General features: G+C 39.9%; 1 long non-coding RNA gene across 1 annotated transcript; it reads right to left on the bottom strand.

Moving 5' to 3' along the window:
• Positions 1-11,958: 11,958 nt before the first annotated feature.
• LOC140694858 (uncharacterized) lies at positions 11,959-48,859 on the bottom strand. Its single transcript, XR_012070502.1, has 5 exons — positions 48,716-48,859; positions 46,062-46,176; positions 41,032-41,116; positions 12,232-12,406; positions 11,959-12,055 (listed from the first exon to the last, which is right to left on the bottom strand). It is a non-coding gene; the product is annotated as an uncharacterized lncRNA (long non-coding RNA).
• Positions 48,860-54,871: the final 6,012 nt, after the last annotated feature.

Raw genomic sequence — 54,871 nt, forward strand, 5'->3', positions numbered from 1 at the left:
TCTGATAAATGACTTAAAAAGAGAAAAAAATGATAATTGAATGAACAGTAGAATGCACCATCCTCTTCAGTTGGCAGACTCAAATTTGGGGGACTTGAACATTTTTTCTCCAAAATAAATTTAGTATCTGAATGCAAATTTAGTTAATAATCCTGAATGGATTTAAGAAAAAATTCTGAAAGGTGATCCTAAATTTCTTCCAGAAATATACACAAATATACAAATAAAATAATGAGGAGGGATGTTTGAATTTGTAATATTAGGGACATTCTGGAAAAGGATAAAATAGGACCAACTGTAGGAGATATTAATCTATGGTCATGGAAACAGTATAGAAATAGTGCACTGAGAGAATGAATGAAATAGAACACATTTCAAGAATAGACGTGGATATTTAAGAGATTTTAGAAATATTATAAAACTGACACTTAAAATCAGTGGATTCAGGTACTGGTGTAATTAGCTAAATCATTAGAAGGCCTGGTACACTGTCCTCAATTTTGACATTAAAATAAATTCCAGAAAATTTTTAATTAAAAATAAAACACTAGAAATAACCCAACATGATTTAATCTGTTCAGATATTCAAGCGAGAAGAACTTTCTAAAAAGCTTTTGGAACAAAGACCAACAAGAGCAAAGGCCTAGCAACTCAGCAAGGCCAGAAACGCCCCCTGTAAAACAAAGCTGACCCTCTCCCAACCCTCTCTCACGGACCTGTATTGCTCTCTGATACTTTCTATACTTTCTTCTTCCCTTTAAAGTCCAGTTTCTTGGAGAAGTGCCTTCGCTGATGACTCCTCCAGGGCTCAGAGCCCTGCATCCCCCACAGCCCCACCACGGCACTGATACAGGAGTTGCACTGCCGGTGGCTGCGTGTTTCAAACCAGTGGGCATTCTCAGCTCCTGTTTATTTGATTACCAGGTAGCTTTTGCCGTGGACAAATATTTTCCTTTCAGTGGAACATTTTCCCCCCTTAATTTTTGTTTTACTTAAATAAATTTTAAAAGCCCAGGCAGAAAATTGTGTGTGCACATATGCACACACACAGATACACACAGATCTGTTTTTTAAAGGCTACATTAGTGTAGTCCAACTCCGCCTTTTCCTCAGTTTAGACAATTAAAGGTGGGCTTTAGCCCTTGCTTTTATGCCCCACACACCCCCCCTTTCTCACTTCGCTCCCTTTAGTCAGTGTTCAAATTCCTCTTAAGCCAGGTTACAGCCTTCTCTGTGTTGCCTCAAATCGTTTTCTCTCAACTGCACTGCTATTCTTCTTTCTCTTGGTGGACCTCTCTTCTCCCATTTGCCATGTACATGGCCCTTTTCCCCAGGGCCTCGTCTTCAGTCCTCCACCTGGCAGGACTGAATCGCCCCCACGGCCTCACCCACAGCTCCTCTGAGCTCCTGACTGGTGAATCCAGCTTAACAACGGACATCACTCCTTATATGTCCCATAGACACTTCACACTCAAAATGACACACACAGAACCATCTCCTCGAAACCAGCTCCTCTCCTTACACTCCCCTTGCAGATCTGCTCTCCGGATGGGTCACTGGAAAGTCACCTCAGCAGCTCTGCGGCCCGCCACCCCGGCCCTCCAATCCCCACTGCAGCAGTCACCACTTCTGCCGCCCATGTCTCTCTCTTTCTGCCCACGGCCTCTCAGCAGGCGTGTGCCATTTGTTGTCTGGGTTACCTGCGTTGGTCCCCGAAATATCCTTTCCCCCCAAAATATGGGCCTCTCCCCCTAAAATAGTATCTTCCATTCTGCTGCCAGAATAACCAGATATTCTGCAACATAAACATTATGCAATTCTCTTACTTACAAATAATCCAATATATCCCTGCTTCCTTAAGGATACATTGAAGTCTAAGCACACAAGGCCCATCGTGACAGAGGCCTTGTGCACCTGACATTCCCACCTATGGATCCTTTGTTCTAGCCCTACTTGTTGTTCTTCAGTCTGGCCAAGCCGCTTCATGCTGTGTACACATATATGTCTCCACCTCTCTGCATGAAGTGTCCACTCCCTCTACCACAAAATAGAGAGCTAACGTCCTTTCACCTTTCAAGATTCAGTTCAAATATTTCCAGCTCTAGGAAGTCCAATTTGTGTTCACCTGCTTAGCAATCCATCAACTACTCGCCATGCCTCGCCTAGCCTGGGGAATGCAGACACCAAGTCTTACCTGTTTTGGTCTCCCCAGCAGTTGATACAGTGTTTGGCATAGCAGTGCTCAATGCTTGTTGGTTGGATAAATGAATGAATCAGTAAAGAGATGAGAGGTCTACAATCCCCCCCAGTTACTCAGCTGCCATTTTGGGAAGTTCATTCTGCGGAGTTAAGGAAATGTGAGTGCAGGTGGTGGGCAGACAGAACAGTGGTGAGGGCGTGGGGGAGACAGGCCTGGTCCTGGAGAGCGCAGGATAGGCGTGGGTGGGAGAGCACTGGAGAGAGAGGGAATGGAGGGGGCGGGTGCAAGGAGATGTTGAAGAACAACTGATATTAAATGCAGTAAATTAAATGGAGAACATAATATATGAAGGGGAAATCAAGTTAACAAAGCAAGGGTGGAAAAGGCAGTACCAGAGATGAAGAGCTCTCACTTCATCCCTCACAGCATTTCACTTATGGCACCTGCCCTCTGTGAAGGCAGTGTCAAATTCTTGAGAGACTGGTGTTTGTGCTGTGGGTGCTCTAAGTACAAAACGGTATCTTATGGCTTCCAGATTTTAAGACTGATAGATAATTTCTCTTATGTCCCATGTCTGAGTTCTCAGGCAGCAGGATCATTCGCTGGTGGGGGGAGAGATATTGTGGTTAACAACTCAGGGTTACTCTAATAATCTCAAAGGACAGTGGGGAATTCATGAAAACAAATAAAAGAGAAATTTCACTCAGAAAAAACCATATGTCATATAGAACTTTGTGGGGGCATTGGGGGCAATGTTACCGCCACCTCATCTAACAGTTTTATTTGAGTGTGTTGAAACTCCAAGCTCAAGTCACTTAAACAAGTAGGAGAACCAGGGTCCAGGCTGTGGTGCTCCAGACATGGACGGGAAGATGAAAAGCCTGACTACTGCCTCCGACAGGATCAGTCCAGTCGGGGAGTACAATGGACATGGACACGATCACACACCATCAAGACAAGAATCAAGTGCAATTCATGCCTAGACAGGAGAGCAGATAATCTCTAAATAGTGGAGGGGTCCCTGCCAAGGCTTGGCAAGTGTCCTTCCAGGCAGAAAAGCAGAGAAATATAATTCAGGCGAAGGAGACTAAGGTTGGTGGCTGGGTGCAAGGCCTAACGAAGCACAGATGGAGGGCTCCAGGGTCATCTGTCAGTAGCTGTTCCCCTTCAGCAGCTAAGAGGCATAACTAAAAAGGCAGGTGGGGTGTCATTAATGATCATGGGGAAAACTGGGAGGAGGAAATTGAGGTCAGGAGATCACCACCAAAGGCAATTTATTTTAGAGGAACAAAAATAATTCAAAAAGCACTTGGAAATTCTATCTCCCATGAATGAAAAGAACACAAAATAAGTTTCACTCCAGCGTTGAATACAGAATAACAGACTGCCTACTCTCAGAAATGGATTGAATTTTCTAATTCATCAGGGATTATTTAGATAATAGGAAAACGAATAAATCTGAACAATCTCTCTAGAATAGCTGTTACTCCATCCTGTTATGTAGGGTAGAGTTAGGCTGAATTATTTAATTGATATTTTAATGAGACTATAAATTTCTAAAAGCCTTATCAATTTCTCCCAAAAGCGTACAACTTTTCCTTTCATGACATTTATTTGACTTAATTAGAATAACTTTTTTCCAAGGCTTTTTTTGTGTGTGTTAAAATACCTAATGATATGCTGCCCCCAGAATGTTGTTGTTATTATTAATACTGATAATAGCCCCAATAAGACATATTTACAATTATGACTCATTTTGGAATAACAGGTCATTGGTTTAAAGTCCTTTTGAAAATAAGAAGAATAAACGAACATAATTACTACACCAGGGACAGCAGCTGCACCCTTAATGGAACCTGGTCACTAAACACAACAAAAGCAAAGATGAAACTCAAATCAGACACCAGGCCACAAAGCATAGCTGACTGAAGATGCCACAAGATGACCTTTCATTCACTGAGGGAACCAGATGCATTTCTATGTATAATGTATATTGTTAAAAGCAATTATTTTATATATAGAATGTAATTTAGGAAAAAGAAAACTCCATCTGTAGACTTATAAACAGGAAGCACAAAGGGGTGCCTTTGCCAACAAGAACCTGCATGCATAAATGCAAAGCCTACTGACAAAAATCCTTTCCTGTCTCCTAAGCTTAAAAAAAACTACTTCAAGGCAGTGGTGAGCTGAAAGGGCTCAGATACAAAACGTGCACATCATCAGCCTTCTAGTAGATAAAAGTGCGCCATGCATAATAGAAAAGATAACGTTTCCTATGGAAATCTATTTTGAGATTCAACAATTTAAAGGCAACTGAGAGCTCAAAACCAAGTTCAACCAAAGAGGAACAGAGCCCAAGCAAATGTACAGAAATGGACAAAGTCATTGGAGAAGGAGGGGATCTGTGTTCTACCGATACTCCAGATCAGCAAATTCATCCTGAATTCAAGCCAGTGATGTGACATGATGTCACTCAAGGAATCAGGCAGAAACCATCAGCCAGAAGAAATAGGAACAATATCAAAGGCAGGTGTGAGATGTGGAAGGGGTGACCCTGTGAACCTTGCTGCAATGAGGCAGGATGTGCTTGCGGGCTTTCTGCACAGGCTGGCTGGCTCACATGACTCTATTTAGAAGGATATCAGCCAACAGCTGTGCCACACGGGCTACAGCCTGAGCTGAGTCACATCTAGTAACGGTTCTGAGTTCATCCTTAGACGACATGACCAGAAGGATCTGAGAATCAATGGAGGAGACGTATCTGAATGAGTATTCCATTTCATTCCTTGGCAGTAAATCTTCAGCTTTGTGCAACATAAATATTGACAAAGATACACACAGGCACCCTATTTGAAAGCCTGACTGCATAATTGCATCTAATCGAGAAAAGCGGGCTCCGTTTCAGTATGCTAGGACATTGTTTGGCTCGGTAACCAATGCTTCTGAGACCCAAAGCATACTCTAGTATAACCGACAGCACAGAAATCTCCACTGATGACTTACTCATTTCAGGGTATTCATAAAATAACCCCAGTTTGCCCATGGGATACAGATGGTTTTCCCGTTCCCATCATGGGTTGGTCTGTTCTGCTCCCAAAACTGTGGCATCATTAGATTCATGATCCAGCTGTCAAACAGATCAAATTATAAGGCAGGATATTATCAGACCAAGGTCATAAAGGTATTACTGATATCTCAAGCTGAACACATCATCTTCCCAAGAATTTAATTTCTTGTTTTCAGGATAAATTTCTTTTTATTGCTGCCTCCCTACCCTCAAATATTGTGAAAACTAGTCCTGACTACGTGCCTTGGGTTTACCAAAATTGTAACGACTACTACTACTTTATCTCCTACCTCCTTTTCAGGTGTTCATTTTAGCTTTTAGAAGATGCCTTCCCTCATTTGTCTTTTTTACCCCCACTTCTCTCCTATTATCCACCATGGCCTTTCCAGTCTGAAAGTCGTCAGAGAAAATAAGTAAAAGAAAGAAATACAGGTTCTGTGAGCTGGTGATAAGTGCTGTGGAGGAAAATAAAGGAGAGCGAAGAATGTGTGCTAGGGAGGAGTGGGGATGGGGCAGTGACCTTTGAATAAGGCAAAGACTGAAGCAAAGGGGTGGGCAGAGGAGGGGCAGAGGAAACAGTGATCACAGGCCTGGAGGTCCCTCACGCTGGACAGACAGCATGGAGACTGGTGTGGGCCACAGTGAATAGGAAATAAGTGGTGGTTTTGGGGGTGGAGCCTTAGAGGCTGCCGTGAGGATGTGGGCATTTTTCCCTTTGAAGGAATTGCGGAGCCATGGAGGGTCACCGAGCAAAAATGTGATACTCTAATGTTGGATAGAACAGGTCCAAGACCCTAATACAAGCTGAACAAATCAAGGGACAAAGAAGTGACATGCCACCTCAAATTCAGTGCAGAGCTTGAAAGAAACACAGCCTCGACTCCCAGCCCAATGCTCTGTCCCCTTCTGGATGCTGTCCCACAGAGCTGTCTCTAAAGTTATGTTTTTTCCTCACTCAGAGGCTTGTGGGCCAACTGAATGCTTCCCCCTTTTCAAATGGCAATTTATCCTGAAAGGAAATCAGAGTTGGCAGTGAAACAAGGCATGGACCTGTAGCCTACAGAGCTGTTGTCCCTGAAAGCAACAGCTGGCGCGTGGTTTACTCGTGGAGTTCAGCAGAAGAGACAGAGCAACAACAGACAACTTAGCATCTGGCTGAGTTTCGGCTGACTGCACTGCACGTTTGGATGTATTTCAAATTTGGACAGTGAGGCGGCTTCACACGAAAGGCAGGTGTATACATCATACATGCCCACACGTCTGTATGCATACACACGTAGACACACACAGAGCATATGATGTGACTTGTAAAGAGCTGCCTCTGCTTGGTTTCCCACGGCCTCTAATTTCAGCATTAACCTTTCACTGGCCATGCTCCCAGGTTTGCTACGAGATTTCTTTGCAATGGAACATGCCCTTCGCTTCACAAACGTTCCCCAATTCTTTCAATGACATTAGGGGAAGAGCAGGGAGCCCTGGGAAATGCTGGGGATATGGACTCGAGATACCCCTGAATCTGAATCCACACTTCATGGCTTATTTGTTATTTAACTTTATTTACATTCAAAATGCAATTGTTGCAGATCTCAGAAGATGATTTACACTCACTGCTATGGCAGAATGTTGCGGTTAGTAGACTCACCACAGGATCCTCTTATTCAACACGTTCTTCCAATATTTCAGATATTACTGTATCACAAATGCCCATTTCTATATTTTGATATCTGCTTTTCAGTATAATTATCTTTCTTCTTTATTCTCTATATATTATGATTTTAGAACATTTTTCTGAGAAGTGTTCCACAGGCACTTTACATATGATACTTGGATAAAGAGATCCTGGAGATCAAAACCACATTTAAATCCTTAGATAAACTCAGCTGTGTCATATACATGGCTAGGTTTAGTCTGCTTACTTTGTTACTTTGTATAGTAATTTTTGTTTCAAAGAACAAGATCCTTCTGTATAGCACAGGGAACTACACTCAATAACTTTTAATAGCCTTTAGTGGAAAAGTATATGACAAGGAATATATATATATATATGAGCCACTATGCTGTACACCAAGAATTAACACAATATTGTAAACCAACTATACTTTCAACAAAAAAAGTTGAAATAAAATTGAGAGATGAAACTTCCACTGCCCAGACTGCTGTCACGATGAAACGATTCAAAGCAGGCCAGGTATTAGCAACCCCCCTGACACAGCAAAACCCCATGTGGGATCTTCCTTTTGAGCAGCACTGGCTATCCGGCTGTGGCCACCTGTAAATAGGGTTGAAGTCACTTAGACCCTTGGCTTGGGATCACCGTGGCCACAGGGGTGGGGGTCACTGCAGCACCTACGAGAATGACGGGGCCAGCCTCCTGCTGAAGCCGCTCCCCAGGCCACAGCCCGGAGCGCTGCAGGCAGGTCTGAGGTCCGGCCGGGGGCACGCAGCTCCACAGCCACTCGGAGCCCTGCGGTGCGGGTGGCGCTGGGACTACGCTCGTCCATCACCCTCCCTGGCACCCAGACTCGGGATTCTCCTGGGGGAATTTTTCTCTGCCTCATACTTCCTGTCTCAGCATTTGTGGAATCCGGTCCATGCCACAGGGAAGCAGGGCTTTTACCCTCCGGGACCCAAATCCATCACTGTATGGATCCAGGGTGAAACTTCCATGTTAAATCACCTGGCGCTCCCTTCTTGTGCTGAAATGCCCTCCCCTGTCGATGGCATTAGGTCGTATTAGAAGTCCCGACTTGCTTGTCCTTAGCTAAGACTCTGAGCCTCTTGCTCAGTCTTCCTGAGTGGAACCACTCATCTGTGGCAGAAAAGCTTGGGCTGTCGTCCAACCATCATTGTCCTCGGTCTTTTGGGTTTTCTGTTGGGTTATGGTTCTCGTGCAGGGATATCAATTTGCACATGAGAAGCAACTGTAGACATTTTAGAAAATACAGACACTGGATCCTCCCCCCTCTTCAGCCAAGGCTGGAAGCTTTCTCCCTCTAGCAGGGGTTACACAATCATTTGCTTGGGAATTGACCACACATATTGGCATAATCATAGTAAATTGCCCTTTACTCTGTGCTTGCCACGTGGCATTTTCTACTTCATGTTGTCTTTGTACCTTCATTATCACATTTAATCCCTGCATTATTGATTATCACCATTTCTGTTGAGGACACTCCTACTTGCTAATCTTGAATACAAGTATCTTTGATTCTCTTAATCTATTTCATTCCTGAGTTTCCTGTTCCTGAATTTAAAGAGTGAATTATGGACACATGTAAATAAGATTCTCTTATTATATGTATCTGACTCATCCTCTAACCAAATCATATCTGGAGAAGAGAGATTTTCTCTTTTAAACATTTGTTTTTCTTATTATATAGTAGTGCATACACATAGTGGAAAATGTAGAAAACATATAAAGTAAGAAAATTACAGCCATACATTATCTAAACACCAAAGGACAATGCTATGTCATTTGGGGCATTTAACTATTTTTCTTAATATTTTATCATAAAATTTCCCTAGGAAAGTTGCTTAACCCTGGAATTGTACTAGCCTTTTGTCCAGTACAGAATAACATTCCCAGAAATGACCCCAACATCAAAATAGTATGTGAGGCTGGGAAGGCCACAGGGCACTCAGCTTATTCTCTGAGTCCTACAAAGAATGCTGTTAATTCACTGATTTTACACATTCGATGCCTGTGAGTCACTCACTCACTCAGCTGGCTCGGACTGAGACCTACTTTATACCAGTGCCAATCCAAGTGCTGGGGAGACCCCAGAGGGAGCCTGGATCACGGCATCACTTTCCTTCATTTGCTCCCAGAATCCTACTCAAGAACCCCACATGGGATTGGGAGGGTGGAGGCAGGTGAGATATGGTGAAATTCATTTCATTATGTTCCTTTAGACATATTCAAATAGCATGAAAATAGTAGCTAATTTTGATAAGTTTTCTTTTCCCTTCCTATGTATTTTTGAGAATGGGTATAGTTTTGGTGCAGCAAGAGTAATTGATAGATCTTTGGTATGGTAGGATTTTATATGAAAAATTAAGAAGGAAACTGCACTTATACAAAGAGAAGAGGCAGTGAGGAAAAAACAAGCCACCCTTGAACTTGGCTACAATTCAGAATTCCTGGTTTTCAAAAAAGGGAAACAAAATTCAAAATAAATTCCCTAAATATTTTAGCCCATAGTAGAAATACATGGAGGCAAAGTTCAGCTCACTGGAACCTAGAACAATGTGCTTATTTAAGCGAAGGTATAAACAGACCACAGATACTATAATGCATCCTTTACTTTAAACTAGTTCATGTGAGCAAGTTTCATTTCACATGAATTGCTCAGTACCAGTTTAGGAAATATATCCTCCTTGATTGGTAAAAATAGCTCACAGATAACCAGATTCAACAAAATTTATTGTTAAATAATTTACTTATTTCCTTCAGGAAATGCTTTTGAGTAATCTGAGTTAAGTATTTCCTCTATCTGCTGTATTTCTTTTCACAGAGAAAAGTAGTTTTATTTGCACATGACCTACTTTTACTTCTCTGGAAATATCTGACTGTGAGCTCAGGGTACGGATTGTCTACTGCACAGTAGGGAAAAAGAAGATTCATTTCACAGCGAAGATCAGAATCTTTTTTTGAGGGGCGTGGTGAGCTGGGGGACAAGGGAAATGCCTTTGTTTCGAGACAGACCCCAGTAATCCATACTGAAGCTGAAAGATGAAGCCATTATGAAGAAATGTGGAAGGACACACTGACACGCAAAGGTGTTCACTCTGCAAAAACAGAAAGAAAGAAAGAAAGAAAGAAAAAATAATTTAACTGCCCTATAAAGAGAATGGACAGAAACTTGGTAATAAGCTAGAGAGAAGGAAGGTTAGTGAAGGGAGGAGAAACAATGAAAGGGAACTTGGATGCGGTGGGCAGAAGAGCAGGTTTCTGGAGCCTACAATGAAGGATGATAAGAAAAAATAAAGTTTAAAAAAGTTACAAAGTTTAAAATAGTTTAAAAATTAAAAAGCAAAGTTAAAAAAATAAATATTTTTATAGTGGCATGGAAGATTTTAAAATGATGGAGGTTTTTTATTTCAAAATTCAAGTTGTTTGAATTTCTCCCCCATTCTCCAAACAACAGTAAGACCTGCTTGTGTAAGTGGTTTTGGGGGACACCACAGAGAGGGGCGAGCTCTGCAGTTAGGTTGGCCAGGAGCAGAATGCTGGTGTGGAAGGCAAGACAGAAGAGAGTTCAACAGTTTCATGAAAACAGAAACTCAAAGCCAGAAATTATCTTAAAATGGTTAGTGTGGTAGGCAGAAAAATGTTCCCCCCCAATATGTCTATGTCCTTATCCCCAGAACATAGGAAGAGGTCAGATTCCCTGGCAAAGGGGGCCTATGGTTGCAGATGTGGTTAAGGTTGCTAACCAGTCGACTCTAAGAGAGACCAGCTGGATTATAGATTTGGGCCCAGTGTAATCACCAGGGTCGTTAAAGGAGGAAGAAAGAGGCAGAAGAGGGGAGAGAGGAGAGGAGATCTGACCACAGGTTCAGAGTCAGAGGCACACAACCATGCTGACCTTGAGAATGAGAAAAGAGGTCACAGGCCAAGAGACGCAGGTGGTCTCTGGAATCCAGAAAAGTCAGATACAGGTTCCCCTGAGGCCTTCAGAAAGAGCCGTGCCAACACTTTGACTTCAGCAGGCTTCTGCATTCAAGAAAACTACAAGTTTAAATTTGCGTTGTTTAGTAGAGACTTTTTCTTTTCTCTTCCTACTACCATGACGTTTGGGGATACTTGTTACAACAGCAACAGAAAGTGAATAGAGTAAGCTCCTTGAAATGTTCAGAAATTGCAGATAACACTGGACTGTCCACTTTGATGTGGGATTGGGCTTATGTGAAAATCAAAAGGACAGTGTGACCTTTGCTAACCTCTGCTTTTCTCATTTTAGGAAGAGAACAGTAAGTCAAAACCTCTGTTGTTATTATTTTAGACAAGTGTCTCTTAAAACTTTATGTAACCCTGTGCCTTAGGACCCTAAGAGAGTCTCTTCTTAGAAGAACATGGATTCAGAGAGATAGTGTCTTACATCTGAGTCCCACAGTGGTCTCTTATTGGCAATGAGAGCTTGGGCATATCAGTTACCCTCTTTAAGCCACAGGATCTTCATTTGCAAAAGGAAGATAAGAATAAGGATTGTTTGGGTGATTAACTTGTACACACACACACACACACACACACACACACACACACACACACATACATATATGTACAACATTTAATACAGTGACTAGCACATACTAGGCACTCAACAAATTCCTGTTATGGATTTTTAAATGCATATATAAAAGGAGGAGAAATTTGCAGGAAATTGTGGGAAAACTAAGTTCATGGCCCCAAAAAGGGCCATCTCTCAATGGGCTCTGATCAGTCAGTCCCCAGTGGTGGGCTAATAAGCAGAGACTATAGCACTTGGGGATTTATGTTAAACATAAAAAGGAAGGTATTTAAACATAATTATTAAACATCAGGTACGTTTATACTTTTGGCTGGATCATCTTATCTGGAGAGATTTAATAAGCAGAGAGTCTCCACTGTTCTAGAGATGGGCATGCAGGAAAATGATGTGGGTGGGTGGGCCATTCTCACCCACCCAAGATCACATGACTGAGTACTCACGGAATTAACACCTCTTGTATGTTATTACAGATGGGCTGTCCTCCCATGATTATTGTCAGCTGTGTCATCAGTTCAAGGAGACATCACATGGGTCACACTGGAATATTAGAAAGAAAATCTCATTTAAATTTTAGATAGCTCTAACATGAAATAAAGTCATTATTTTATGCCTAAAAAAATCTAAGGAGCAGAGAGTAAAGACACTCTTCATTGGGCAACTAAGAGAAAACCTGAAACAGGTTAGATTGTCAGAACACATAGCTGTATTCACACCTCTTCATTTCTGTATTTTTACAGCCAATACACCAGATCTCATGGATAAGTCACAAATCTGCCCTTAAAGAATGTGATGTAGAAACACGTGGAGTAGTAGTTGACAAAATGGAACAAGAACACCTTCATGGCTGGGTTGTTCTCATAGTCAGTCTGGTCCTTGGGAGCTCTGCAGCTAGAATAAAGAAAAGGTAAGTCTGTAAAACTGTGAACGGCTTTGAGACCCTAATCAAAGCCACGGACACATGAGTTAACACATTTAATATGTGTGTGTGTGTGTATATATATATATATACATATATACACACATACACACACACAATTCACACTGTTTTCATACCAGCTGTTTTGAATTTCTTAACATATCCACTATGTTAATTCCAACTGTACACACTGTTGTAAGAGTTTCTCCCACTAAGAAAGTGATATCCCACAAGGCAAAAAAAAAAAAAAAAGTCACCTGTTCCTTAAAATTTATAAGCACAACAGTATCCAATGGGCAAGAACTGTCCTCTGTTAGGTGTAATTTGAAAGAAAGCTACTTCTAAACATCCTGCTAGATAATATTCTCTTGTCTCCCTGAAAGGCAGTAAGGTAGGACTATTGAAGAAGACAAACAAAACACGGGGCAACTTGCTAGAAGCATTTGGGGAACATAAAACGGGTCATCCTCCTAGTTCAGAATTTGAATTGGTCTTAGTATTTTCAGAAGATGACCACTGAGCAGACCACTGGGAGGACCACCCAGCCACATGCAATGTGTTGGAAGCACTTAACTTAGGCCGCTAAGCCGCTGGGTGGGATACAAGCCAGAGAGAAGAAACATTTATTATAGAAGCTGCAGCTGATGAGAATGGAGTTACACTAACAGGAACAGCATGGGGGGAAGACACATAACAGTGTGATTACTTGTCCTCTCCGTAACGCGCAAGCAAATCTGCCACTGGAACCACGACCCTCTTCCACTTATTTGCAATACAGAGACTATTTACTTTCAACAACAGGGTACATTATCTAATGTAATTGAAATTATTATTAAGCACTGACATATTTACACAGAGCTTGGACATTCTAAAGCTTCCTTTGTCCCTTTTACTAATGCAAAAATGGAGCTAATTCACTTCTCATATAGGCTAGAGAAAATAGGTTTGCAGTTGAAGTTAACTAAAGACTGTAATGTACTGCAATTGAAGTGCCTAAAAGATAGTCTCTGTTTTGACCTGGTTCTAAAACTGGTGTAGAAATTATCTCAGCTGCAGGAGGAGCTTACCAGAGTCAGTCATCATGATTGCCACTTTCTCATATATGGCGTTCAGGGTCACCATGATGATAAAACTGATATGGGAAGCAGTGATGGGCGTGGCCCACCTGCACAGTCAGGTACTTTTGGATTGGGTCTGTTCCATTCAGGTTCTTGGGAAGTTTTGCAGGAAATACAATGAACACTGAAAGTCCGTAGACAATGATCCCAATAACTGAAACAATGGTTAACAGGACCTGACAACCCAAGAACCCAGCAGCATGAGACTCACTAATGATCGTATTTTTACACAGAAAACTTGCCCCCAACCCAGCTTAAACAGAAAACATGCATGTGTTGTAAACTTCACATAAACGTGAGAAGTGATATAAATCGCACGTAAATGCCATAAGAGACGTGAATATCAGTCATGTTAAATTTTAGGGGAGGAGGAATGAAAGATGTCAAAAAGAATGAGTGCATCCACTAATGTAACACGCTGGCAGCAGGAGCAGCTGTGTGCAGGGCATAGGGAATATATGGGAACTCCACTTTCTGTGAATTTTTCTGTAAACCTAAAACTGCACTAAAGAAGGAAGCCTGTTAAGTATATTTTAATGGGTGAAAATGGGGTAACTGGTGGCATGATCTTTTGGAGGGAAGTCTGTGATAGCAGAACAAATGAAAGTAGCCCTTCTACATCTGTAGAATTACTTAGGTTATGAACTAGTTGTAACCCATGAAGGGGATATGCTTCCTTTCAAGGGAGAACCTATCACTGATTCAGGGGTCAGCAGGTGCTAGCTGTCGTCTTCATTCTGAATAGGACCAGTGAAGCTGTGGACATGCCCTGAGGGTAATAGTGGGAGTGACAGCAGGTCTCTGCTGATGAAAGCTTCACATGCTTTTCATACTCCTTGAGATCTTGAAATGGCAGGTATTCCTACTCCCTGCATTTGCACAAGATTCATGTCCCTAATCCACAGTAGTTTTGACTGTGTGGACCCAAGGGCAGCGGGGGTGTCTGAAGCAAAATTTGCACGTGGCTAATAGGGTTTCAGTTCCTCACTAGGCAGGTTTTTTTTCTGGCCACTGAAGAATGAACATTAAAGATCCCATTTTTAAACAGTTTTCCTTCCATCTACCTTCTTGGTCATAGTCCAGAAGCATGTACTCAGTGTCCCTGGCTGCTCCTGATGGGTGCCCCAGAGAGAAAGCTACAAAGAATGTGAATTTCAGGACTAAGTGAACCACATCATGTTATTTACAGTAATAGCAGGCGGCTGGCTTGCACCTGCATGGGAGAGCAGAGGGAGTGTTTACAAGCCCCTCCTGGAGCCACACTCCTGCATCTGGATCCCAGCTCTGATGCTAGCTGTGGGGCCTTGTGCAAATTTCTTAACCTCTAGGGGCTTCAATCTCCTCACCCATATAATGGGGAGATAATAATAGCAATTTATAGGACTATTGTGATGAGTCAATTATTTACTAATTGTGAAAACAATTGGAACATTAACCGCAGGCATGTGAAAAACTCTACCTAAGTATAAGCTATGAATATGGTGACCAAAGTCTTAAAAAGGTGTTTTTTCTTAGTTTTTAAGCCATCAGTTTGTAGAGAAAGCATTTTATTTTCTCCTCTACTCTCTTTCATCATCCTTTTCTTCACAGTTAAGTCTTCATGCTTGTGAAAGGAATAACTTTTTGGTGTGTTTGTGATTAAATGTGAAAATTAGTTAAGGCTGAGAAAAATGTATTATAGAAGGTATATTAAGCCTTCCTCTCTTGTACAGCTCATATAGGCCATTTAAATAGTATGCATTTTTTAAAAGTCTGCATAGTAATTTTTTAATTATGTATTAAGTAAACATAATAGTTAAGAATGCGTAAATACTTACTATTGCTTCAGCACACATCTATTTTTCAAAATCCTCACAATCACCCTGTGGGGAAGGTAATATTATATCTCTTTTACAGATGTGGAAATAGAGCCACATGGAGATGTTGCAATTTGCCCCAAATGAAGCAACTATTAAGTGAAAGTACTGAAATACTCAAAGAGCCCAAAGACACACTAACTGTATAGCACTGTCTCCTACATGGTCTGTAAAATCAATTCTAATTCATTTCAGAACTTTTACAAACTTGACACATTTCCATTTTTCTTCCAAGCACTTAATGGGTTCACTATTTCTTAAGAAACAGGAAAGCTTTCCGTTCTCCTTCCTCAAGTTTCTTCTTATTTATCATCTTTTCTGATCATAAATTTAACATTTGCTCATTAAAGAAAATTTGAAAGCACTCAGTAGTGGACAGAACTGCTGTCCTGGATCTGTCCCCAGTCTTAGAAGAGGACCCAGAACTTGCTTTAGGATAAATAACCTCCCTTTTGTTTTTAGTCCTGTGATTTAACCTCGATTGACCCACTCTTTCTGAAGCACCAGAAGTAGATCTCAGTTGGTTTAAGACAAATAATACCCCTCATTGTATTGGCCTTGCACATGATTGGAGAATTGGCAAATAACCCAGGAAGAGCCACTATTATGTGAGGAGATACATGCTGCTGCCCATGTGAAACATAAGCTTCTTCTATCAAGAGAGGAAGCTGCCAAAAGAGACCTGTCTTGGTTTGGATGGATGATCTGGGATGCTGCGTGCCTAGAAGCATCATGCTGAGACATCTTTGGACACAGAATGAAGACAGGACAAAAGCAGCCCTTGACATCATCTGGGCTAGAGTATCTCTCCTTGACTGAAGCCAGACCTCAGACCTGAGGTTTTCATTTACAGGAACCAATAAATCCCATGGATCCCCATTTCTTGGTTGTTGTTTAAACACATTGGAGATTGATTTTGTCACCTACAATCAAAAGACTCCAACTCTGAAAATGAATAAAAAATAAAATAAGAATAATGCTTCAACCTATAGACATAATTCCTTCAGAATGGTGCATTGTTTGTATATTACAAATCATTTTATATATTAATTTAATTCTCCAATCTATCATAAGCGCAACACTTTGACATGTCATAAAATATTTTCATGGACACACTTTTTCATGACTGCATACTATTCTACTTTGTGAAGAGTTGGAAGAATATTTTGGCTGAGATTTTATATATATATATACACATATAAAAGTATGTCTGTGACTTGCATCCATACTGACTTTTCCCTGCCATTTTGAAATAATTCCTGATTAAAAGTTTTTCAAAGCTGAATTAGTGGATTAAAACATATGAATATTTTTGACTCTTGATATCAACTGCCAGACTGCTTTCTAAGAAGGCTTGAGGAGTACACCAGAAATTAACACAGCATTGTAAATCAACCATACTTCACAAAAATTATCCAGTAACCTAGGCATGGGATTGGTGATCACTGGCAATTCATCCTCATAAACAGAGTTGTGTCACTTGAGAAGTGGAAAACTATTTCATTTTGATGTGCACTGAGTGAATTACCATTGAAGTGTGACATCTATTTTTTCTTTTGCGAATGTGTGTTCATCTTCTCTGCCTTCTACGCTTCTGAGATATTTTGATGTTACCTTTGAAGTGATCTGAACTCTCTATGTATTGAAGGAATTAGCCCCTTGTCGGATTTGTAAGCAAATAACATTCTCTGGTGTTTTGTTTAAAATTAGGATGCTCTGATGCATGGAAATCTTTGTATAATTTCCTCTGATACTTACTGTCCATCTAGAGGTTGTATACTCATCCATATTTATTTGTAGTTTTTTTTCTAATTGTGTTACTTTTTAAATGTTTCTGGAATTTATCACAATATATGGTTCACTGTATGATTTCAATCTTTTCTTTTCCCCCAAGTAGCTAACAAGTGTTTCATTCACTGAATAACCTTTATTTATCTCCCTGATTTGTAATGCCTTCCATCTCTTATATTAAATTATTATTGATATCAGAGCCCATATCTGGACTTCCTGCCTTATTTTATAATCTGGCTATTCTTGAACTAGTAAAACTCTCATTATCTTATTAATTTTTATATTACTAATATGATTTTATTCACAATAAACCCAAATCAATTTTATAACTTCTGATATTTTGGAAATATGATCTTTTAATCTAGAATCATGTGATTAAAGCACCTTTTATATCTTTCAGTAGTTTTTACTTTTATTTTTTGATAGTTCCTACTATCCTTTTGTTAGGCTATTCTTAGACATTTTACCTAGGTTGTTACACTTGGAAAATTTTAGAAATTTAATGCCTCCATCTGGTCTCTTAATCAGACCCTGGAGAATCCTAAACCACTGATCTGATTTGAACAAATGAGGTGAAAAGAATTGGGGGAAGCACTGTGAGCAGAAGAGACTGTGGAACCTCCAGAGCGGCGCCCTGCATTGGCTCAGATGTTCTCTGGAAAAAGTTTCCTCTATGAGACTACATAGTTCCCAGCTTGACTTTCAGTTTTCTCAGCATTTCACATTAGATTTTAAAAGTCTGTGGCAGGTTCTTACCCAGAAAAAGAGCACTTGCGCAAAGGGTTATATGTATACACTTTCCCCAGGTGGTAAAGGGAACACGCTCTTCTTCCTAATTAAAAAAACAAGTTTAGTCAATCAAGGGATTACACCAATGAAATGATATTTCTCCTAACTGGTCAGTAAATCCTAAACATAATATAAAAAAAAAATTTCAGACATAGCCTCCTTGTTTGTAAATGCATGGGTTTTTTCCTGTTTTTTTTTCCTTTTCTTTTCTGTTAACGATGTCAAACACACAACAAAATATGTACAGTGTTCGTTTTAATACTATTTTTTGAAAATGCACATGTGAACAGTAAACTGTTTCCCTGCCATGGTCTGAGCACCTGATGAGGCCAAGATTTAAAGCTCTATTCCTTAGCTTGCCTTTGATTTCAGAAGTGAAGGTAGTGACAGCTTAGGGTCTGTGCAGGACAGAAAGAATCACAGTTGTCTGCAGCTAACTGGTGTCCACTGTGTGTTTCTTGGTTGAGATTTATGTGTTAATTAGCTACAACTATGAAGTTTAAGAGTTTCCATTTTAGAGTTTATATTTAGAATTTTTTAAGAGATGAAATCAGCAAGAATCAAGATTTAACTGGATTATAAAACCAGATATAGTATAATAATAGCTGTAACTAAGTACATGGCCCTTCCTCTGTGCCAGGAAGCCTTCCAAGTAGATTCTATACATTACTTCGACCCGTCCTTACCACTGTCATGAAGAAGCAACTCTCTTATTCTTATTTTATAGGAAACTATGGCACAGAGAAGTTAAGTTGTCCAAGATCACTCAGGAAGCAAGCTGCTGTGTTCAAATATGAATTTAGGCAACTTCATTTGCAAGATCTCACTACCACAACGCTGGCCTCTCTAAACAATGGAGCATGCTTTCTCAAGTAAAGTAAAATACTTCAAATAAAAAACTAAAAAAAAATAAGGCAATTTTTTAAATAAGGAAGAATGATAAAGTTAAATGAGTCTTCATCTTCAATTTTTCAACAAGCATGTCCCAATGAAAATTTAAACTTATTAGCTTGCAAAATTAAATTTAAACTTGGCAGTTTAAATGACCAAAAAACTTCTCTTCAGTATTTTTTGTATGCTGCCAATATGATAAGTTTTTGTTTTTCAGGACTCAAAAGCATTATGAACATCTAATTTTGTCTAAGATTCAGCTTTCATCTCTGAATGTACAGTCTTTCACCAACATATGCTTTTACCCCCATCTTCAGTTGTAAACAATGGGAACTATTCATAATGGGGATTATTAGAAGCTTATTACATTGTAAAAGACAAATGTCACTTTCTATTGGTAGCTGAACCTCATTTTTTTCCATTTATAAAAAGAGGAGTTTGACCTGCTCCCTCCATATCTTTTCAGTGCCAACATTCTGTAGATCTGTGATTCAATTTATTAAATCTATATTTGGAGACATTTTCAGATACTCCTAGTAAAAGCATTTTTTTCCCAAGAGTTATTCATTCTCACAACCTACTGTCCTGCTGCTGCTGACTGCAAGCACCATCAGCTCTAAATTATCTCAGCTGATGGAAAGAAGCAATAATACAAATGACTCAAAAATCATCTTTTCATAGCTCTGGAATGTTGATACAAAGATATACAGTTTTATTTTTTTAATTTTGCAGCAGGAGTGGCAGCAATAAATTTACATTTCCAGTTATGTAAAATGACTAGCTCAAACACTGCTCAAACACTGATGGCACCTCAACAAATGTTTCCCTGCTTCTTCTACCCTTTCTCTGACTTTAGGATGAGAGCCATGCTGCTTTGTGCACATCCCAGTAGGAAGGGGGAGCAGTGACCGGGACTTAGTTCAAGACAAAGGGGCACCTAGTCTATGATGAAAAGGAGGCCACAATAATGAAGGCGCATTTAAAAAAATGGGAGTCAACTATAAAAACCAATTTCTCTTTCCTTCTACATCTATGTCATTGCAGCTAATTTATATTTTGCATTTTTTATTGGTGTCATGAAAGGATACAAATCAATGCCTCTTTTCATATACACTTATACCAGTCTTTTTCTTTTCCCCCTTTTTACTGTTATTATGAAGGAAGAACCTCACTTCTCTTCTGTGTCCACCATTCCAGGCAGTGCTCCTTCAACTTGGCTGCACATTAGAATAACCAGAGGAGCTTTAAAAACTTCCCTATGCCAGAATGCGCCCCCAGGCCACTAAGTACAATCAGAGTTTGCAGTGATGGAACCCAGGCACCAACATTTTTTAAGGTCCCCTGGTGATTCCAACACGCAGCCAAGGCTGACAAGTCCAGAAGTAAACAGAATAAAGTGCATCTAAACAGCGCCCGCTTTTCCTGGGTAATCTCATCTATCTCCACGTGGGGACACCTCGCCTCCTATTCTGGCCAGACTTGTTCTTCCTGCTCAACCGTCTCCCATTTGTACTCAAGTTCTGCCTGGCACCGCTTCCAGAACTCCAAAAGTAAGGTGACTAACAGAGAGACAGAACAGCAGAATGTGGATCTTCAGTGATGCCTGATGCTTCAGAAATCTGTACTTAATATTTATTACACTTAACACTTTGGTAAATGGTTAATAAAATCACATTTTATTTATAGGCGATACTAAAGAAAAAAATGAGTTAATACCTTTTGTTTAAGAAAAAAGAAAATGTAGATAATTTATTGAACGTTTGGAAACAGACTAGCTCTCTAGCTCAAGGGAAAGTTATTAACGTGATGGTCAGAGGCAGGTGACTGTGTCTGATGCTAAAGTACCTGCTACCAGCACATTATGCCCACTAAAAACACAAATATCGGGGGGAAGGGTGGGTATAGCTCAGTGATAGAGCACGTGCTAAGCATGTACAAGGTCCTGGGTTCAAGCCCCATTACCTCCATTAAAAAAAAAGTAAAAAAATAGCACAAGTAACTGTCACAATTTAAAAGCACTGCACGGTTCACCATCCAAGCCTTCTCCTCACATCCCTCTGTCTCTTCTGTCCAAAGGACCTGAGGGTGGGGAAGGGGATGAGAATGCTTTAGTAGCCCCTGCATTTCTATTTTCCACCACCCCAGTCACACAAACTTAAAATAATATTCTTAAATATGGAAAACTGCCATTTTTCTCAATCATCGGTAATGTAATTTTTAGAAATCGTCATTGTGTTTTAAGACTCGTAACTTTAAATAGTAGACAAAAACAACATGAAATGTTAATTGAAAATGTGGCTTCAGGGTGAATCCCCTAAGCCCTTCTTCCCACCAGACTGTTACCCCTAGGCCCCAACTCTAGAGAAATTGCAGAATAACCACTGTGTCCTCCACCATTGTACCTGAGTCTCTACAATGCTCTGAGAATAAAGAGGAAAAAGACACAGTCCCTGCTTCCGGGAGCTCCTAGGTGCACAGGACTCATTGTGAAATGATGGCTGAGGAGGCGTGTTAAGAGGGCTTGGATAACAGTCAGCAGAGGGTGCTCGGGGCAGGGAGCCGGAACTGTAGCCAAGGCTCTCCCAGAGGAGAGAACCACTGTGGTGAGCTCTGAGATGCCCTAGAAGTGATCAGGTGAACTTATAATGTTAAGGCCATTTCTCCCTGGGGAGCTGCACATGCAAAGGAGGGAGGCCAAAGAGAGCCAGGTCCCTTCCAGGAACTGCAAATAGTCTAGAAGCGAGCACAGGGTGTGGGAGGCAGGTGAGGCAACCAGGTGGAGAGATCACAGGGGCACATCACAAAGGACTCTGTGTGCCTCCAAGGTAGAGGAGACATGCAAAGTGATCTAGAAAGAGACAAGATAGAGGCAGGGAGGACTATTGGCAGGTTCATGTGAAGGCCTGCTGAGGCCCTGCCAGGAGGAGAGAGAAGAAAACATTTCAGCAGGTGGACGGATTGGCCACAGGTGTGATGGAAGGGCAGGAAGAGGTCAAAGATGCCGGCCAGCTTTCTGGCTTTGGCAGTGTCTAAATTATAGTGCCATTCCCTGAAATAAGAAGGGCAAGAACCTCCTAGAGGAAAACATAGGCAAAACATTATCTGACATACATTTCAAAAATTTTCTCCTAGAAGAAATAAAAGCAAGAATAAACAAATGGGACCTAATGAAACTTACAAGCTTCTTCAGAGCAAAGGAAACCAGAAATAAAACAAGAAGAAAACCTACGGAATGGGAGAAAATTTTTGCAAGTGAAACCGACAAAGGCTTGATCTCCAAAATATATAAGCAGCTCATACAACTCAATAAGAGAAAAATAAACAACCCAATCCAAAAATGGGCAGAAGACCTAAACAAGCAATTCTCCAAGGAAGACATTCAAATGATCAAAAAGCACATGAAAAAATGCTCAATATCACTAATCATCAGAGAAATGCAAATCAAAACTACAATGAGGTATCACCTCACACCAGTCAGAATGGCCGTCATTCAAAAATCCACAAATGACAAATGCTGGAGAGGCTGTGGAGAAAGGGGGACCCTCCTACACTGCTGGTGGGAATGCAGTTTGGTGCAGCCACTGTGGAAAACAGTGTGGAGATTCCTCAAAAGACTAGGAATAGACTTACCATATGACCCAGGAATTCCGCTCCTGGGCTTGAATCCAGAAGGAAATCTACTTCAGGATGACACCTGCACTCCAATGTTCATAGCAGCACTATTTACAATAGCCAAAACATGGAAACAGCCTAAATGTCCATCAACAGGTGACTGGATAAAGAAGATGTGGTATATTTATACAATGGAATACTACTCAGCCATAAAAACCGACAACATAATGTCATTTGCAGCAACATGGATGCTCCTGGAGAATGTCATTCTAAGTGAAGTAAGCCAGAAAGAGAAAGAAAAATACCATATGAGATCGCTATTATGTGGAATCTAAAAAACAAAAACAAACAAACAAACAAAAACAAAGCATAAATACAGGACAGAAATAGACTCATGGACAGAGAATACAGACTTGTGTTTACCAGGGGGTTAGACGGTGGAAAGGGATAGACTGGGATTTCAAAATTGTAGACTAGATAAACGACATTACACTGTATAGCACAGGGAAATATACACAAAATGTTATGATAAATCACAGAGAAAAATTGTGCCAATGAGTGTGTATATGTCCATGAATGACTGAAAAATTGTGCTGAACACTGGAATTTGACACAACATTGTAAAATGATTATAAATGAATAAAAAATGTTAAAAAAAAAAAAGAAGGGCAGGAAGAGGGGCAAGTCATGAGAGGAGACAACTGATTCAGTTCTGGCTGAGTTCCTGTGGGCTCCAGGAGAGATGTGCAGTAGGAAAATAAAACTCTAGAAATCGGGAGAAAGTTCTAGGCTGAGCCAAGTAGTTTTACTGTTTCAAGAGGCTAATGGGTGTGAGTGGACAAGCTCACAAGAAGTGTATAGGGATAGCTCTCACCCTCCTGCATATGGGATGCATTTGGGAGCCTTTAAAAAATAGTGCACCACAGCCTGGAGTGGGGCCTTTGTACTGTTTATTATTTTTTAAATACTTCTTTTCTTTTTGTGGGGAGTATTGAGCATTATTTGTTTTAATGGAGGTACTGGGAATTGAACCCAGGACCTCTTGCATGCTAAGCACGTGCTCTACCACTGAGCCGTACCCTCCCCACATTTTTTTGTTTTTAGACACTAGCTCTACCGAGCAGTCAGGGTTGAGAATCAACCTGCAGAGAGCAGAGAGCCTTGGGGTTAGAGAACAAGGAGAAGCTGCCCAGAGCCCTGTAGACCCCACCAGGGGCAGCCGGAGACGCAGGGAGCCTCAGAAGTGCTGTGAGGAATGTGAACTCAACACTCCCCAATGGCAAAGATGACAAACATGTTTCAAGCACCCACTTCCCAGCAGTGTTTGTTCTGACTTTACTAGTTTTCCAGTAATACTGAGTGAGAATAGAAATTATCTGGACACAGGGATCAAATTCAAATGCTGATTATGACCATTATTAGCTGCGTGATTACTGATTAAAAGTTACTCGTCTGCCACGTGTAAAACGGGGGACCAAGCACCGTGCTTGTGGGCTGATGTGAGCGTAATGAAATGACATCTATAAAGGCGCTCCTGACTCTCAGAAGTAATTGCTACTATTGTCCCCAACTGGGACACCAAGAAACAGAGGCACAGAAAGCTTCAAACATTTGCCCAAGATGAGGGTTGAGGTCAGGAATCAAGCCAATGACTTCTTGGATCCAGAGCCCAGGATCTTCTTACGAACAACATGGCACTGCCCAGGCTCCCTGCTCCAAAACCAGCCTCCCTTTGGCTCAGTTCCATGGCATCTGCGCTGCACAGATGTCCTCACTGCCTGCCTGCCCTCCCGGTGTCTGACCCCGGCACTCCTCCCTCTGCCCCACATAGCGCTTCCTTGGGCACACCATCGCTCACGAGGCCATTGTTGTGGCTACTCGGATGTTTACACGGAAACGCAGGTGGCAGCCCAGCTTTTTGCTATACATGCTGCTGTCAGTGGAGGCAAAGAGCTCACAGTTGGTGGGGGAGGCCACTTGTGGTCTCCTCCTTGGCTGGAGAGCTGGATGAAATCCAGTTTCCCTTTGCAACTTAGGCATCCAGCATGAGAGATATGTAAGGCCATCTGGCCTCTCAACATAGAAATGATGCCCCTGCAGTCGTTCTTAACATTGTAATCTCCTGGCTCCACCAGGGAGCAGAGGCCATGGCCTGTTGTCCACCAAGTTTTGTTTCCTTGCACGACAGCTACAATGGGGTGAGTTAACACCGGACCAGAAATTCTACAAAGCCCTCGTGTACTATTTCCTGACACTTGCAGGTCACCAAAATACCCCAGATCCTCCAAGTAAACCACTAGTAAGAGGAACTGAGCTGGCTCGTCTCTCAGACCCCTGAGGGCAGGACTGATTTGGCCTCTCCTGCTCTCGGGATGATCCGTTCTCCTTCTGTGTGCCCTTCCCCGAGTGAAAGGGACTGTTCCTTGTTTATGGGCTAGGGAGTATTTGTGGCTGTCTGATCAGAATCTTCAAAAGTAGAGCTCTTGGTGAGAGTGGAAGCATGGCACCCACGTCTCATGAGCTCAGCTACTCAACAGCCTCATCTAGCTAAGACTGTAGCCAAAACCAGGGGTCCATGCTGTTGAGTGTTGGGTCTGGAGAGCAATGCCTTCGCCACTGAGAAGCTGCCCCACCACTTTTGACCTTGTCCCCATTGAGAGGGAGGTGACACATCCATGGGATGAAAGCCACGAGGGCACTAGGTGACTGTGGACCAAGCTGTGACTGGCCGGTCCTGCCCCCCCATGTGACCCATGTTAGCCTCAAGTGCAGAAAATCCCCAAAAAGACCCCTGCTTGAGTGAATGGGTCACATATAAGCCAACTGTTCTCGAGCCGCCTAAGAAGCAACACAGTATATACAGTGAGCCACCCACTCACTGAAGTCCCCAAGGCTCACAGCTCCCTAATGTGACACCAGGTAATCCCAGCAAACAGAAGACCCTTACTTTATAATTGACTTGAGAATTCTACTACCAACACTGCCTTCCACCTTCCACTTATAAAGTTCTTTCCACTCTGTCCCCTGCTCTGCAATTGTGCAATCAGTCCAGAGCTCCTTCATGAGACAGGAGGGAAGGGGGCAGGGCACAGCCATTAAAAGAATGGCACAGCCATTAGCACCGAGACGGTGGAAAAGTCAACTCCCAGTAGAACTTGAGCTTCAATACACACTCACTGAAATACAGCAGGATGCTAAATGGCACTCCTACAGGTGCCAGGACAGGTTCAAGGCTGACCATGAAAGGTCAAAGGGTGAGTGGTGGCCCAATTTCTGGTAATCGCAACACCTTCCCCAAAGCGGTTGGAATATTCCTCCCACTTATTAGCATATGAAGATACTGAGTGCATAAAAACTAACAACCACACCTCGTGGCTGCTCTCTCTGCTGAGGGAGACAGCCCACACTATGTCTGTGGAGTGTGTATCTACTTTTCTTTAAACTGGAGCACCCAACCCTCACGCCTCATGGCCTTTCTGTTGCCTTCTGAAACAGCCCACTCTGTCTGTGGAGTATATATCTCTCTGAATAAATCTACATTTACTGAATTGTGGCTCTCTCTTGGATTCGTTCCTGTGCAAACCAAGGACCCACACATCACGAGGTGCATCTCAGGGACCCAAATAAGACCTGGGATACGGCCATCCTCTCCCCCACATTTTCCTGTATCATACATTCCTTCCCAAAGGATCTCACCTTGTGCACTCCAAAGTAGACAGCACTCATGTGTCCTGACCTGGATCTGCTTCTGCGTTTATCATTTCTTATGTCCACTAGAACGTCATCTTCATGAGGACAGGGATTTGGTTCTGTTCACAATGAAGCACCAGCACATGACAGGTGCTGGAGAAGTATTAGCTGAATGAATGAGCTGTGGGAAGTCCTGGGAATTCAACCTGGAACTCCTAGCCACTTGGGCCCCAGCTGACTCCAGTTGCTTCCTGCTACTCATGGCTGACCTCTTGCCACCACTCTCTGCTCTGCCATCACCTGAGCCTGGATGAGCTGAGATGAGTACACACCACGGAGAGCATGGTGAATGGTTCACGTTGTTGCAAAACACTCGCCCTCTGACTGCCAGGGGTTACTTAGGATGGACAAACTGAAGGGAGCACCACGTGCACCGCCCTACCCTACAACTCACTTGAAGCACCAGAACTGCAAACATGGGAAGCGCTGGCCCTTTCCAACCTAAGGAGAGGGACTATGGATGAGAAGAGGGTCTCTGTCAACTAACAGTCTCTTTAAAAGCCCAGTCTTAGAAAAGCTCTTTAAAGACACTTTTGGTATCTTCCTTGTGTTTCGGTAATCCCTCTAGATTTTGTCATTTTAATCTATGCATCAGAAATACAGATGCTCTTGAAATCTCTATTGATTTTCAATGAAGAAAATCCTCAATTTCCTTCTCTGCTAGGAAAATTACTGCACTTTATATAAAAAAAAGCAGCTTCCCTTTTCAAACACTTAATTTCACAAGAATCAGTGAAGCAGGACATGAAAATCTCGCTGTGCTTTATCACCTACTGGTGGGCAGGAATGAAATGAATGAGTACTGATCTCATGAGACGGCAAGGCTGGGGCTGTCTTATTCCTGCTACAGATGGAAGGGTACATATCTGTGAAGGGGAGGAAGGACCAAGGATGAGAAACCAACATTTACTAACCCGTTTCTCTTTTTCAGAGTCTCAGACAAAACACTGTGATTTTATAAACAAAACAAGAACATCTGCACCCTTTTGTAAGCACGTTACAACTTTACTACTACACACGGCACTCTGTCATTGACCTAAAGGCGAATGACAGACAAGAAATTTGCAGGGATCTTATTCTGTGCTCATCCCTTTTGGTCTTTGGAAACTCAGGAAGTTTGCCTCCTCTCCCTGAGTGTCGTTTTTCTCATCTTTCAAATGGGAGTGTAACAGTCATTCATTTGCTCAGTGTCCATTCGACAACAGGAGACGGCTTATGAAAACAATAATAAAAAAAAGCAAAACAGCAATTCTGATCTATGCTTCTTCCTCCTCCTCCCTGAACATGAACTTACAGGCTAAAATGGCATCTTTCACTAAATCCCGAACGTAAGGAGCAGTTCTGATAAGGAAGTCACAGGATTGCAGGTGTAACCGAGAAATGACCCAGTGAAAAAGAATGAGTTGCCAGCAAATCCTCAAAACCCGTAAGGGTGCAAACCCTGGGAGTTACAGCCATGGGTGGGAGTTCCTTAGTTCCCCATTTCACAAAGCCGAGAACTTTGCAGGGCCCATGAAAGACACAGATAGCCCAGTAAAACCACACCATGTTTTGGAGTACACCGGGGCCACATCGCTGCTGACCTGCACTGCTGTGTGTCCCAGAGCAAGAGCCCTGGACGGGGGTGACTGTGTTTGAGGCTGGACAAGAACTTCCTGTTCTGTCTCTTTTACTCTCTCTCTTCCTGCAATAAAACAACTGGTAGGACTCTGGTGGGGAGCACTGCACCCACATTCTCTGGGAAAGCACACACCAGACAGCTCTAGCTGATCTGAGAGAGGACTATATATACTCCAAAGTCAGGCAGAAGGCTGCCTGTGGCCTTGGGAATCCAAACTAGCTTGTCCTGTTAATCAGGATATTACACATCTAAAGAAAGTGTGCACCAGATGAAGACGATGCCTTAGACAACATCGGTGGTTATGTCCAGCAGTGTCTAAGGACAAGTCATGCTCTGGTAGACGGGAGCATTTTGGTTGCTTTAAGAGTTTGCTACTGAAGGGCCAGGACATTTCATTGGGACTTGAAACTCCAGACCTCTTTACTCACAAAGGCAGACAAGTTAGGTGAGCCAGGTCAGCCTTTATTCCAACTTCCTAACCAAAAGTCTATGAGGTCGAAAATATATTTCTCAGACACTTCTGCAACAAGGGTTCCAGATGTGGCTTTAAAAATGCCCATCAGAGACTGAGATTTGCAAATATTAACTACTATATATAAAAATAGCTAAAAAACTAAATTTCTTCTGTATAGCACAGGGAACAATATTTAATATCTTGTAATAAACTTTAGTAAAAAAATATGAAAAGGAATTCATACATATATATGTGAATATGAAGGACTGGAACATTGCGCTGTACATCAGAAATTGACACATTGTAACTGACTATACTTCAATTAAAAAATATATATATATATATTGCCCATCAGCAGCATCTGAGTGTCACTGAAAGCAGAAACCCAGATGAATGGAGGCAGAGGTGGTTGAAGGAGCTACGTTATTTTGCTGGGGTGGATGCAGCCGGCATGGCAGAGATCTAGAAGGAATGCGCACAACAGCCACTCACTATCTGAAAGTGAGTTAGTTTAACAGCTTTCTGAAATCCTCACCGCCCCTCCTGATGAGCCAAGTGTCTGGCGTTTCTCTGGAAATCACTAGGCGCAGCCTGGAACTCAAAGGTAAAAATTAAAAAGTGCAGTCAAGTAGCAAAGAGACTGGCAGGACACGTTGGACAAAAGTAGGTCAGAGTCAACAAGGAATGGGGAGGGGATAGAACGTGTGTTGAGGACCCTGAATTCAGGGGTGGATTGTCTATGTTGAGTATTCTGAGTCAGTATGATTAGATGGATTGGTGTGGACTATGGACTAAAATGGTGGCCATCGTTCAGATAAGTGTGTGATTTGGAGTATATTTATTTGAGGAGGGGTTTTTTTTCCCCTTCAACATTGATCATTTCTAGGGAGCAGAAAAATATTCTGCCACACAACATATAAGTGGAAAAGAGATGCTATGGGATGATGGTGGTATGAAAAATTTCAGTACTGCAGTTTCAAGCTTTCCTTAATGAGATGCACAGCAGTAGGTACTTAAAATAAAATAAGGTACTTATAATAAAGACATCATCATATGTACATATCATTTAAGATACACATATGGTACTATAAGTGGGCCTGAAATGTGTTCTGCATTCTAAAATCCGATGAAATAAAATCAGTAGTTCAATATGCCTGTCGGCTCTAAAAACATGATGTAGCTCATGATCACAGAAAGCAAGATCAGCTAGGAAATTTGAGATTTGTCGTTTCCAGTGTCAAAGTTAATATTTTTTGCTTTACTTAAAAAGCATTTTTTTAATTAGGTCTGTCAGCATCCATTGGTATATGGGGTTCAGTAGATGTGTTCAGATGTTCCAGACAGTGAATCAGAGCAAAGACTGAGGTTTAGACAGTAGTTAAATGCCTCACCCGTGTGATCAGCATCCACAAACTGCTTTACTGAAAATCCTTAAAAGTGAGAACTTCATTAAAGCAACGATAAGTGAGGGGAAAAAATAGCTACAGACTAGTGGAAGTTTTGTAACGTGTAACAATGACAAAAGGCTATTCATGAGCATATTTTTAAAAACCCCTACACTTTAATAAGAAAAACAACAATCTGACAACAGGTTGTACACTGCTGTAGGAGAATCCATGCAGGTGGACTCTTATGTGAATGGGGCTGGAGCTGTAGAATTAGTTAGTCTTGCAAGTAACTCAGTTAAACACAAATGCAAATGGGATACACTTCTAGACTATCTGAGTAAACATCTTGGAAAACTTACTCCTCTATGAAGCAATGACAATGGCTTTGTAAAATTTGTCAAAATTAACCTCTGTAGAACTCTGGAAATTAAACCAACACTTCCAGCAATTCGGGGAGTCTTTATTTGAGAAAAATAACCCAGCTAAATCTCCATAAAGATAGTGAGTTTTGAGGCATTGTAACTTGATCTACCCCATCCCTGTATCCTCACCTAAATGGTGGCCTTTATAAGCAATAGTCTCACAATCAAGGTAGGGGCAGAAGTGATTTAAAGTTACCCAAAAAATCCGCCCCCAGAGAGCTGTCACTATGTGACCTGTCACAAACTCATGCTGTGCAAACAGCCTGTCCCCAGAGTGTGTGTGGGAAACAATCAGCAGTGAGTATCTAACATTACAACTGCCTGAGGCAGTGGGACCAGTAGAGGCTAACTACGTGCTGACTAGGAAACTTAGAAGGCAAAATTGATTAATGAGACGTTCTGGGGGTGAAGGTAGGGTTAAAAAGCTCCAAAAAATTCTGAGAATTGTAGAAGGCAATATACATGTGTGGCACATGGCAAGGAAAGATCTGAGAAAATCCTAAGCCTTCAACTCTGGCTGAACTTGAGGTTCTGCATAAGCAAGAACTAAAGGATACGGAAGAGCTGCTGACTGCATGCCGGTGCTGAGGGCATCCCTCAGCACGTGGACACACAGCCACCTGGCAACAGCTCAAACGATTGTCTCCAGGCATTGAAAGAAATCACTGTCAAATCATTACTACAGTGATGACAACTAGGCTTTCTTCACACACACTGATCTCATGGTCATGCATGATAAAGAAAACAGACTTTACAGAATTTGTTCAGGAAAGTAACTAAATAAATAGCAGCAGCAGCAATGACAATGAAAGCAACGATAAACCCTGGAGATGAGGAAAATCAGGCTTTCAGATCTGCCACATTGTAATATTTTAAATGTCCAGCTTTCAACAGAAAATTACAAGATGTACAAAGAAACAGAAAAGTTTGGTCATAACAGATGGGGAAAAAGTAGTCAACAGAAACTCCCTGAGGTAGCCCAGACACTGGACTTACTAGACAAAGACATAAATAAGCAATTACACATATGTTCAAAAAACTAACAGAAACCATGCCTAAAGGATTAAATTATGTGCTCATCTCATTGTACAGAGAATAACAATAAATAAAATTTATAATAAAAACCAACTAGAAATTCTAGAGATACAAATATAATGACTAAAATAAAAACTTCAATAAGTGGTTTCTCTGTAGATATGAACTTGTTGAAGAAAAAGTCAGTTAAATTAAAACTACTGAGATTTCCCTGTCTGTGGAACAGAAAGAAAAATGAATGAAAAAAAAATGAACACTGTGTCAGAGATAGGTGGGACACCATCAACAATACCAATACACACATAATGGGAGCGCCAGAAGGAGGGAGAGAAAAAAAGGGGCAGAAAGAATATATAAAGAAATAATGGCTGAAAACTTCCCAAATTTGATGAAAATATTAATTTGTACATCCCAGCAGCTCAACAAACTCCATGTGGTATAAACTTAGAGACATCTAAAATAGGCACATCAGATTCAGTGTGTCAAAAGACAAGAATAAAGTATCTTGACAGCCGAAAGAGAAAAGTGGCTCAACATATAGAAAGGCTCCTCAGTAAGACAGTTGATTTCTCATCAAAAACCATGGAGACCAGAAGGCAGTGGATGGTATCATCAAAGAGATAAAAGGAAAAGACTGTCACCAAGTATTTTATAGCCAGCAAAATGATTCTTTAAAAAAATTAAAGGAGAAATTAAGACACTCCTACAAAAACAAAATCTGAAAGAATCCATTGCTAGCAGGCCTGCCCTACAAGAAATACTAAGGATAGTCCAGCAGGTGTAAATGAAAGGACACTCGCCTGAAAAATAAAGAGCACTACTACATGAGTAAAAAAATAAAACAGTATAAATCGGGCATTACATGTAAATGTTTTGTTCTATTTGATGTAAAGGACAACTGCATAAAACAATACTTATGAAACTGTGTAGATGAGCTTATAAATGTATAAAGGTGCAATTTGTATGAAAATGACAGCATGAGGAGGGGGAGGGAAAAGACTGATACCAAAGCAAAGTTTTTGTGTACTGTTGAAATTAAGTTGGTATTCATGTGAACTAGATTGCTTTAAAACAAGATGTTAATTTTACTCTCCAGGGCAATGGAAGAGAAGGAGGAGGAGGAAGAGTAGGAGGAGGAGAAGAAAAAGATAAAATAAACAAATTAAAATGGCACACTTGAAAATGCTTACTATGTACAAAAATGTGTAGTAATAGAGGAATGGGAAAAAAAGACATATAGAAAGTAGACAGCAGTTGTAACTTCAATCTGATAAGAAATTACATTAATATAAATGAATTAAACATTCTAATCAAAATACTAAAGGCAGAAATAAATGGAATAGACAATAGATGAACAACAGAGAATAATCAACAAAAGGAATAGTTGGTTCTTTGAAAAGATCAATAAAATTGACAAATTTTATCTAATACTGAAAAAAAAAGAGAGAAGATTCAAATTACTAAAATGAGAAATGAAAGGAAGGATGTCACTACTGCCCTTACAAAAATAACAAGGAATATAAGGGAATACCATGGATAATTATATAGCCAATAAATGAGATAATCTAGATGAAATGGATAAATTCCTAGAAGGACATAAATGACTGAAGCTAATTCAAGGAGAAATAGAAAACTCAAATAATCCTACAGTAAGTAGTGACTGAAATAGCAATCCAAAACATTCACACAAAGAAATGCTAGGCCCGTATGGCTTTACTGGTGAATTCCATCAAGTACTTAAAGAAAAAACTAAAACAAAAACAAACAAAAAATGCTTCACAAATTCGTCTGAAAATAAAGAGGTGGGCACACTTCCCAATTCATTCAATGAGACTAGTATCACACTGATACGAAAACCAGACAAAGGCATCACAAGAAAACTAAAGAGTATCTCTTATGAATATAAATGCAAAAATCCTCAACAGAATACAAGCAAATCCAAAACAGTAACATATAAAATAGACCACTATTAAGTGGGATGTATCCAGGTATGCAAAGGCAGTACAACATACAAAAGTCAATTCATGTAATACACCATATTAATAGAATAATGGATAAAAACTAGGAATAGAAGAGAACTTCCTCAACTTGACAGAGAACATCTATGAAAAACCTGAAGCAAAGATCATACATAATGCAGAAGCACTGAATTATTCCCTCCCAAAATCAACATTGTACTAGAAGTTCTAGTCAAATCAATCAGACAAAGAAAATAAAGCCTCTAGATTAGAAAGAAAGAAATAAAACTGTTTTGATTCCAGATGGCATGATATTATATATTGAAATCACAAGGAATCCACAAAGTAAAAATAGAGAGAAAAGAAAAAAAAATCCTCTTAGAATTAATAACCCAGTCTGACCAAAATTGTAAGACACAAATGAATATATAAAAATTAATTACATTTCTATTCAACAGCAGTGAATAATCTAAAAATAAAATGAAGGAAACCTTTTCATTTACAATAGCATCAAAAAGAATAAAATAATTAGTAATATTAAGAAAAATATGTGGAATACTGAGAAAAATATCTGAAACATGTATATTGAAAACTAAAATACTAGTGATAGAATTTAAAAATGACCTAAAATAAATGGAAAGCTCTTCTGTGTTCATGGATCAGAAGCCTTATTATTGTTAGGATGGCCATTGTCCTCAAAATGACCTATACATTCAATGCAGCTCTGGCTTTTTGGCAGAAATGAACAAGCTGATCCTAAAACTAATATGGAAATGCAAGATACCCAAAATAGTCAAAACAATCTTGAAAAAGAACAAAGTTTTGAAGTTTCCAAATTCAAAACTCACTAACAAAACTGTGATCCATACAGTGTGATACTTGCAGAAAGGACAGAAAAATAGATTGAGAGAAAAGAACTAAGAGACCATAAACAAAGTCTTACACACAGCCATATAATTTTTGACAAAGGTGCCATGACAATCCAATGGGGAAAAATAATCTTTACAAAAATGATGCTGGGACACCTGTACATACACCTGAAAAGAAAGAAAACTGAACTTTTATCTTAACACCATTTATGGAAATTAACTCAAAATAAATCACAGACCTGAAACTATAAAACATTTAGAAAATGAACAATGAGAAAATCTTCAGGACTTTGGATTACAAATACTTGTAATATATGACACCAAAAGCACAAACAACAAAAGGAAAAAATCAAGTAAACTGGACTTCAGTAAAATTAAAAACTTCTGTGCTTCAAAGGACTTCATGAAGAAAATAAGAAGACAATACACAGGATGGATGAAAATATTTCCAAAATTTTCCCTGATAAGGGACTTTTATCCAGAATAGACAAAGAAGACTTAAAACATGACAATACAAAGACAAATATAATTAAAATGGGCAAAGAATTTGAATAGGTGTTTCTCCAAAGAAGACATACGAATGGGAACTAAGCACATAAAAAGATGTTCAACATCAGTAGGCATTAGGGAAACAGAAATCAAAATCACAATGACATACCACTTCATACCAACTAGGATGACAAATATATATGATATATGATATATAAATATGAATCTATAAACCCAGTTATAAAAAGTGTAGTTGAGGATGTGGAGAAACTGGACTCCTCATACATTATTTCTGGAAATATACAATGCTTCAGTCACTTTAAAACTATATTAGCAATTCCTCAAAAATTTAAAAGTAGAATACATCCCAGCAATTCCATTTTTTGATATATCCTGAAGAGAAGTGAAAATATGTGTTCACACAAAAACTTGTCCATGAGCATTTACAGCAGAATTATTCATCATCAACTGATGGATGGATAAGCAATGTGGTGTATTTATAACTATGGCATATTATATGAATACAAAAAGGAATTTGGGTATTGATATATGCTACACGATGGATGAGCCTTGACAACGTCACACTAAATGAAAGACGATAATCAAAAAAGGCAGCATACTGTATGGTTCTACTTATATGAAATGCCTACAACTGGCAAACCCATAGAGGCAGAAAGTAGAGTGGTGGCTGTTGAGGGCTAAGGGAAAGGAAGGTTAGGGACTGACTTACTAAAGGGTACTGGTTCCTTTTGGGGGTGATGGCTACACAACCCTGAAATGTACATAAAACCCTAATGCACACTTTCAAAGGCTGCATTTTATGGTATGTGAATTATATCTCCATAAACCTGTTATTCTTGAAGCTGAGCCCACCTATGGAGCAACTGACACAGCACTGACTGTGGCATCCGGACGGGGAGTGACCCACCCGCCCACCGCGAAGGAGAGAAGCACCTGACCCAGTGTTGGAGGGGTGCAATCTTCTTGCCAATGGACACTGTGAGCAGCACAGACGAGGGGGCCAACAGAGCAAGCTGAGTTCATGAAACAGGGCGAAGACACAAAGACCTCTCAATAAAACCATTAAGAGCGTTCAGTCTCTAGGAGAACACATCTTTGTTTTTAAAATCTTTTTATACCTGTTTTATTTTCTATTAGCTTTTTAATCTTTACTTTTTAAACAGTTCTATATGTTTACAATTTTCATTTCATTTTTAATTCTCTTGGATTTGATCTGTTATTGATTATTCACAGGTTTTAAATATTGTGTTTTGATTTTTTTCTTCTTTTTATTAAGGTTTTAAAAAGACATCTCAACTCGATTCCTATTCTTCTTCAACTTGCTCTTCTATTATTGATTATGCACTGTTTTCAAACCTTCTTTTCCTCCATTCTTTTAAAATTCTATTTCTCTCTCTTGTTTTTAAGTTTTATTCCAGCATAGGCCTTAGATAGATAAAGAAATAAACCCCTTTAAGGGCCACAATAGATAACTGATACTCCTTAAGCCACAGTGCCAGAGAGATATGAGCAGTTGAAGAAGCAGAGGAAGTATTCCCAATTAAAAGAGAAAGAGAAATCCCCTGAAAGAACGATCAATGAAATAGATATTAATGGCCTATTAGATCAAGATTTCTAAAAAGAAGTGATCGAATTACTGAAGGAATTAAAAGAGATAGTGTTTAGAGACATAAAATATGTCAAAAACAAAATAGTAGCTATAAAGAAGAGCCAAGTAGAATTGGTAAATTCATTGGCTGAAATGAGATCTGACCTAAAGGCAGTACAACGCAGGCTAGATAATGCAGAGGAACGAATAAGTGACCTAGAAGACAGGACAACAGAAAGCACACAATCAGAACAGTTGAGAGAAAAAAATAAAACACAATGAAAACAATATAAGGAACCTATGGGATAATATAAAGCATGCCAATCTATGCATCATAAGAGTTCCAGAAGGGGAAGAAAGAACAAAGGGGATGGAGAAGGTATTTAAAGAAATCATAACTGAAAAATTCCCAAACATAAAGAAAGAATCAGACACCCAAGTACAGGAGGCTCAGAGGTTCCCAAACAGGAAGAGCCTAAAGAGACTCACACCAAGACAACAAAATCAAGATGGCCAGACTGAAGGATAAAGAAATGATCCTAAAGGCAGCAAGAGAAAAACAAAGAGTGAGTTACAAGAGATGGCTCTCAGCTGATTTCTCTACAGAAACACTACAGGCCAGAAGGGAGTGGAAATATGTATTCAAAGTCCTGAATGAAAAAACAGATGCAGCCTAGGATACTTTCTGCAGCAAGGCTATCCTTTAGAACAGAGGGAGAGGTAATGAATTTCACAGAGAAGAAAAACTAAAAGACTTTAGCAACACTAAACCCATGCTAAAAGAAATATTGTAAGGTACACTCTAAATAAAAAAGAAGCAGGATGATACAGAAATGAGAGCTTATAACTGGAAAGATGATACTACCATGAATTACAAATAGAATAAACATGAAATTGTAAAAGAAGACATCTAAATCATTGAGTGGGAGAGGGAAGCAAGAAAATATAGAGTATCTTTTTTTTCTTCTTTTTTCTTAAATTTTTTGTTCTCGGTAGGATGGGTTTGAGATTACATTACTATCTGTTTAGTACACACAGTCACAGTAATTGGTTAACAGACTTACAAAAAAGTGTAACCACAAGCCAAAAACTTACAAGTGAGTAACAAAAACTAAATACAATCCAAGATAACACAAAGGAAAATTACCATACCACAAAAGGAAGAAGAAAGGAACAAAGAAGAAATATGAAATCAACTGCAAATATAAGTTCAAATAGCAATAAACACTCATTTATCATTAATTACTCTAAATGATAATGGACTAAATGCTCCAGTCAAAAGACAGAGTGGCAGACTGGATAATAAAGCAAGAAACTTCAATAAACTGCATACAAGAGACACACTTTAGGGAGAAGGACACATATAGATTGAGAGTGAATGGACGGAAAAGGATATTCCATGCAAATGGAAACTCCAAAAAAGCAGGTGTAGCAGTTCTGATTTCAGACAAAATAGACTTTAAAACAAGGGCCATAAAGAAAGATAAATAAAGGCATTTTATAATGATTAAAGGAGCAAAACAAGATGAGGATATTATAATCATTAATATATATGCATCCAACATGAGCACCTAAGTACATAAAACAACTACTAACAGAGATAAATGGGGAAATTGATGGGAATACAATCATTGTCAGAAGTTTTAACACCACTTTAACATCACTAGACAGATCTTCCACACAAAAAATAAATAAGGCAACAGAGAAATGAAATGATACATTAGAAAAATTAGATTTAGTGGATATTTTCAGAGCATTACAACCCCCCAAATTAGGATATACATTCTTTTCAAGTGTGCGTGGAACATTTTCTAGGATTCATCATGTACTTGGTCACAAAAGAAGCCTCAAAAATTTTAAGAAGATAGAAATTATCTCAAGCATCTTTACTGACCACAATGCCATTGAAACTAGAAAACAACTTCAGAGAAACAAAGCATAAAAAAAAGGAAAGCATAGAGATTAAACAACATGGTATTAAAAAAAATGGGTCAATGATGAAATCAAAGTTGAAATTAAGGAATACCTTGAGACAAATGAAAATGAAAACAACCACAAAAAACTTATGGGACAAAGCAAAAGCAGTGCTAAGAGGAAAGTTTAGAGTGATACAGGCCTTCCTCAAAAAAGAAGAACAATATCATAAAAAAAATCTAACCCACCAGTTAAAAGAACTAGAAACTGAAGAGTAAAAACACCCAAAAGTCAGCAGAAGGAAGGAAATAATTAAGATCTGGGAGGAAATAAATAAAATAGAGATTAAAAGTAATAGAGAAAATAATCAATCAAACCAAAAGCAATTTTTTGAAAGAGTAAATAAAATCGAGAACCTCTGGCCAAACTCACAAAGAAGAAAAAAGAGAGAGCACAAATTTGCAAAATAAGAAAGGAAAATGGAGAAATTACAACAAATAACATAGAAATATAGAATATCATATGAGAATATCATGAAAAACTACATAAAAAAAGGGATAACCTAGAGGAGATGGACAAGTTTCTGGAAACATACAGTCCACTAAAACTGAATCAAGAAGAAACTGACCACTTGAACAAACCGATCACTAGGAATGAAATCGAATTAACAATAAAAAAAGAATCCCTACAAATAAAATCCAGAACTGGACAGCTTCACCAGGGAATTCTGCCACACATACAAAGAAGTACTCCTACCAGTCCTTCTCAAACTCTTCCAGAAGACTGAAAAGAAGGAATATTCCCAAACTCATTCTATGAAGCCACAATCACCCTGATACCAAAACCAGGCAAAGACACCACCAATAAAGGGAATTACAGACCAATATCACTGATGAACACAGATGCAAAAAAGTCCTTACCAAAATACTAGCAAATAGAATTCCACAGCACATAAAAAAGATTATACAACATGCTCAAATGGGGTTCATCTCAGGGACACAAAGGTGGTTTAACATATACAAATCAATCAATGTAATACTTCACATCAACAAGAGAAAGGACTAAAACCACATGATCATCTCAATAGATGCATAAAAGCTTTTGATAAAATTCAACACCCATTTATGATAAAAATTCTCACCAAAGTGGGTATTGAGGGAACATAACTCAACATCATGAAAGCTATATATGACAAACCTACAGCCAGCATAGCACTAAATGGTGAAAACCTCAAAAGCTTCTCACTAAATTCTGGGACAAGACAAGGATGCCACTATCACCACTCCTATTCAACATAGGCTTGGAAGTCCTGACCATAGCAATCAGGCAAGTAAGAGAAGTAAAAGGGGTCTAAATTGGAAAAGAAGAGGTAAAAGTGTCACTACATGCAGATGACACGACACTATATATAGAAAACCCTAAAAGGTCCACACCAAAACTACTAGAGCTGATCGAAGAATTTAGCAAGGTAGCAGGTTACAAGATTAATGTTCAAAAATCAGTTGCATTTCTTTACACTAATGATGAATCAACAGAAAAAGGAAGTAAAGAAATAAAACACTTTAAAATAGCACCCAAAGTAATAAAATTTCTAGGAATAAATCTAACCACAGAGGTGAGAGAATTATACACAGAAAACTATAAACCATTGGTGAAGGTAATTGAAGAAGACTTTAAAAAATGGAAAGGTATCCCATGCTCTTGGATTGCAAGAATCAATATTGTTAAAATGGTCACACTGCCCAGGGCAATATACAGATTTAATGCAATCCCTGTAAAATTACTCAAGACATATTTCATAGAACTAGAACAAATCACAATAAAATTTATATGGAACCATCAAAGACATAGAAATTCCAGGGTATTACTGAAGAAAAAAAAGAAAGAGCCTGGAGGAATAACTCTCCCAGACTTCAGACAATACTATAGAGTTACAGTCATCAAGACAGCATGGTATTGGTACAAAAACATACATATAGACCAATGGAACAGAATAGAGAGCCCAGAAATGAACCCACAAACTTTTGGTCAACTAATCTTCGACAAAGGAGGGAAGAATATACAATGGAATAAAGACAGTCTCTTCAGCAAGATAAACATAAGACAAGATACAATAAACCTCCTAGAAGAAAATACAGGCAAAATATCTGACATACATCTCAGAAATGTTCCCTTAGGGCAGTCTACCCAAGCAATAGAAATAAAAGCAAGAATAAACAAATGGGACCTAAAGAAACTTACAAGCTTCTGCACAGCAAAGGACACCATATGTAAAAAAAAGACAACCTACAGAATGGGAGAAAATTTTTGCAAATGAAACTGACAAAGGCTTGATCTCCAGAATATATAAGCAGCTCAAATGACTTAATAAGAAACAACCAAATAACCTAAACCAAAAATGGGCAGAAGACCTAAACAAGCAATTCACCAAGGAAGACATACAAATGATCAATGGGCACATGAAAAAATGCTCAATGTCACTAATTATCAGAGAAATGCAAATCAAAACAACAATGAGGTATCACCTCAAACCAGTCATAATGGCCATCATTCAAAAATCCACAAATGACAAATGCTAGAGAGGCTGTGGAGAAAGGGGAACCTCCTACACTTCTGGTGGGAATGCAGTTTGGTGCAGCCACTGTGGAAAAGAGTATTGAGTTCCCTCAAATGTCTAGGAATAGACTTGCCATATGACCTATGAATCCTGCTCCTGGGCATGTATCCTGAAGGAACCCTACTTCAGGATGACACCTGCATCCCAATGTTCATAGCAGCACTATTTACAGTAGCCAAGACATGGATATAGCCTAAATGTCCATCAGCGGATGACTGGCTAAAGAAGTGGTATATTTATACAATGGAATATTACTCAGCCATATAAACTGACAATATAGGGCCATTTGCAGCAACATGGATGCTCCTGGAGAATGTCATTCTAAGTTAAGTAAGCACGGTAAGAAGGAATAAAGACAAGTTACCCACAGGTACAGTTATTTTGATTAAAATATCCACACAGAAAGCAAGTCACCCTCACGACTGCTGCCAGGAGGAGCATCTGAGTGTAATAGCCCAGCCAAGCAAAGTAGATTCCGAACTTCTCTCCTTAGAATTTCCTGCAGAAAGACAGAAGGAAGTTTCAGAAGACACAAATAATCACTCTGTAGCTTCATCCTCATGTTAATTTATTTTTTCTTTTTTGGGGGGCATAATTAGGTTTATTTATTTGTTTTTAAATGGAGGCATTGGGGATTGAACCCAGGACCTCATGCATGCTAGACATGCACTCTACCACTGAGCTATACCCTCCCTCCATCATATTAATTTCTGATTCTAAATCAAGGGGGCTTTAAGTTTAAACCTCCGACTCAATTCACTCTTAAAACATATCCATTTTCATAGCAGCCCCCAAATTCTACCATGAAATAAGAAGTGTTTTATGTATCATAGAAGCACAGATCACTGGCTCACCTGCTGAAGAGAGATAAATGAGAACAGAGCAAAGGAGGGGATGAGGCCAACTCGAGAGCAGATGCAGGGGATCATCACCACTCACTGGACAGTCTGGCACATTCAACAAATCCCCCCAAAAATCATTCTTAACAGGCTTGACACAAGTGGACATCAACAAGTGGCTCAGTCATCTGCTCCTGCCTTATCTCGGGAAAGTCCCTGGAGCAAATGCATCATAAACCACAGATAATAAGGAAATGGCTGATAATGATAACAACTGCGAGTGCAATGTCTGTCTGACAAAATATTTATAAAACTCATTGACATTGAGGGAATGGGAGAGGGCAGGAGGGATGTGGCTGAGGAAGACATTGCCCTGTATTCTTTGTATCTAGCACGTCTGTTGTTCCTAGGTTTTAAAACCTTTTCTCAGTTAATCTGGAGTAGATGGAACAGGCCAGGGAGGCAAGATTAGAAGAAAGGAGGCAGGGCATGAAGTGGTGCCAGGCTGATCCTAAAAGGGAGACCGACACAGACAGGCAGACACAGAGGGTTTAGGGATGAGGTGGAACAATGAGACGGCAGCTCAGGTGTGTCTTGCTGTTGCTGATCCTTCCCTCAACTGGCTCACTGATGATTCGGCAGTGCTGGGTAAAACCTGTGGATTTCCTCAGCTCTGAGTTCTCTCTGAGGCTTCCGGCTCAGTCTGGAGCTAAGATGAGTTCCGTGGGCTTAGCCTAAGGGGGACTCAGCTCTGAGAATAGCCTGGAATCCTGGAAAACTTCACGCAGGAATCCCTTGGGCTGGACCAGTGCTCATAGAGCTGCTGTGAGACCAGCTCCATCGTCAGAGACATGGGCGTGGACCATTCCATGGGGAAAAGGGCTGAGACTGATGCCAAATCAGATAGGAGCGACAAAGTGTGTTCATTCTTATGTGACTGGGCTTTGTGGCCTGCCTCACTGGTGGCAGGCTTAGGATGGTGTCTGGCAGAGAAAACCCTGGCAATGGGTTTGAGATGTCTTGGACTTTCTTGTTAAGCTTTTTGTAATACATTCTTATCAACTATCCATCCTGAAAATGCCAAATTCAAAACTGAAAGAATGTTAGAAGTTGCCTGCTCTAACTGCCCAATGGTAAACACACCCTGCTACAGTTAGAGAGCTGGTCAGGCAGCCTCTGCCTGGATATTTACAGTGACGGGGAGTTCATTACTTCCAAAGGTTACAAGTCGGCAGGAAGGTCAGACAGAATTTTTGAACCTTAAACAGATATCTGCCTCCTAGTCCTTGCTGAAATGCAAGGAATAATGAGGATCCCTTCAAATGTAGTTTTGCTGATTGTTATCTCTCTCTGCAAAAGCACCCCAATTCTTAACATAAATTTTTCAAAATTCAGCTTTGATTTCTTTTTATCAAACTAATGCCATACATTCAATAAAGAGTCAAACAGTTCTCGAACACCGATTGTAAAAAGGAGCAGTTCCCAACAACTGCCCCATTTCCTGGCCAGAAACAACCACGTTCAGCTCCTACTGCTGACTCTTGGAATACTTACTCCCTTTCTCTGACTAATATCCTTGTAACACAGCCTAATAACTTTTTCAGCTTTATGTATCACCTATTTAACTTTCTATTTTGGAAAATGAGGGTTCAGATCTCTTTCAAACCCCATCTCATCTACATACCCAAACCTTCTTTCTTCCAACCTTTTAATACAGTTACATTATAATTTTCATCAGCTCAGTATCCTTGCTTTACATTATTATTACTCTGTACAGACTATTCAAAGCTGTAGCAATTTGTGCTAGTCTTACCTTTTCTTCCCTACTTTGTTTTCCTGGAGTTAATAATTGTCTTGGTAGTTCATAGCTTAGATTTCTGTGCACTTAACAATTCAACCTCAGACCTTCTCTTAACGAACAACTTTCACAATACTTTCCAATACATTGTCTACAAATTTCATCTCCTTGAATAAATCTCTTCAGATCTCCTTCCACATGGATTAACGACATGCTAGTCTTGTCACAGAGCTCAAGGGGCCACTAGTGGGAAGTAACAAGGGAATACATGGACCAGGAGAAGGGAAAAGATCAACATAATTGCCTTAGCAATACATACTTAAAATAGTGGGAAAATTGTTTTCTTTACAAACACAAACACACACACAAACCCCAAAAGCCCATAAAGAATGATTAAAAAGCGGTCAAACCCATTGCCCTGCCTTCAAATTCTGTATAACACAAAACAAAAATAACAGAAGGAAGATATCAAATAAATATGAATCTCAACTGGGATTGGGTACACTCAGTGGCAGAGTGTGTGCTCAGCATGCATAAGGTCCTAGATTCAATCTTCAGTACCTCCATTAGAAAAAAAAATTAAAAAGAAAAAAAAATTATCAATTTTAAATATTTACATATTAACAAATATCCTCCTTTAAAACTGTGTTCTAAAGGATAACCCGGGTTAAGGAGAAAGTGCCTCTTCGTGACTGATCCTGCTGATAATTGAGGGAGGAAATTAGAGTATGACCACATGAAATAAAATTCCTTATGAAATAATGATCCCGGGTGACAATCATTTTTGGCTGCTGTCATCACAAAAAAGAGAGTCAACTGTAATATTATGTACCTTATGACAGGAGTACAAAACTTCACATAAAAAATATTTTTGCACAAAGTTGAACCTCAATCAGACCAAGCTTTTAGGGGAGGATTAAATCACTTAGCTAAAGCCAATACATAGGATGGAGAAACAAGTCTAACACCATAGGGGAGAATGAAATCAGCCAAACAGGAAATAGAGAAACCCCTCAGCAATTTCAAGGAAAATGAGAAACAGGAAAATTATAGATTAGAACACACTTGAGAGATATGCTAGCTGCAATGTCTGAATCTTGTCTGGATCTTGATTTCAACCCCAAAACTACTTAAAAGTGTATTTTTGTGACAAGCAGGGAATTATTTTGTAACCCTAAAAAAAAGAATATTCCAATTTTATTTGAAAGAGACCTTGTCATTTCACTAATGAAAGGTTAAGCTATGTAGGATTGTCTTCAAAATGACCCCATAGTGGGGGAGGGGAGGAGATGGAGATGAAAGATGCAACAACAGTGACTCTGAGTTTATAATTCTGGAGCTGGGTGACTGATACAGGCAGGCTGGCTGTACTGTTCTCTCTATTTCTGTACATGTTTGAATCTTTCCATAAAATGTGAAACAACAAATAGACTTCAGTGTTTTAAAACCCTCACTTTGAAGGTTAAGAGGTTTGCCCAAGTAGATGGGCAACTGCATGGGGCACTGAGAAAAGAAAGAACAGACACCTGGCTCCAGACCGACCTGGGGCTACCTTGACCCTCCTCTTCTCCTAACCATCCACAGCCAGCCCATAACTGCATCCTGTCAGCCCCACTCCCCAAACGCATTCCTCATTGGCTCTCACCATCTCTCATCTGGCCCAATCCAAGAGCTTCCTACCTGGCCTCCCTGCTTCCTGAGTCCCTGCTATACATTCTCCACATTATCTTTGCAAAATGTGAGTGAGAGAAAATTACTTTAGTGCTTAAGCTATCATGACTGCTTCTCACTGCGCTTAGAGTCTACACTCCTTTCCGTGCTCCTGATGCCCTTCTAAACCTCGCGTCTCATCACTCTCACCAGCGCTGGCTCCAGTATCTCCTCAAACCTGCTGAGCACATTTGTGCCTCAGGGCCAATAGACAAGCTGCCTCTATTCCATGGGTGACTTTTCCCAGATCTTCAAATTCCAGCCTCCTTTTCACCATCTCAGCTCACATGTAACCTACTCAAAGATAACTTTCTTAACTCACTTCCCCCCAAGACTCCCATCTCAACACTGTGTTATTTCTTCATTTCAATCTGACATTGTTTCCTTATTTGCCCGATTATTTTTGTTTTCTCGGTTGTCCTTGGCCTGTATCCCCCCAGCAGCCTTGCCCAAACAGCATAAGCTCCCGGGGAGCAGCCAGCGCTGGTGCTCTGAGAAGACACATGCTGAGCACGACATTACAATCACGTGGTGTAGTGAAACGGTGTCGAACAGCAGATACAGAAAAGCAGTGAGAATTTCTCTCTTATTTTATAATTTAAATGAAATATAACATTTACTCCTATTTAATGAAGAATTTGGTAGGTCTTTTTTCCCAGTTCCTAGGCAGCAACCTCTAAAGCTTCCAAATTTCCCAAGATAGGAGTGTCTATGCTATTCATGGTGGAACCTTGGATGGCTTGTGTTCATGAGATGACTCAGGATGGGGACTGGCCAGCCAGAGACACCAACCATGTGGTTAGAGGAGTGGGGCTTTAAGCTTTGTGACAAGTGAGTGGCCACCAGGAGAGGAAGGGGCTCAAAGTTTAGGGCTAAGGAAAGGTTTGACTTACAGTTAGGGTTTGGGTTAGCCATGTCGGTAGTGACCCAATAAATCATGGCTTTGTAATAAAGCCTGCAGTAAAAACTTGGGGCAACGAAGTTCAGAGCTCCTGTGAGCTTCCTGGTTGTTAACACTCTTGGAGGACTGTCACACTCAGATGCCATGAGGACAACCCTGAGCCCTTCCCACTGGAGTGCTCTCCACAACAGCTCACCTGATGAGACCTAAGGGCTGCTGCTTGTCTGTGCTTCGAGGAGGAGCCCATTCCCTGTACAGAAGGCCCTGATCGCTGGGGCAGCTGAAGTCCTCTGATGGAGGTTGAAGTGGCACTGGGAATCAGAAGCAAACAGGTGAGTGTCACTGTCACAAAATGTTCACATGTTCTGTTGATAAAATCTGGTGCTAATACTTCATGGTCATTTGTAAATAAGGGGCCCTCACTTGCCAGGAGGGATGGAGGTACCATATAATTTTTCATAATTCTCACCCAGGATTAATATTAACCCCTTGAGGGTCATTTGCAAACGTGGGTGGAAAGGAACGCTTAGATGTCACAGTCCTGGGACCACCTTGCAGATGCTTAATGTCCTACAACCGGGCCAGTCTTCCACAGCAAAAATCTAGGCCACCCAAGTGCCCAAACTGCTGCAGTGGAGGGACACCTGATGGTCCAGCCCCCTCTTTGGGCACCCAGAGGAACCTGGACTCTGGCAGGTTAGGGGCAGGGTCAATTCTAAAACCCAGGCATTTTTGTCCCCACAATTCAGTAGTTATTTGGTGACAGCAAATGGAATATAAACAACAAAGTAACTTGACATGATGTCATATATTTAGCTTACTCAAGAAACAAAGTTTAAATCCAGTCATTCTCCTTCCCACCTGACCTACTTTCCTTTCTCTTGTACTAGCACCAGATTATTACCCACCCAGCCTTAACATGGATCCTGACTCCACTTACCTCCCTCCCAAACACCACATGAGATGATTCCTCAACCTGGATGTGGGACCAGCAATTACAAGAAGCTTTAGTGGAAAAGAACTGGTTATGCACAGATGCCAAATAAACACTGTAGAATCCTGGTGTCCCACATTAGTAATCATGACAGCTGTTTGCAAGTGTCCCCAAAGTTCATTTAAGACTCTCACTGCTAATTTTGCTGGGACATAAATATGAAACATGTGGACTGCTGGGCTGGACTGCTAAGCTGGGTCTCTAATCCAGGAAGCTCAGTGTCTGCTCCCTGCACCCAGCTCCCTGTTCTGTTCATGCATGTGCATCAAGAAGCTGTTTAATGTCCATTTTAATATCTTAAACAGTGCATTTCAATATTGTCTTCATCCACAAATACGTGTACCACACAGTAGTAATGATCAATCTTAGTATTTGCTTTCTTTGGTCTTAGAGAGTCAGATAAACAGATAGCAAAGATAACAAAGTCATAGAGGGCTATAATATAGTATTTCCTTTATTTCAATGACAAGATTTATTTAAAGAGCTTAGATATAACATCCTTGCATTTATGGCATCATTAAGCATCTGAAGCTGTTACATTATAAAAACTTCATTTCTAGCGAGATGTTATCAGTTAGAGAAGCGCTCGTAAATTTGAGGGGTTGCTGTCATCTCAGACGGAGTCCCTAAAAAATGTCAGCAATCTGCAGTATTGCCATCATGACAAGAACCCAGACAGATGAAATTTGGAAAGCCCTGTGGCTTTCTAGTGCACAGACATAAAATGTTATTTCAGAGGGAAAAGCCTGAATTACAGAAAGTGATAAATGAAATGGTCTAACATGCATTTCTCTTTCAAAGAACTAATACGTCTTTTGTCGATAATAACATCTGTCAGTAATTATGAAAAGAGCTGACAGATGCATAGTACTTAATATAAGCCAGGGCTGTTGTATCACTGACACAGATTCATTAATCCCCATAGCATCTCTACGAGGTTGGTACTACAATTATCCCCATTTTATTGGTGAGGAACTTGATAGACACAGAGGGTAAATGACATTTACAAGGTCGACAGCGAGAAACCAACACAGGTGTTCCAGCTTGAGTCTACGCTCTTGGCCACTTCTCTTTTTTTTTTTTTTTTGGTGGTGGGGAGATAATAAGGTAATTCTGGTGGGGGAGGGGAGGTAATTAGGGTTATATGTCTATTTTAGAGGACGTGATGGGGGCTGAACCCAGGACCTTATGCTTGCTAAGCATGCGCCCCATCACTTGAGCTGTGCCCTCCCCTCTAGAGTCTATGCTCTTAGCTTCTAATCCTCACTGTCCCACATGGTAACTGTGGGGGAAGTACAGTTCGTTCATTCATTCGCTCGTTAAACTCAGCCTTCCCAGTGCCTGAGATTCAGCAGTGAACAAGACAACATGCTTCCTGCCTTAAATGAGCTTGTCGCCTCCTGATATATTATCTTCATTTTACCCAGGAAGAAACAAGGTCAAGAAGATTAGCCTTTTCCTGTTAACACCGGAGGATACATGAGGTGCTTTATTTCAATTCTGCCATTTGACTTACACCATGGGGAGGGAAAGCTGCCTTGCAAATCCTGGAGCTCACAAACCTGTTAATCCTGAATTTTTTTTAACACTGTCCCTTACTTGATACTTGATCTGAGAAAGGATGAAGTAAACCTAAAAATGTTCTAAGAGAGCTTGTGGTTTATACAAGGTAACTAACCAGCCACTGTTTACTATCCTAACAGGAATCTGTAGGCATATTTCTTTTCTTTCTCTTTTTTCCTTTTTATGGGCAGCTTTTAAAAACCAAATCAAACCAACCAAACCAAATCACTGATAATTCAACAGCAGGTTCTAAATCACCCCCAAGACAGCAGCTAAACTCGGTTTAGACTTACAATGCGGTTTCTGGTGGTTGGATTGGAGAATGTATCTCTATGCTGAATATAAAAGTCATTCACAGAGCTCTTCTCAAATAGGGCAAAGAAAAGCTCTTGTTCCGGTTGTTGATACTTTCATCCACTTGGAGGACTTTCATAAAACATCTCAAGTTATCAAAGGCTGAGGACCGGGTTTTCAGATCATTGGGCTTCAGAGGCAATATTATGTGCAGTATCTCAGCGTATGTACAGAACACCTCCCACAGGGGGTGTACTTTTGCAAATACAAGCTTGTCATCCAAAACCTACATTGGGAGAATGAAAACACAAACCGGGAAAGTATTTTCACATTTTTAGTACACAGATTTTTCTTACGTTGCTGGTAGTTAAAGCACTTGTGTAAACACACACATATGTCACACTGGTAAAAGTGAAGATATAATAAAAATAGATTTGCAATCCATCATACATTTTTGCCTTAAAGATAATTTCTTTGTTGAAATTACTGAAAAGTTATTTAAAATCCTTACAGTTCCTTCGTAAAATAACCAATGTTTTAGATGAAGAAAAGCAAACTTGTTAATTTTTAGTCCAAATTAGTAACTAAAAATAGAAACACCAAAATATTCTTTGCAGTGGTATTGTAATGACAATTTTTTAAATTTCTGAAACCTAGGACTATTTACATATCTGTTCAATATAGTGTTAAACAGCCATTAAAAGGGATTTAAAAGATTTATATTTATTGATATGGAATATATAATAAAAGGAGAAAGTAAAAAAATGTGAAATGATAATTTTCCTTTTTGGAAGGGAAAAATATCTTCATTTGAACAAAAAAAGTTTAGAAGGATTTTATGATTCTTTATGTATAATTAAGGTACAGATGATTTTTAATTCCATTGTTCTTTCATTTTCAATTTTGGGGGGAAACTTTTTATAATAAAAAAATCTTTAAAAATGTTCTTGCATAAATACATTAATAGATATATTTATGACTATATTCTCTGGCTATTAAAAAAGATCTCCTAACTGTAGATCTGAAACATACATTCCATAATGCAGATTCTGAGTGACTCGCCTCCCAGCCCACAGTGAAGGCACGGCTAGTGTGACATGTTTCAAATACCATTCCAAGGAACATGCAGGCTCCCAGCCAATGGCTGTAAGGGGACTGACACTGATCTGGTTGCTCCCAGCTGCAGACCATCACAGATGAGGTTAGATCCACAGGCTCATGTTTTCTCTGTCAAAAGAAATCAGAAAATGTTAGGCTTTTACTTTCACCAGGGAACAAGAAGTTGTTTTTTTATGCAAAAAAATAACAACAAACCAATTTGAACCTGATGAAAAGACATTTACTCAAAACAGCACAGTAGCAATGAAAGTGTTCTGGCAGACAGGGACTTGTTGGATTCCTGTGAGTGCTGGACTCCTCACATGGAATTTCCTTGGCACTCCAGAAGGCCTGTGGTTGTCCTCATGGGTTTGTGGCCATAAGTGGTGCACAAAAGTCTCTGGCTTTGCCACAATTTCAAAGCCTTTTTGGCTTATGAAAGGTTTTGTCCTCAAATGGAGTTTTCTTGAGTCCAGTCACTGATGTCATTTACCAGAGTTACAGTCCAGATCTGATATTCTAGACTCTTAATATCATGCAGACATTCAAATGGTTCAGGTTTGGATGTGTATTCACCTCTGCAGGCCTGGACCAAGTCCGATAAAGACACCCGGACAAGTTCAGCAAAATAAAAAGAAATTTTCCTCTCTGCAAGACTGAAATGTCTGTGAAGCTATAAAAACATCTGCACCTACAAAAATAGGGAACCAACTCATCAATAACATATCTATCCATAATGCATGGACATTCAAAATAAATACTGTATTTACTCCTATTAAATTCTATCTGGTTTTTGCCAAACTGTGTCCTAAACTGAAAGGAAGGTAGGTAAATGTAGAGAATTTTTTACCTTTTAAGGAAAAAGGAACCCTCCTACTCGATTGGTGGGAATGTAAATTGGTGCAGCCTCTATGGAGGACAGAAGAGAGGTTCCATAAAAAAATGAAAATAGACTTCCGTGTGATCCAGCAATCCCATTCATGGGTATATGTTTGGAGAAAAATTTAATTCAAAAAGACACATGCACCCCAATGTTCACAGCAGCACTATTTAAAATAGCCAAGACACTGAAACAACCCAAATGTTCACTGACAGATGACTGGATAAAGAAGTTGTGGTATATTATATATATATATATATATATGTATATATACATGTATACATATATATACACACACATATATACATACCATGAACACACACACAAATGGAATACTGTTCAGCCATTAAAAAATAAAATAATGCCATTTTCAATAACATGGATGGACCTACAGGGTATTATGCTAAGTGAAATAAGTCAGAGAAAGATAAACAAATATTCTATGTATTAACTTATATGTATATCTAAAAAATAAAACAAATTAATGACTATAATAAAACAGAAATAGACTCACAGGTACACAGAACAGACTTGTGGTTACCAATGGGGAGAAGGAGAAGAGGGGAGGCAGGGAGGGGTTAGGGGATTGAGAGGTAAAAAGTACTACGTATAAAATGGATAGGTTACAGGGCTGTATCATACAGCACAGGGAAATATAGCCATTATTTTATGGTGACTTTAAATGGAATATAATCTATGAAAACGTTGAGCCTCTATTTTGTACACCTGAAACTAATATGATGTAAATCAACGACTCAATTACAAAATTTTTAATCAAAGTTTTCTTTTCATATTATTTGCAATAAGTTAGAAGCCAGCACTCTCAATAGAAACATAGTGCAAGTCACAATTTTCCAGTAATTCCATTTAGAAAATAAAAAGCAATAAGTGAAATTAATTCCAGTAATAATTACATTTATCCCAAAATATCCAATACACTATCATTTCAAAAGTGTGATTGACACTTTTAAAACTTATTAATAATATTTTACATTATTTTTGTTGTACAAAGTCTTGAAAATCTATTATGTATTTTCCACTTATAGAACATCTCAATTCACAATAGCCACATGTGGCTCGTGGCTACCATACTAGACAGACCAGATTACACCATTCACACTTCTGATAAATTAGCTGCTCTTTCTTATTTAAAAAACTTGCAGAAAAGGGTTTAGATATGGCCTCTATCAAACAAAGCAACCGTGACGGTTGGGGATTATCTTCATTATAAAGTGAAAAATAAAGGTAAGAGAGCCATGCTTACACGTATGTTAATGTAACAATACCTTCTTAATTCATTCAGGACTTTACAATCTTTCTTCATATGCCAAGGATTCACTGTCACTGCGCAATGTTTTTCACTATTATCATCTTCGTGATTGAGAGGCTTCTGATGACCCTGCTTTGCGCATCTGTACATAAATTAACAAAACAGAGAAAAAGACCTTATTTAAGATAATTTAGGGGGGAGGGTATAGCTCAAGTGGACGATCATGTTCTTAGCATGCCCAAGGGCCTGGGTTCAATTCCCAGTACTTCTTCTAAAAATAAAATAAATAAATAAAAACCTAATTACCACCCCCCAGCAAAAAATTAATTTATTACTTTAATTAAAAGTTAAAAAAAGATAATTTAGTGCAGGCTTATCAGGCTACAAGAGCTACAATGAATGCCCCCACCCATTAATTTAGAAGAAGTCTCACAGTATTTCTCAACATAAAGGCTAAAATATAATTGAGAACACTTCCTGATGGTCAGAATCATTTTAACAAAAATGTAGATAATTACGTCCGTGGTGTCAAATTTCTGTAAGAGTTGGGCATGGAACATTTAGTAAAAGTGATTTTGCAGCTATCTTTGAAAGAAATGCTGAGAAATGATCTTTTCTGTTGGAAATTAGCCTGCTTTTAAATTCTTCAGTAGGCATACGTGTTTACAAACCAGGCAGGAACTGGATTATATTTTACATATACTTTAGAAACTGATTTGAATTTTGCCCTTTACCTGCAAGGCTATTTCTTAGGTAATAACATAAGCCCATTTCTTAGGTAATAACATAAGCAGGCCACTATACTAAATTTTTTTTCCCTGTTTGCTTAATCCTCACAACAACTCTGTAAGCTGCTATTATTACCCCCATATAACAGATAAAGAGCTTGAGGCAGAAAATAATTTGGGTAACTTGGTAAATGGTGGAGCTGGGTAAGACTGCAGCCAGTCTGACACTCAAGTCCATTCTTTTCACCAATGTCGGATACTGCTACCTACATTCAGCAATGACCGCTAATTTCATATTTAAGTGTGTCATTTCAAAAAGTGCAAAGCTATATTAGTACTGCTGTGTAAATTATCCGTTTGAGATGTGATTGCCAAAAAAAAAAAAAAGAAATAAAATCAGGGTGCCACTGAGGGGAGGGCAAACTGCATATGGACGGACACAAGGGGACTTTATGAGGACAAAGTTGCACAAATCTAGAAATAGATAAAATGGCTGACTTGTACAATTATAATGTGTGAATTTTATGGCCTGTAAATTACACCTTAATACAGCTATTAAATTAAGAAACTGGGATACCAAATTAAGACTAAAACACATATATATATCACACAAAGAACAACAGGCAAATATCAATATTTACTGCACCATTTTCCTTCATGCAGCTTCCGATCCTCACCCGTTCCTGAAAGGATGATTCATTTTTAAAATAGTCTTTAAATTTATTCAGCAAATAATTTTTGACTGCCTACTATGTACCCAGGACTAGTCTAGGCACTTGGAATAGATCAATAAACAAAACAAAATTCCTGTCCTCACGGAGCTTGGTTGGAGTCTAGCTGGGATGGGGGTGGAGATGACAATTCACACAACAGAGCAGCAGAGGAGGTGGCATGTTAGGAAAGAGGAACCATGGAAAAATCAAAAAAGGGCAAGGTAAAGAGAGTTGAGGGTATGGGATGAGGGTGATGTTGTATTAAATACCAGAGCAGGCCACACTGAGGACTGAGGTTAGAACTAAGACTTGGAGGTAAGAAGTCCCAGGTGCACGGAATAACCATCACCAAGGGCAGCGCACACCTCACATGTTCCAGAATGGGGACACGGCTGGAGCTGCGGAGAAGGGTCAGTGCAGGTCCTTCATGGCCTTGGAGGACGTTGTAAGGACTGTGGCTTTTACCCAGAGTGAAATGGGGAGTCACTGCAGAAGGACGACACTATCTAACTTAGGTTTTCGAGGCTCACTTGACTGCCGGGTGAGAATAGTCAAAGCGGGTCAGAGATGAAAGGTGGGAAGCCTCTGAAAAGGGCTGTGCAGGAGGAGAGGACAGTGGCTCAGGGCAGGGAAGCAGCAGTCGAGGCAGGAGCCATGGTGAGAAGTGGCTGGGTTCTGGATATGGTTTAAAGGCAGTGTTAAACCAGATCTATTGACAGAATTCATGTGGTATGTCAGTGAAAGTCAGAGTAACTCTAAGCTTTTTAACCCAAGCAGCTGGATGGATTAAGTTTCCACTAACTGAATGGGGGAGGTTGCAGGAAGAACCAGTTTGGGGGGTAGGAGAACAAAGGGCTCAGTTTTTACACATGTTGCTTTTAAGATATCAGAGTTTCAATTGAAGGTGTCAAATCAGTAGAAGATTGTAAGAGTCCAGAGTTGGAGAGAAAAATTCTAGCAGGAGACAGAAATGTGGGAATCATGGGTCACACAGGTGGCACAGGAAGACATGAAACCCAGGTAGTCAAACATTAAGATAACCTGGCATTAACCATAGAAGTTGTCCTTGAGGGCCTGCCTAGTAGGTGTGGATATCAGTCCTAATTCCTGACCACTCGAGTTTTAAAAAGCAACTTACAAATGAATTCGTGCAAGACACTGCCTCCAGTGGGTGGGTCCAGAGCTGGAGTGGGAGAATTGGATGGTGCACGCTACTCCCTACGGTAGAATGTGTGTGTGTGTGTACATGTGTGTGTGCGCAGGGGGATGAGATACACCTGGCTGAAGAAAAAGAGCAAGTAAGTCTAGAAGCTGAAAGATGAAAGAACATCCAGATATGGTAGAGGGAACAGGGGAAACACTGTGTACTGTAAGACATATGCCCATAATGCCATTTCCCACCATCCTTTCATCAGGAACACAGTTGGAAAGGGGGGAATTATGTAGATACGTGTGATGTACACAAA

The sequence above is a fragment of the Vicugna pacos genome, unplaced genomic scaffold (genome assembly GCF_048564905.1).
Source record: "Vicugna pacos unplaced genomic scaffold, VicPac4 scaffold_106, whole genome shotgun sequence".
Lineage (NCBI taxonomy): Eukaryota > Metazoa > Chordata > Mammalia > Artiodactyla > Camelidae > Vicugna > Vicugna pacos.